Source organism: Colobus angolensis, unplaced genomic scaffold (genome assembly GCF_000951035.1).
Source record: "Colobus angolensis palliatus isolate OR3802 unplaced genomic scaffold, Cang.pa_1.0 Scaffold259, whole genome shotgun sequence".
In the NCBI taxonomy this organism is placed as follows: Eukaryota; Metazoa; Chordata; class Mammalia; order Primates; family Cercopithecidae; genus Colobus; species Colobus angolensis.
Window position 1 is genome coordinate 6,338,331 of NW_012115810.1, and position 62,527 is coordinate 6,400,857.

The 62,527-nt window shown below is 42.2% G+C and overlaps 1 protein-coding gene across 1 annotated transcript; it reads right to left on the reverse strand.

Moving 5' to 3' along the window:
• Positions 1–39,050: 39,050 nt before the first annotated feature.
• Positions 39,051–59,623, reverse strand: DAPL1 (death associated protein-like 1). The gene is made up of 4 exons (XM_011947132.1): positions 59,510–59,623; positions 50,330–50,417; positions 47,613–47,673; positions 39,051–39,340 (listed from the first exon to the last, which is right to left on the reverse strand). Exons 1-4 carry the CDS (start codon positions 59,565–59,567, stop codon positions 39,224–39,226), a joined length of 324 nt encoding a protein of 107 aa, XP_011802522.1. The 5' UTR covers positions 59,568–59,623; the 3' UTR covers positions 39,051–39,223.
• Positions 59,624–62,527: the final 2,904 nt, after the last annotated feature.

The following is a 62,527-nucleotide window of genomic DNA, read 5'->3' on the forward strand; positions in this document are numbered from 1 at the left end:
AACCTATGTTGTTCAAGGGTCAAAGGTATCTGGAGTTGGGGCCCTTGGATGTAGTTAGGTTTAGATGAGGTGATGTGGGTGGAGCTCCCATCATGGATAGTGTCCTTATAAGAAGAGACTACACATGGGTGGAGCTCCCATCATGGATAGTGTCCTTATAAGAAGAGACTACACACCAGAGCTTTCTCTCCATGTCCACGCACTGCAGAAAGGCCGTGTGAAGACACAATCAGAAGGCAGCAGAGAACCAAATCTGCTAGCACCTCGATCTTGAACTTATCATCATCCAGAGCTGTGAGAAGAAGAAAATCTGTTGTTTAAGCCATCCAGTCTATGGTATTTTGTTATAGCAGCTGGAACAGACTAAGACATCCTGTGGAGAGCAAATTGATAGCCTATTTAGAGAAATTGCTCTTTCAGGAAATTCAACTTTATCTTCCTGATCAAGAATATTCCGGATGAGTAAAGTGATGTTAATGCAGACAGTAAGCTGTATGACTGTAGAGAGTTTTAGTTCTCAATATAGACAAAGTTCAATAAAATAAAATGATCACTGCCTGCATTTCTTTTTAGACTATCATTATTATGCACTTCATTTCATGATTATTTCTTTTCTTTTCTTTTTTTTTTTTTTGAGACAGAGTTTTGCTCTTGTTGCTCAGACTGGAATACAATGGTGCAATCTCAGCTCACTGTAACCTCCACTTTCTGGGTTGAAGTGATTCTCATGCCTCAGTTTCCCACATAGCTGGGATTACAGGCACCTTCCAACATGCCTGACTAATTTTTATATTTTTAGTAGAGATGGGGTTTTGCCATGTTGGCCAGGCTGGTCTCGAACTCCTGACTTCAGGTGATCCACCCACCTCAGCCTCCCAAAGTGCTGGGATTACAGGCATGAGCCACTGCACCTGGCCCATTTCATGATAATTTCTAAAAATAATTTTTTTGCACAGAGGAGGGCTCTTAAAATCTATCTGGTTGCCAATTATGCTAGGAAGGCCTGCTAGAAGAATCATATAAAAAGAGCCTACGGCAGTCTGGGGTAGGAGCAGCAGGCCCACATTGCCCTGGCCTCATACCCTCAAAAGATAATAAAGTTATAGGAGCCATCCCAGAGATACTCTGAAAGGGCCAAAGAAATTATTCATCATGAAATATTTTTGAGGTTAAAAATGTTTATTTGTACACTCACAACATTATTCACAGTAACCAAAAGGTAGAAGCAACTCAAGTGTTCATCGGCAGATGAATGGATAAACAAAATATGGTCTATACACACAACGGAAATTCTTAAAAGGGAAGGAAATTCTGACACATAATGCAACATAGGTGAACCTTGACGTCATTGCTAAGTGAAATAAGCCAGTCACAAAAAGACAAATACTGCACGATTTCACCTATCTGAGCTACCTACAGGAGTCATATTCATAGAGACGGAAAGTAGAATGGTGGTTGTCAGGGACTGGGTAGAAGGGAAAATGGAGTGTTATGACTTAATGGGTATAGAGTTTCAGTTTGGAAAGATGAAAAGGGTTCTAAAGATAGGTTGTACAACAATGTAAATGTATTTAACATTTCTAGACTGTATACTTAAAAATGGCTAAAAGGAGGCTGGGTGCAGTGGCTCACGCCTGTAATCCCAACACTTTGGGAGGCTGAGACAGCGGATTGCTTGAGGTCAGGAGTTCAAGATCAGCCTGACCAACATGGTGAAACCCTGTCTCTACAAAAAATATAAAATTAGCTGGGCGTGGCCGTGCATGCCTATAATCCCTGCTACTCAGGAGGCAGAGGCAGGAGAATCGCTTGATCCTGGGAGGCAGAGGTTGCAGTGAGCCAAGATCGTGACATTGCACTCCAGCCTGGGAAACAAGAGTAAAATATAGTCTCAAAAAAAAAAAGGGTAAATTTTATGTGAGATATGTATACTTTTTTACCACAATTTAAAAAATATTGATTTGTAACATGGAAACATTGATGTCTACCACAATTTGCATAATGCTATTTTGGCATAGTTTTATTTCTTCTTTTCTTTTCTTTTTTCTTTTCTTTTTTTTTTTTTTTGAGATAGAGTCTTGCTCTGTCACCCAGGCTAGAGTACAGTGGCATAATCTCAGCTCACTGCAACCTCCACCTCCCGAGTTCAAGCAATTCTCCTGCTTCAGCCTCCCGAGTAGCACATGCCTCCACGCTTGGCTAATATTTTATATTTTGTATTTGTCTCCAACTCTTGACCTCAAGTGATCCATCCGCCTTGGCTTCCCAAAGTGCTGGGATTACAGGTTTGAGCCACCGCACCTGGCCTGGTGTAGGTTCCTTTTGAAAAGAGTTAGCACTGGAGCTAATCTCCTAAGTACCTTTGTGCAGGTGAGAAAAAACAACTTTTCCTCAGATGCTTGGCTGCCATCTGCAAAAAACGTATCCTAATGCATGCACAAGTCTACAGTGACTTCAGCATGAAGGGAGCCTCCTAGAGTTGTACAGTATAGTACCTGCACAGTTGTTCAAAGAGTCCCCAACAAAACACAAGTGCCCAGGCCTCTCTACCTCTGGGAGGCTCTGCAAATAGTCCAGGGATGAGTGGTGGCGGGAAAAACTAATTTTTTTTTAATATGGAGAGTTTGGATTATACTGGCTGTAGCAGTTGAAAATGCTGTTCCATCAACATTAATAAGCCAAAAACAGTCTCCCAAGGTGCCCAGCTGACAACTCGGGAGGTGGTTTTGAATCAGAAGTGGTGGGAGTGATGTGTCAGGAAAGAAAGAAGCCACTGCCAGGGTCGGCCTTATTCATGGATAAACAGTTATATATTATGCGAACACTGAAGAGGCCCTGTGCACATTTCTATTCTCTAGTTTCGGGGATGCCTAAAATTCCAATGACTTTCTTCATGACTTACAGCTTGTCAGAACTACAAGAGCCTTTGACGTCACCTGGTTCTAATCTCCAGTTTCTCAGATGAGACACTGCAGTCTAGAGATGAAAAATGACTCAGCCACAGGCACACACTAGTTGGTATTTTGCTTTGCTCTCTACCTGAGTATCTGGCGGGGAAGAGGGTTCTCCAAGAGAGGAGAGAACATCAAAAAGGGCAGGGACGTGGTTCTAGAGTCAGGGTGCTCCACTTCCCAGTCATTACAATTTCCCTTTTCCCATAACCCCTAAGCCCTAGGAAGGGTGAATGGGGAGGGAAAGGTAGAGGCTCGAGAACACTGATAACCCTGAGAAGTGTATTAAGGCTTAAGAAGAATCTATCAGTAGTGTGTATTTAACTTTTCATTCATTTATTCAGTAAATATATTGAGCATCAACTTAAGACAGGGATTATGTATCTGAGGATCTTGGGAACTAGTTGGGGAGAGAGACACGTAAAGAGGTAAATTACAGTAAGACCTGTAATATGCTGATTTAGATGTATGAACCTAGTACTGAGGGGACCCTGAGGAGGGAACAGCTCTTTTTCCACAGAGGCCTTGGGGAAAACTTTCCAGAGGAAGCAATATCGGAGTGGGTTTTGAAGGGTGAATAGGAGTTTAGTAGGTGGGAAGGGTGTGAGGGAAGGTTCTAGGAATTCCGGGTGGAAATAACAGCCTGTGCCCTGGGTTAGGGTCTAGAGAGTGTGATCCCTTTAGGAATGGCAGGAGCACTCTGTGTTTTAGTAGCACATGGGAGGTGACCTGGGCCAAGGTACCGAGTTGGCATTTTATCCTGTAGCCAAGCAAGTCAACAAAGGCTGTGAAGCAGAGCCTGACAGGATTCCCTGTGGAAGGAGAGAAGGACTCTGGCTTCCAAGGAGGATGAACGGCAGTGAGAGAGAGCAGAGGTGGGGAGACTGGGCGGGGGCTGTGAACACTCAGGCTGTGCTCCATCAGTGAACAAACTTGCCAGGACAAGCCGGGCATGGGGGTGGTGAGTGGCTCAGCCCCAACCCCCTGCAGCCATCTGTTCCTCCACACGCACACTGTGCCTCCTCCCACTCCTGAGCCGATAGAACTTCTGCCACTGACATTTGAAACAGTGAGGGAGGTGCAGAAAGAGGGAGGCCTGTGGCGAATGCCCCCCACCCCATCCCTCCTTGGGCTTGGTCTGAATGCAGGATATGACGTATGTGGTTCCATGTATGGCACATTCCTCCAGCAGTCAGGAGGTGAACAAGGAATGTCACTTTATTCCTTCCAATGGAAACAAACTGCCTCTAATTCTGAGCACAGCAGGAGAAACTGAGCATCTGGGTGTAAAGCAGAGGAGATTGCTAGTGGGAGAGAAAAGGGCTTTAGTCTGGTAGTGGCTGGTACCAGGAAAACTACATTAGAGCAACCCTAAAGTTGTCACCAACTTCTGTAGGAACAGGCAGAGGGTCTGTGGCCAGGGAGTCAGCTCAACTCCAGAGGCTGAGGTGACGTATTGGACCCTCAGCCTTTGGGTTAATGTAGCCTTAACCTGAACCAGTTGAGGACATTTTCTAGCTGAGGGTTTGAGGAGAGTTCCTTATTTGTTAACCCCCAGCTTAGCACAATGCCGGGTTCAGTAAATGATTCCTAAATGGAATCAAACTCAAGTGAGGAACCTACTGAGAGTCTTCACTTGTAACTGTACACACCTGTATATAGCCCCACGGCTTGTAGCAACATGTTTTTAAAAAGCTGCACATTGGCCACACATAGTGGCTCAAGCCTGCGATCCCAGCACTTTGGGAGCCTGAGGCGGGTGGATCGCTTAAGTGTAGGAGTTGGAGACCAGCTTGGGCAACATGGTGAAACCCCGTCTCTACAAAAAACACAAAAATTAGCCAAGCATGGTGGCGTGTGCCTGTAGTCCCAGCGACTCAGAAGGCTGAGGTGGGAGGGTCACTTGAGCCCAGGAAGTGGAGGCTGCAGTGAGCTATGATTGTGCCACTGCACTGCAGCCTGGGTGACAGAGCGAGACTCTGTCTCAACAACAACAATAGCAACAACAACAACAACAATAACAACAAAGCTGCACGTTATTATCTGGACAGGTGAATATTGAGAGAAGGAGGTGCAAAAAGCATGTGGGGGGCAGGAAACATGAACAGAGGCAGGGAGCAGAGAGAGAACGGTGCTGAGCAGGGGCTTGGAGGCCCCTTGTGTAAACGCAGAAGAGGTGTTTAACCTTCAGTTGCCTGACAGAAAATGGAATGTTCCAGGAGCAGTGGTGGTGACAGTGGTAGAGGACACTTGAGGGACTTGCACATCTGAAGAGAAGTTTCTCAATATTTTAAATAACCACTATGGCCATACTGGTGCATGTGGTTACTGAGGGCAAAAGCTGAGGGGGCAGGAAAAGACCTGGCCAAGTGCACAGCAGGATTTACCGAGACAGCTTCATGGAAGACAGACCCCTGCAGTGTCCAGGCTGGAGAAATTGGGAAATATTAATAATAGAAATACTTCCCAGGTTCTCTACACTTAGGTAAGTCATTTAATCCTCACTACAATTCCGTGAAATCGATACATTAATTTTCCTTATTTTACGGATGAGGAAAATTGAAGAGTGCTCTGGATCATAAAGTAATTGAAGAAAAACTATGGGTAAAACACAAGCCCCCTAACTGTCTCGTTATAGCCACCCTATCACAACCTGCTCTCTACCTAAGGTCTCCCATGACTGTGACGCACACCAAAACCTTGTTTTAACTGATGGATTTGAAGGTGGGAGATTCAAGTAGAATATGTGAGAAATAGCTTTAACATTTCACAAGGAGATCAATAAAAGCTGAAAACATAGTTGCCTCTCCCTGTATTAACCAGTGCTGGGATCAGGCAAAAATATGTGAGTTGCTTGCTCCAGGAAACTAATAGCCCTGGAAGGCAGAAGTATGAACCAACTAGCAGCTTGCCCATGAAGACATCCCTCAGGACCCTCACCTCATGGAGGCACCACGCAAAGCTATTATGTCACAAACTCTACCTCATTCCAACCAGTTCCCCACTTTGCAAGACCTGCCTGAAAATCCTCAGCCCTGGTCCTGAAAACCTGAAGACATCTCTCTCTACTTTCCTGTGATGAGACACTATGAAGACTTTGTCAAGGTTATGTTCCCCCTTAGCTTTTCTTGATCAACAGGTTTTTCTAGGTTTCTTTGACAAGAGTTGACGTTAAGCATGTATTTGACAAGACAGCCCTGGTAACATTGCGACCTTATCAGGACCAGGTATTAAAGCAGTATTATGGGTGTAAAACATGCATTTGGATCCTTCCTGCTGCAGTGATGTGTGCCCCAAAACCAGGGCTGGAGACTCAGACACTGGGAAGCCGAGGGGGACTGTTTCCCTGTGATTGAACATGGTCATCACAATGACTCAGGAACCTTCAAGTGCTCAACCACCCACACAGCCCCTGGAGTTCCTGCCTTCACCCAAATTGCTATGAAATGTGTCATGAGACCCTGCCACCCTGGCTGTACAGACTGGACCAGAAATGGAGTTCTAACAAAGGCACCTCTAGATGTTACAAGCAAGGACAGTGGAGGCTTTTGAGACGGCAGGATATGAGAGATCAGACCAATGGTCAGGGAATGCTAATTAACTCACCCAATCTTATTCTCTCTGGGGGTGACAGAGAAGCATAGGAGAAATTACAATGGGAACCAAGAGAAGTAATGAGAGAGGCAGCAGGAGAAATAATTAGAGAGTCGAGAGAGAATCTGAGTCATGAGAACAGAGTCACTATATAAGGGAATGGCAGATGCTCAGTTCTGATGGGACCACAAAATATTGGAGTCACAGAGCTACTGGTGTATCCTGAACAGCTGCAGGTCCTGTTCCCGTTCTCCATAAGGCCTATGGCGTTGTAGATGATTTGTTGCAATCATGATAAAATAATAAGTAACATATTTTATATTGATGTGTGTGTGTGTGTGTGTATGTGTGTGTGTGTGTATATATATATATATACATATATATATATATTTTCTTTTTTTCCAGACGGAATTTCTCTTGTTGCCCAGGCTGGAGTGCAATGGTGCGATCTCAGCTCACTGCAACCTCCGCCTCCCGGGTTCAAGTGATTCTCCTGCCTCAGCCTTCCGAGTAGCTGGGATTACAGGCATGTGCCACCACGCCCGGCTAATTTTGTATTTTTAGTAGAGATGGGGTTTCTTCATGTTGGTCAGGCTGGTCTCGACCTCTGGACCTCAGGTGATCCACCCACCTTGGCCTCCCAAAGTGCTGGGATTACAGGCATGAGCCACCACGCCCGCCTGTCAATATATAATTTAACACAATATGCACAGATCTTAAATGCTCAGTTCTACGAATTCTGGAAATTATATACACCCAGGTAACCACCAACAAAAACAGGATAGAATATTTTCCTAATCCCAGAAAGTTCTCTTGTGCCTCTTTCCAATCAATCCTTCTTGCACCAAAAGCACCATAGGTTAATGTGGCCTTTCTTGTGCTTCCTATGCAATGTCCTTTTTGTGTCTAGTTTCTTTCACTCAGCATAATAGTTTGGAGAGTTATTGTGTTGCAAGTATCGATAGCTGTTTTCTTATTATGGCTAAGTAGTATTCCGCTGTGGGAACATGCTGCTATTTGTTCATCTTTTCTCTGTTGAAGGGCATTTGGGTTGTTTCTACTTTGGGGCTACTAAAAATAAGGCTGCTACAAACATTCATGGGCAAGTGTTCTTTAGATTACAGCTTTTAGTTTTCTTGGATAAATATAAGGAGTGTAATTTCTGGTTTATAGGCTTAATGTGTGTTTAAACTGATGGAAATGCCAGGCTGCTTTTCAAAGCAATTGCACCTCTTTATATTCCTGCCAGCCAGGTCTGAGAGTTCCAGTTGCTCTGCCTCACTGGTGATGTTTAGTGTTATCAGTCTTTCTTGATTTTAGTTATCCTATTGAGTGTGAAATGGTGTCTCACTGTTGCTTTATATGCATTTCCTGGATGGATAATGATGTTGAGCACCTTTTCATATGTCTTTAACCATTTGTATATCTTCTTTTCTGAAGAGTCTGTCCAAGTTTTCTGCCCATTTTTAAAATGAGGTGGTTAATGTTTTTATTGTTGACTTGTGACAATTCTTTATATATGAGGATACAGATTCCCTCCAACTTTTTTTTTTTTTTGAGACAGGGTCTTGCTCTGTTCATTCAGGCTAGAGTGCAATGGTGTAATTATAGCTCACTGCAGTCTCAACCTCCTTTGCTCAAGTGATCCTCCTGCTTCGGCCTCCCCAGTAGCTGGGACTATAGGCACAAGCCACTGTGCCTGGCTAGTTTTTTTTTTCCAGTAGAGATGAGGTGAGGTCTTGCTATGTTGTCTGTTCTGGTCTTGAACTCCTGGGCTCAATCTTCCTGCCTTGGTCTCCCAAAGTGCTAAGATTATAGATGAATATGCTGTATATATTTTTTTTTTTCCCCAATCTGAGGTGTGCCTATTCTTAATGGTGCTTATTTTTTTTTTTTTTTTTTTTTTTTACGGAGTTTCGCTCTTATTGCATAAGTTGTAGTGCAATGGCGCAATCTCAGCTCACTGCAACCTCTGCCTCCCGGGTTCAAGCAATTCCTCTGCCTCAGAGTAACTGGGATTACAGGCGCATGCCACCATGCCTGGCTAATTTTTTGTATTTTTAGTAGAAACGAGGTTTCACCATGTTAGCCAAGCTGGTCTTGAACTCCTGACCTCAGGTGATCTGCCTCGGCCTCCTAAAGTGCTGGGATTACAGGCGTGAGCCACCATGCCTGGCTCTTAATGGTGTTTTTTGATGAAAGAACTAACATTGTTTTAAGTACCAGCCATTTAAACCATTAAGTGCTTTACCAGCATTATTTCATTTAATCTCACATAAAATTAAAAGTTGGATATTACAGATAACAAAATGAAGCCCAAAGGCTTCATTTTAATTATATAATTTGCACCTAGCTCAGGGATGGGAGCATCAACATTTGAATCAGTCAGCTGTTTCGGCCTGAGGTTTTCTTTTTAATCATCAGAACCCATTGTTGAAAGTAGGACATTTAAGCTTCTTTCCCTGACAATCTGAAAGAGCCCATACTCAGGTTGGGGTGATCTCCCTCCCTGGATAATGCAGACCTGCTTCTGTAAACCTGAAGTCAGTGTGTTACCCACTTTGATGGTAAACAGCCACTGGGGATGAGTTTTTACCATGATCCCAGGGTAAAAACTCCATCATCAATTGCTCTGAAGGGCATGAAGTTATTATGATCATACTGACCAGAATAATTCATGCTGTAAAATTGCTTTGAAGTGATGTTATAGAGCTCAGAGAAGAGAGGCTTCCTTCTGGGGAGTTGTGCAGATTTGAAGCTTACCTTGTCTTTTTCTTACTTCTTCCCCATTATAACAACCACCTCAACCTCTCAGATAGGGTCCTCTGAATAGTATTAACCGGTCTCTGCCACTTTGGGTGCTACTGCTAAATACTTAGCCCTTAAGAATCTCCTGTGACCAGTAAAACATCATCATCTGAATGTGCATTACACGGTTCGTTTCCACAACTCAGTGATAGTAGTAGTACTTGAATGTACATAAAGGCAACAAAGAACACAGCATTATGAAGTGCTAGACAGGGTAGAAGAGTGAACAACAGCTATAAAACTTCAGGTACAAAGGACTAGGGGAAGCCTGAGTACTCAGGCAGAACATAACGGCAACAAAGGGAGCTAAGGGCTTTCCTAAAATTAAAGGTAAAGAGAGAAATCCTGGGTAGAAGGTCTCACCCAGCAGGAGGTCTGCAAAGGAAGGGGCCCCTCGAGCTGAGAAAGCTGTTTAATGTGCAGTTGACAAAGGGCAGGGGAGGTCTCTGGAAATGTTTACAGGAATGCTCCAGAATTTAACCTGACACCACCAGTCCTGTGAGCTTTGTGCTCTGGGCTCCTAATGAGCAAAATAGAGACACGGAGATTGTGTTTGTCTCACATGAAATGATTCAGTGTTTATCTTGGCTTGATTGGTCCCAAAGTACTCGTTTTACAAAGACGTGTGATGCCTCATGGGAAGCCTTGCACTGCTATTTCCTCAAATTCATGTTCCTTTTCACTCACCCTTAAATGCCAAAATTGAGAATCATAAAAGTCTACTCCTTTTGGCCATCTGGCTTTCTGCTGGCATTAACATTCAATAAAACAGACAGACCCAAACGTTTCTTTTCTGGTATAGGGTGAATATTAAATCGTTTCATGAGCAACTGATCAAGTTCTAGTTCAAGAGAGAAGGCTAGATGTACGGCACAGCAAGAACGGCACGTATCTTGAGGGCACACTTACTGGCTGTGTGACTTTGGGTAAATCACTTTTCTGAGCCTTAGTTTCTTGGGGATGATAATACCCACTTATTTGTCCACTGTGAACACTTCATCTATAAAATAGGACTTGCCTCCTCTTTGCCTCATAAAGATCAAAAAAGAAAAATCTATGTGTGGATGTGTTGTAAGCTGTGAAATGCTACACGTAGTAGCAAAACAGGTCATTATATTTTCATCAGGTTTGAGTCACTCACTCTTCTATGTTCCAGACATTTTCAAATGCCTTTTTTAAAGTCAGAAAACAACATGAATGACAAGTTATCTGTAGGTCCCCCAAACCTCCATTTTGAGGGGACTGGAAAATAAAGCAGCAAGGTTAAGAAAGCTTTCAGAATTCATCACAATGAGAACAGAGTCATAATGGGAGGAAAAAATGTGTTACACATTCTTCCAGACAAAAGGACATTTCAAGTATTGTCTTCAACATTCAGTTTGGAAAGGTATTAGCTTATAAAAGTGAGTTGTATGTACTTGACAATGCTGTGAAAACTCAGAGACTCAGAGGTCCTCAGTCATGAAGAATCAGCTATAAACGATTTGTTTTGAAATTATTGTCTTAATTCTTGACTACAATAGAATGTTAAAATGGAAGTTTCCACTAGGTACCAAGCTGCAATAGATGTGATATTCCAAAGAGAGCCTCTGGGCCGCCACATGCAGAATGAAGAAGCAGTGTCCTGACTTCTGACCTCCCTACCCGAGAGGGAGGTGAGGCCTGTGTGTGGGATGGGGTGGGGTCCCACGGAACCAGGGGTCAAGCGGGTGTGGCCTTGAGGGTGGAATGCATTCTCAGTGATGGGACTGTCTAAAAACCCACAAAATCTCCCACAAAAGAAAAAGTGAGTTGTGATCAAGCCATCAATAAGAAACTCAGAAACTTCTGTAATTCCCTTTCCCCAGCTCTTGCCCACTCAGGTGAGTAAGCAGGGATGAGGGAGTGGGCTAAGGGAGACTTTGACAGTTCCCTTCCCTCCCGCAGATTCCCCAACAGCAGCCCTAAACCCCTGGGAGTTTTGGTTTTCACACTGGATCAGGTATTCTAATGGCTGAATAGAGACCTGCTGGGACTATGAAACAATGACTCCCTGAGGACTTGAGAATGAAGGAAGTCACGGGGCTGCCTGGGTTTTTTGGCAGTACCACCTCCCTAGAGATCATTCAGAAATATGTTGGAGTGTGTTTTGATTGTCACAATCATTGGCAGGGAGGATACTATTGGCATGTAGAGGGCAAGGGCCTGAGATCTTGATATCCTAGTAACCCAAGAACTGTCCTGCTTGAAATACCAACAGTGCTCCCAATTGAGGCCTACACTCATTGAGGCAGGTGCAGGATCACCCCTTCCTGAACAAGTTTTAAAAAGACAGTGGAACCTATGCCAGGCAAGGAAACCAGAACTGTAATTGACGACCTGCTGGAGGCTCAGTGTGGACAAGTCTGAGAAGAAAACTCCAGGGGGACCCAGTTACTTTTGTGAATTTTACCTGCTGGAGCTCAACCAGGTTCTCACAGTAAATATCTGAGAAAAAAAATAATACAAAAATACAAAAAAAATAAAAAGACAGTGGGAGACAAATATAGAAATAGGTTTTGATTATGTTGCCCTTCACGCTTATTCACCACATCGATTACACTGAGGTTACAAGTATTTTGCAGTGACTTGAGAGCTCTTCCCCACAGCTGCTCAATTACATCCCAGCTGCTTGGATGCATTAGAGCCAGAAGCAGGGGACGTCTCTGGAAATGTTTATAGGAATGCTCCAGAATTTAACCTGACACCACCAGTCCTGTGAGCTTTGTGCTCTGGGCTCCTAATGAGCAAAGTGGGTGAAGGACCTAGCAGAAGGTGCTATGGCATGCTGTGGTAGCCTGAACCCTTAAAAGCCCTAGCCCAGGTTAAACTTGCTCTGGTAACTGAAGACCAGGATCAGCCCCAGGTTTGAGAAAACATGGCTGGTCTTGGTGTGGTCGTCTGAACAATGTCTACGTTCTTAGCCCTGAAGTCTGTGACTATGTTACCTTCCATGGCAAAAGAGGCTTTGCTAACATGATTAAATTAAGATGTTGAGATGGCAAGATTATACAGATCATCCAGTAGGCCTGCTTTATGCACGGGTGTCTTTTGAAGAGGGACAAGGGGATCAAAGTCAGAAAAAGGACACATGACAACAGAAGCAGGAGTTGGAGTGATGCTTGTTGGAAATGGGGGCATGAGGCCAGGGCGGTGGCTCACGCCTGTCATCCCTGCACTTTGGGAGGCTGAGGCAGGCAGATCACCTGAGGTCAGGAGCTTGAGACCAGCCTGGCCAACATGGTGAAACCCCATCTCTACTAAAAATACAAAAATTAGCTGGGCGTGGTGATGTGCGGCTGTAATCCCAGCTACTCAGGAGGCTGAGGTGGGAGAATTGCTTGAACCTGGGAGGTGGAGGTTGTAGTGAGCTGAGACTGCACTACTGCACTCCAGCCTGGGAGACAGAGCAAGACTCTGTCTCAAAAAAAGAAAAAAAAAAAAAAAAAGAAAAGAAAAAAAGAGAAAAGAAAAGAAAAGAAAATAGGCATGCATGTGGCACTAGAAGCTGGAAAAGGCAGGAAGATAGATCCTCCTCTAGAGCCTCCAGAAAGGAACACAGACCTGCCAACACCTTGATTTTAGCCTGCAAGACCAATTTTGGGCATCTAATCTCCAGAACTGTAAGATATCCAATATGTGTGTGTTTTTAAAAGTCATTACATTTGTGGCAATTGGTTACAGCAACAATAGGAAAATAATGTACCCGGTTTAAAGTGCAATATAAACCTTTCTACTCAAGAGACCTTAGTAGTTCTCCCAAGTTCACCCGAAGAACCCCCAAACCCCAACACAACCCTCTCTCCCCTCTCTGAAGATTCCAAGGAGAAAGGAAAGCAGTCCTAGCAAAATCCTCCTTCAGACCCAGTCAACAACCTGCAACCACAGCACATTGCTGTGTGATATAAACATGGGTGTATGTGGACGAGAAACCAAAATAAATCAAAAGAAATTCTGTATTATCTGCGGTTTTCTTCACTAGCCTTTCCCTTTCAGTCTACATAGATAATTGAGGACTCACTCCATTCTATCAAGGACAGCCACTGCTTGCTTTCAAGGGCTTTCCTCACCCCACAGATTCCTAGACCAGGTTCAATGCAGTCTCCGATCATGCAGAAGCCTTGATTAGCAAAGCAAAATAAAAATTAGAGAAAATTAAGTGGACATTGTTGGAAAAACAAATAAATCCTCCTTTATTGGCAGACTTGAGCGTTTAATAGAGCAGTAACTATATCACCATTTTCAACACTTTCTGATGACGGGTGTGCGGAAACACTTTCCATCACAACTGACTTGACTTTTCCCTCTTTCTTCAGACCATAGATAAATATTTAGCTACAAACTTCCAAACAGAATAAAACCAGACTTTCAGTTTATTTGACAGGAAAGCTTAGTATGGGATACTTAAACCATTAAGGAGAAAAGACAGTTAACTCACTGTAAAGCTAAAGATTAACCAGGAGTCAACATGAATTCTCTTATAGTCTGTTTTCTACTCCCCTTGGTAAGAAAATGTTAATTCACTCAGTATGAGATATCCTGAGCCAAGTCTGGATTCCTTGGGAAGGTTTGTTTTCTCTCGGGAATACTTAGTTTGGCACAGGGAAAATGAAAACAAATTTTAAAAAAAATCGTTCCTGGGTAGTCATTTTCTCTGGAGACTTAAAAGAAAAAAGACACTGATGTTGAGCTAAAAGCTTTCCCTGCAAGCTTCTACTGCAATGTCAAATAAAAATGCACAGAATTGGCTCCCCTGGCAGCTTGTGCCTACCTTCAACTTTTTTTTTTGAGACAGTCTCACTCTGTCACCCAGGCTGGAGTGCAGTGGCATGATCTCAGCTCATTGCAACCTCCACCTCCTGGGTTCAAGCGATTCTCCTGCCTCAGCTTCCCAAGTAGCTGGGGCTACAGGCACATGCCACCATACCTGACTAATTTTTAAATATTTTTAGTAGGGAAGGGGTTTCACCACATCAGCCAGGCTGGTCTTGAACTTCTGACCTCAGGTGGTCCGTCCACCTTGGCCTCCCAAAGTGCTGGGATTACAGGTGTGAGCCACCGTGAATGGCCCCTTCAACTTCATGTCTAAAACACCAAAGTAATGACAACAAAAGCCAAAATTGACAAATGGGATCTAATTACAATAAAAAGTTTCTACATAGCAAAAGAAACTATCATCAGAGTGAACAGGCAACCTACAGAATGGGAGAATATTTTTACATTCTAGCCATCTGACAAAGGGCTAATATCCAGAATTACAAAGAACTTAAACAAATCTCAAGAAAAAGAAAAAAAACAACCCCATCAAAAAGTGGGCAAAGGATATGAACGGACACTTCTCAAAAGAAGACATTTATGCAGCTAACAAACATGAAAAAAAAAAGGTCATCATCAGTAGTCATTAGAGAAATGCAAATCAAAACCACAATGAGATACCATCTCATGCCAGTTAGAATGGCAATCATTAAAGAGTCAGGAAACAACAGGTGCTGGAGAGGATGTGGAGAAATAGGTAGGAATGCTTTTACACTATTGGTGGGAGTATAAATTAGATCAACCACTGTGGAAGACAGTGTGGCGATTCCTCAAGGACCTAGAACTAGAAATACCATTTGACCCAGCAATCCCATTACTGGGTATATAGCCAAAGGATTATAAATCATTCTATTATAAAGATACATGCACACGTATGTTTATTGCAGCACTATTCACAATAGCAAAGACTTGGAACCAGCCCAAATGTCCATCAATGATAGACTGGATAAAGAAAATTTGGCACATATATACCATGGAATACTATGCAGCCATAAAAAAGGATGAGTTCATGTCCTTTGCAGGGACATGGATAAAGCTGGAAACCATCATTCCCAGCAAACTAACAAAGGAACAGAAAACCAAACACCACATGTTCCCACTCATAAGTGGGAGTTGAACAATGAGAACACATGGACACAGGGAGGGGAATGTCACACACTGGGGCCTGTTGTGGGAGTAGGGGGCTAGGGGAGGGATAGCATTAGGATAAATACCTAATATAGGTGACGGGCTGATGGGTGCAGCAAACCTCCATGGCACATGTATATCTATATAACAAAACTGCATGTTCTGTACATGTATCCCAGAACTTAAAGTATAATAAAAGTTTTTTTTGTTTCTAAAGTAACATGTTGCCGTTTGTTAACTGAAAAATGGGAAAGGAGATATTTTTATGGGTGTTTAACAGGAAACAGTAGAGTACCGAGTTAATATCGCACACGTGAATCCCAATTTTGTTAAAATGTGAGGAAAATACCTAATGTTCATGCTTAGCACACCTTACAGAGTTTTACCATGTTAGGATGTGTTATATTAGTCCCTTGTATAAACTTACTACTTCATGTAACATGCCTATGGGCTACACTGGATGAAGGTCCAATAGTAGAAGGTCTAAGGTTTGGCTCAATAAACTGAACACATCCAGCATCTGTTCAGCACTGGAAAGTTCTCTGGCTTTCACTGAAGACTTCGGCACCTGACTCATGGTACTATTTCCCATCCTGTGACTTGCTTTATCCTTGATGACCTTTTCAACAACCTTGTCTCCTTCTCTTTCTCCACATAGCCACCCACCTCCATGGCCACAGCCCAGAGCCTATTCTCAGAAAGGCTCTGGCCACACCCTCTCTTACATCCTCCCAGTGGCCATGAGGGCTCTTGGAGCCCACGGACACCTCCAATACTTTGTTACTGGCAGAACATATTCATATCCATACGGGGCTGCAGCAACCTCAATTATTGCCTCCTCAGAAGAAAGAATGAGACTGAGGGGCATAAGGTAGAGAGAGAGACCGAAGGAAGTTTCAGAGCAGGAGTGAAAGTTCATTAAAATGCTTTAGAGAAGGAATGAAAGGAAAGAAAGTACACTTAGAAGAGGGCCATGCCGGCAACTTGAAAGACAAGTGCACGGCTTGACGTTTTGACTTGGGGTTTTATATGTTGGCAAAATCCCGGTGTCTTGTGTTACTTCTCACCACTCACCCAGCTCCTGAGATCTTATTGGGAAGCTGCTGATCACTAGTTTCAGGTGTTTTCTATTAGGAGACTGCCGTTCCCTGGTGCCAGCTGTGACCAATTATTACTTTAGCGAGAGAGTTAACAACAGCCTGACCATCACCTGATGGTCACCCAACACTCCTGGTGTGTTGGGGAAGCCTTCTGCCCTGCTCATACCCAACTCGCTACCTACTGTAACAGGTTGACCCCTCCTTTTATTTCCCATCCCTGATAAGAGTACCTCATCCAGATGAGACTACGTAGTTACTCACTTGAAAATCAGGGAGGCTGCGTGCGGTGGCTCACACCTGTAATCCAGACACTTTGGGAGGCTGAGGCAGGAGGATCTCTTGAGGCCAGGAGCCAGGAGCTCAAGACCAGCTCGGACAACATAGGGATACCCCATCTCTATAAATAAATAAATAAACAAACAAACAAACAAACAAACAAACAAGCTAGTCGTGTTGCCATGCACCTGTAGTCCTAGCTACACAAGAAGGCTGAGGTGGGAGGACTGTTTGAGCCCAGAAGTTGGAAGTTGTAGTAAACTATGATCATGCCACTGCACTCCAGCCTGGGCAACAGAGTGAGACCCTGTTTCTAAAAAGTCAAAAGGAATCAGGGCTAAATGCCCTAGGTGCTGAAAATATCATGGACCCCTTGTCTTTAAAGGTAATTCCAAAAGTATAAGTAAGTCCAGTTTCTGATTTGGTTCTCACGGTGACTAGTGTTCTTCAGAGGGAGGGGAGGGAGGAGGATTGGGGAGAATATAGTGTTCTTAAAATTCTTTTTTCAGTTTTGAGTGCCCCCTCGTTGGTACCCCAAGTGTGGGTTTAGTCTGTTCACTGGGTAATTGGAAGCATTCTTTTACAAACACCCACATCTCTGCTGCACACTTGTTTCCCGCTGTCCAGCCAGGCAAACCGAGTTCGGTCGTGCCCCACCTTAGCATGTCTCAGAATCACCTGAAATGCTTGTTTCTATTGCTTGTTCCAAATGTGGTGGGATTGCAGCCCACCTCAGCTCACACCAGCCACGCACACTTCCCTGAGGTCTGCCACCACCCAGACAGTCCACCCTGAAGCCCTCAGCCACAGGGTCCTCTCATCCCTCACCATGGTGACCCTTGGCTTGCAGGCCAGCCCTCTCAGTTCCTCTTCTCCACCTCCTCCAAGGCTTGAAATTCAGTACCCTCTGGGTCTCTTGAGACAGAGAGGCTTATGAAACGAGAGGCTAACTCAGGCCCTCTGTCTAGACCCATCCTGCTGAGATTGCTACTTGAGTGCAGCTGCCCACGGCTGGCAAGGAGCCTGGAGGAGACCGCTTCCTTCCAGGGATTCAAGAGGGAAAGAGATCATAAGCCCCTCCCCTCCCTGCATGCCGTCAGACCTAGCTAAGGGATTTAGGAGTCACTCTCCTATCTTTAGAAATTCCTTTTTGTAGAGATAGGTTCTCACTGTGTACTTCAGGCTGGTCTTGGACGCCTGGCCTCAAGTGATGGTCCTCCTTCCTCCACCTCCTGAAGTGCTGAGATTACAGGCATGAGCCACTGAGCCCAGCCTCACTCTCCTGTGTAATACCCCTTCCTCCTCTCTGAGTGCCCCTTCCATCCAACTGGTCAAATTCTTCCCTTGATGGAAAATTGCATCTGTATTTTGCAGAACTTGTTCTCCTATGGGCTCTGAAAGAGCCAGGTTCCTGTTCTAGATATTTAAGAAGAAATTTTTAGAATGCAGGAAACTGCATTCTAGGTTTTTTTCTCTTAAAAACCTGACTCTTGGCCAGGCTCACGCCTATAATCCCAGCACTTTGGGAGGCTGAGGCTGGTGGATCACCTGAGGTCTGGAGTTGGAGACCCATCGGACCAACATGGAGAAACCCCGTCTCTACTAAAAATACAAAATTAGCTGAGCGTGGTGGCACATGCCTGTAATTCCAGCTACTCGGGATGCTGAGGCAGAAGGGTCACTTGAACCTGGGAGGCGGAGGTTGCCATGAGCGGAGATTGTGCCATTGCACTCCAGCCTGGGCAGCAAGAGTGAAACTCCGTCTCACAACAAAACAAAACAAACAAACAAACAAACAAAAAGGCAAACCTGATTTTTGCCATTGAATGCTTGAATTCAAACCTAATGTTTCTGCTATGTTCTTTTAAGAAAGGTGTATTTTGAGCATCACAATTGATCAATGACTTTTTTCTTCTTCTTTTCTACGTTATATAAAATTCTTTTTTAAAATAATAGGCTGGGTGCAGTGGCTCACACCTGTAATCCCAGCACTTTGGGAGGCCGAGGTGGGTGGATCACTTAAGGTCAGGAGTTCAAGACCAGCCTGACCAACATGGTGAAACCCTGTCTCTACAAAAGAATACAAAAATTAGCTGGGTGTGATGGTGTGCACCTGTAATCCCAGCTACTTGGGAGGTTGAGGTAGGAGAATCAATTGAACAGGAGGTGGATGTTGCAGTGAGCCAAGATCGCACCATTGCACTCCAGCCTGGGCAACACAGCGAGACTCCATCTCAAAATAAATAAATAAGATAAAATAAAATAAAATAACATAACAGAGACGGGGTCTCACTATGTTGCCCAGGCTGGTCTTGAACTCCTGGGCTAAAATGATCCTCTTACCTCAGCCTCTGAAAGTGCTAGGATTTCAGGCGTGAGCCACTGTGCCTGACCTTTGTTGTTCTGAACTGTATCTCACCCTCTGCCCCAAACAAGCATCAGTGGGTTAAAAGGTGTTGGGCTGTAAAAAGTAGAGGAATAAAAAAGACCTAGGGTTCTATTAAAACAGCATGCACACTACACGTTACTTCCCACTCCTACTTGCAGCTATGGGCTCCCAAGTTTGGTTTGACCTGTACAGTGTTTGAAACAACATTTAACTAATTGTCAATGTTTCCAACTGGATAATTTCATCTACAAAGCTGTATTTCTGCCTTCTCTTGGATCATGGCGACACTGGGCTGTGGTGGAGGCTCTAGGGCCCACCTTGATTAATCCTGCCCTCTTCAGTTTGCTGGAAACCCCTCCTGGCCGCCTCACACATTGGCCTCTGAGGGCATTTCTTTCTTTTTTCCTTTTTTTTTTTTTTGAGATGGAGTCTCGCTCTGCTGCCCAGGTTGGAGTGCTGTGGCATGGTCTTGGCTCACTGCAACCTCCACCTCCTGGTTCAAGTAATTCTCCTGCCTCAGCCTCCCGAGTAACTGGGATTACAGGTGCTCACTACCATGCCTGGCTAATTTTTTGTATTTTTAGTAGAGAGAGTGTTTCACCAAGTTGGCCAGGCTGGTCTCGAACTCTTGACCTTGTGATTCGCCCACCTTGGCCTCCCAAAGCACTGGGGTTACAGACGTGAGCCACCGTGCCGGCCCCTCTGAGGGCATTTCTAACCTTGATCTTAGGCAGGGTTTCTCACTTAGCCTCAAAAACTTTTCTGTCTTTCCTCTTACAAGTGCTTTCAGACCTTTGCACCTTCGTGAAAGTCCCTACTTCTCCAACACCCATTCCCTACACTCTCACCAGATGACTAATTTTGTTGAGAAAATTGAGGCCAAAAGTACAGAATCTTCTATCTGCTGTCCAACCTACAAACTTTTCTCTATCTGTACAAATCTTGCCTCACTCTCAGAGGATGGGATAGTCCTGCTTTTGGTCAAAGAAATTTCTTCAGTTATGCTATTTTAAAAACATAGTGTTTTTTATAATTGTGAAAATGATATAGCCTCAGAACCCTAAAACCAAAATTAAAAATAAGTCACCCCTCCACAAGCCCACAATGATATCACTGCCCAAAAGTAAATACTGTAAAATTACTGTGAAATATTTGGTAGCCATCCTCCAGTTCTATACACACACACACACACACACACACACACACACACACAACTAAACATATGTGTACAAATAATTTTATTGTATTTTTCCAAAACAGTGATTGTATATTTTTGTACAAATTGTCTTTTTCTACTTAACAGTGATTGTGAATGTCTTTATGTGTTAGTACATGTAAATCTACTGTCTTCTAGGGCTATTCAGTGTTGCATGCATTGAGTATGTCATACTTATTAAAACCTTTTAAATAATTGCCAAAAAGTAGTATGTACTTACTAAAAGTAATACAGATTATGCAGAAGTGTAAAATATGAAAGATGCTTTTTGTTCTTATACTCCCACTCCCATTCTCCAAGGGCTAACTATTATTAACAGCTTACTGGGAATCTCTACAAACTTTTTTTAAAGTCTGGTTAATTGATGTGTAATTTACATACAGCAAAACTCACCATTTGTAGTGTACAGTTCTATGAATTTGTAAAAATACATATAATTGTGCAACCAAAGCCATAATTGAGTTATGGAACATTTCCATAACAACGAGAAACTTTTTTTGGGTTCCTTTACAGTCACCCGCTCCCTGACTCCCAGCCCTGGCAGCCATTGATCTGTTTTCTGTTCCTATAGTTTTGCTTTTTTAAGAGGGCCGTATGAATGGAATCATACAACATGTAGCCTTTTCAGTCGTGTCTCACTCTGTTGCCCAGGCTGGAGTGCAGGGGCACGATCTTGGCTCACTGCAACTTCCATCTCCCAGGTTCAAGCAATTCTCCTGCCTCAGCCTCCTGAGTAGCTGGGATTACAGGCATGTACCACCATACTCAGCTAATTTTTGTATTTTTATTAGAGATGGGGTTTCACCATGTTGGCCAGGCTGGTCTCGAACTCCTGACTTCAAGTGATCCACTCAGCCTCTCAAAGTGCTGGGATTACAGGCCTGAGCCACCATGGAGCCATGGCTTTTTCCCCCTAGCATAATCCATTGGAGAGTCATCCATGTTGATGTGTGTGTTATTAAATCCTTATTTTGTCTAGTATATAGAAATGGTTTTTGTTTCTGGAAATGGAATCATGCTATACCTGGAATCCTGGAATGTAGCTATTTCTTTTCTTGTTGTTTACTTAAACATTATAAATCTATTTCTTTTTCTTTTTTCTTTTTTGAGCCAGAGTTTTGCTCTTGTTGCCCAGACTGGAGTGCAATGGTGCAATCTCGGCTCACCGCAACCTCCTCCCCCAGGGTTCAAGTGATTTTCCTGCCTCAGCCTCCTGAGTAGCTGGGATTACAGGCATGTGCCACCACACCCGGCTAATTTTGTATTTTTAGTAGAGATGGGGTTTCTGCATGTTGGTCAGACTGGTCTCGAACTCCTGACCTCAGGTAAATCCATATCTTTGTAACTTACTACGTCTAGATCTAACTCTTTCTTTTTAATAGCTGCCCAGTATTCCGTTACATACTTTCTATATAATGTATTTAACTGTTCTTCTCTTAATGAACAATCAGGTCATGTCCAATTTTTCACTGTTCCAGCATGTAAAAAGTATGAACAGATAAAATACATACTGGTTCATAATTTCTTGTTAATATATAGATAGATTCTTAGCAGTAGAACTGCTGAGTGAAAAGATACATTTAAAACTGAATTTGGGTGATGGATACCCTAAAAGCCCTGACTTCACCACTACACAATCTCTGTATGTAACAAAATTATACTTGTACTCCATAAATATTTTTATTTTTATACAAATAAAAAGAATTTGATAAGCACTTCTAAATTGCTCTCTACCAATATTGTATATGTTTAAGCTCCATCAGTCTGCATTGGAGTGTTTTTCTTACCAACAACACATATTAATCTTTCTAATTTTTCTCAATCTTATTGACAAAGTGAAGGATCTCATTTACATAGCTTTCATTCTTAATGAGGTTATTTAAAAAATATATATATATAGATATATATTCGTTGTTCTAGTTTGTTATCTATGAAATGCCAGTTTCTAGCTTTTACCCATATTTTCTCTTAGGCTGTTATTTTAAAAAATGAATTTGGGCTGGTGTGGTGGCTCATGCCTGTAATTCCAGCACTTTGGGAGGCCAAGCCTGGTGGATCACCTGAGGTCAGGAGTTTGAGACCATCCTGGCCAACATGGCAAAACCCCGTCTCTACTAAAAATCAAAAACTTAGCCGGGTGTGGTGGCAGGTGCCTGCAATCCCAGCTACTTGAGAGGCTGAGGTAGAAGAATCACTTGAACCTGGGAGGCGGAAGTTGCAGTAAGCTGAGATCACGCCACTGCACTCCAGCCCGGGGGATGGAAGGAGACTCTATCTGCAAAAATAAAAAATAATAATGAAAAAATAATTTGAAGGAGTTTTTTTATATATTAGGTGGACTAGAACTGTTTTTTTCCAGACTTATTTGTGGAGTCTATAGAGGCTGTATACTTTTGTTATCAATTCTGTAGCAGCTTCCTTTTATTATGTCTGGAAATCATATACTATGAGGGAGACCTTTCCACTGCAAGACTTTAAAGCAATTCTGTAATCCATAGCTTAACTAATCTTTTCTGATAGATATGTGAATTGTTTCAAATTTTCCCTATTACTAGTGATACTGCGTTGAATACTCCTGTACATACATCTATCTCTTTGCCTTTGAACAATATTGTACAATTTTTCCTCCTTATGTGAACATTTTTATAAGTTCTTTTAAAAAATTTTTTCTTGGAAGATAAATTCTGAGAAACTGCATCAAAGGATAGGCATATTTTAAATTTCAGTGATCTGAGCTTTTGAATTCCTACCCATCAGCCTCTTTCAGAACCTGGTTCTCTCAGTGACTCTTTTCCGCATAAATCTTTAGCCTCTCCCAATCCATGAGCTCTTTGTTTTCAGCCTACAAGCATGCTCCAAACTCACGTCTTCTTAGAAACAAAGCAGAACAACACAAAATTGCTTCCTTTGTTGAGTCCGCATTTCTTTGTAGTTGCCATCATGCCTCTTTTCTTTTCTTCTTAGCCAGCTTGTTGAAAAGGTGGTCCATCGGTCCTCATTGCCCATGACTGCTATTTGCTGCCATCTGATGTCTTTTTTTCTTTTTTTTTTTTTTTGAGACGGAGTCTTGCTCTGTTGCCCAGGATGGAGTGCAGTGGTGTGATCTAGGCTCACTGCAAGCTCCACCTCCTGGGCTCATGCCATTCTTCTGCCTTGGCCTCCCAAGTAGCTGGGACTACAGGTGCCTGCCACCACGCCCGGCTAATTTTTTTGTATTTTTAGTAGAGACGGGGTTTCACCGTGTTAGTCAGGATGGTCTCAATTGCCTGATCTTGTGATCTGCCTGGCTCAACCTCCCAAAGTGCTGGGATGACAGGCGTGAGTCACCGCACCCAGCACTGCCATCTGATTTCTACCCCTTGCACTTCACTGAAACAACGATGGAAAAGGTGCCCAGGGACCTCCAGGTGGTTTACTCAATGTCACCTGCAGCCCTGGGGACCTCTAGGTGGTTTACTCAATGTCACCTGCCGCCACTCCCTGTAACTCTCCATTCTTCGCCTCCATGACACCAGTTCTTTCCTAGTCTCTATTTTTAGTAGAGACGGGGTTTCACCATGTTGGCCAGGCTAGTCTTGAACTCCTGAACTCAAGTGATCCACCCACCTTGGTGTCCCAAAGTGCTGGGACTACAGGTGTAAGCCACCACACCCAGCCAATTATTATTAGTTTTTGAGACAGGGTCTTGTTCTGTTTCCCTGACTGGAGGGTAGTGGCATGATCTTGGCTCACTGCAGCTTCAACCACTTGGGTTTAAGTGATCCTCCCACCTCAGCCTTCCAAGTAGCTGGGACTACAGGCACATGCCACCATGCCCATCTAATTTTGTTTATTTTCTTTGTAGACACAGGGTATCACTGTGTTGCCCAGGCTGCTCTCAAACTCCTGGGCTCAAGAGATCCACCACCTCGGCCTCCCAAAGTGCTGGGGTTACAGGCATGAGCCACCATGCCTAGTCCAGTGCTCACTCTTCTAACTTTGGTATTTCCAGTATTCTGATCTTGATCTCATGCTTTTCTCTCCATACATATTCACCTTATCAGTTGTATCTACTCTCAGTAAGTTTATGCTATCAACACATTGTAGGTTGAATAATGGCTTCCAAAGATGCCCAGATCTTAATCTCTGGAACCTGTGAATAATATCTTATCAAGCAAAATGCGCAGTTGTGATCTTGAGATGGGAATATTATCCTGGATTATCTGTGCAATGTAATCACACGTGTCCTGATAGAACGGAGGCAGAGGGAGGCATGACTACGGAAGAAAGCTATGCGACAACAGAAGCAAGACGCTGCACTCTTGGCTTTGAAGACGGATTAAGGACCAGAAACTGAGGAATTCAGGCAGTCTCTCAGAGCAAAGGCAAGGAAAAGGATTCTCCCCTAGAGCCTCCAGAAGGAACCAACCCTGCTGACACCTTGACTTTAGCTCAGTGAGACTAATTTTAGACTTCTCACCTCCAGAATCGTAAAAGAATAAATTTATGTTGTTTTAAGCTACTAAATTTGTGGTAATTTGTTACAGCAGTCTCAGGAAACTAATATAATGCTTGAATATGTATTTTTCATACCAGAACTCTCCTCCGATCATCGGATTCATAGCTGCACCTGCCTGTTACGCTCACAGTCAACAGGACTCAAACAAGACCCATCATCCTTTCCCTCCTGCTGTGTTTCCCTGATTCCTTTAATGGCCCCATCAGCCGGGCGCGGTGGCTCACGCCTGTAATCCCAGCACTTTGGGAGGCTGAGGTGGGGTGGATCACCTGAGGTCAGGAATTCGAGACCAGCCTGGTCAAATGGTGAAACCCCGCCTCTACTAAAAATACAAAAATTAGCTGGGTGTGGTGTCACGCGCCTGTAATCCCAGCTACTCGGGTGGCTGAGGCAGGAGAATCGCTTGAACCTGGGAGGCAGAGGTTGCAGTGAGCCAAGATTGCACCATTGCACTCCAGCCTGGGCAACAAAGCAAGACTCCATCTCAAATAAATAAATAAATAAATAAATAAATAAATAAATGGCCCCATCATTCCCTGAGTCACAGGAGTCAGGACCAAGGATCCTCCTGGACTCCTCCCAAGCACAGACCAGCAATCATCAAGCCCTGCAGTGTCTGCTGCCCAAACCTTCCTCAAATATGCCTCCTCCTTTTGGCCTCTATGTCTCTCTGCCTATAGATTTATCCCTTCCCACATTCATCTTCCATATCAAAGCCAAGATGAGCCTTCTGAAAGGAAACCTGACCAAGGTCCTTTCTTTAACCACTGCTTAGATTCAAGTCCGAACTCCCTGGCAGGCCATACAAGGCTCTCCCTTTTGCAGCCATGTCTCCTGCTGTGGACTCTAATGATGCTCAAATGGTTTGTTACTTTCCCACCTACAGTAGTTACCTTTGCGTGTTCATGAAATTTCATGACCTTTGGTTCTGCTGCTCCTGCCCTTCTTTTTCTGTTCAGCTTTTACTGGTCTTCATGACTTAGCTCATTTTCTCTAGTGAGGCAGGGCTCAGCACTCTCCTTTTGTCCTCCTGTAGCAGCCTGTGCCTGCTTGTGTACCATAGCAGTTTCCACATTAAAGAGAAATTTTTTGTGTTCATCTGAGGCCAGGAGCAATGTCTCATTCATCTATTAAAGCTCAGTGGTTTGCACAAGGCCCAGTAAATGTCTGTTGAGCTGAGCTAAACTGCATTGCAGATAGAAAAAAAAAAATGATTTCACTTAGTCATAATATTTCAAAAATTTAGAAACTCTTCTCTTATAAACTTAATCTCCTCTGACAGTTCTGGGTTGCAGCCATGTATAACAAAGGGCAGGAATACAAAACAAAGATTGTCTGAAAATTCCCCGAGTGAGGCATTTAAAAAAGGAATCATGAAAATGTAAGTAAACTCTGTGGCCAGCCCATCTTCTCCGTGTTCTTTCAAGAAAAATATTTGAAGTATCATTTTTCCTTGAAGTTCAAAACGAGTCGGAATATTTAAGAAAGTGTCTAGACATTCTGAACTTGACCTTTGACAACTGTAGGAGTTGACTTTTCTAGCCAGCTGTGAAGTGCAAATGCAAAGCACGGTTCATTTAATCCAGAGCCAGGTATCAGGCTTGGGCACACTCTCTGTGTGAATAAATAGAAGCAGAGATTACGTCCGCCTTTCTACAGGCAGGGATGACATCCTAAAGGGAGGTCAGGCTGAAGAGACTACGGGATATACCCCTAGGTGACCAAACCAAAGCACAGAAGGGTGTGTACAGCATGCCTCATTTTGCGTATAAAGGAGGGAGGGGAATAATATATATTCATATTTGTTTGTATTTGCATAAGTAGTCACTGGAAAGAGAAACCAGAAATGAATAAATATGATTACCTGTAGAGTGTGACAGCAACGGAGTTGATGGGGATGGGAAGGAATGACAGTTCTCAGTACCTACCTTTTCATAGTGTTCAGAGTTTTCACTCATCTAAGTGTATTTTCTATTCAAAATAACTATAAAAAAAGTCAGATGTAGGCATTACATTAATATCCTCAGGGTGCCTTGTTACCATTTGAGAAGCATCAATATATTCTTAGCTTTTGGCTTAGAGAGTCTTTTTTAATGTTTAGCACTTGATTTAGATATGATGGCAAGGTTTATTTTATTTTTTTCCTTAAAAAAAAAAAGTTTAAGTTGGACATGGTGGCTCAAGCCTGTAATCCCAGCACTTTGGGAGGCTGAGGTGGGAGGATCACTTGAGCCCAGGAGTTCGAGGTTACAGTGAGCTGTGTTCATGCCACTGCACTCCAGCCTGGGCAACAGAGCGAGACTCCATCTCAAAATAAACAAATAAATTAAATAAATAAATAAATAAATTTTAGATTTGGGGTACATGTGCAGGTTAATTACATGGATATATTGCATAATGCTGAGGTTTGGGCTTCTGTTAAAAGCCCAAATAGTCCATTCTGTCACCCAAATAGTAAACATGATTTCAAAATTTTAAAAATATTACAAAAATAAAAATAGCACAAAGATCTCTATGCCCTCTGGGTGCAATGGCTTACAACTGTAATTCCAGCACTTTGGGAGCCTAGACAGATGGCTCACTTGAGCCCAGGAGCTCAAGACTAGCCTGGCCAACATGGCAAGATCCCATTTCTATGAAAAATACAAAAATTAGCTTGATGTGGTGATGCACACTGGTGTTCCCAGCTACTCTGGAGGCTGAGGTGGGAGGACAGCTTGAGCCTGGCAGGTCAAGGCTGCAGTGAGCTGCCAGCCTGCCCAATGAGAGTGAGACCCTGTCTCCAAAAAAAAAAAAAAGATTTATATGTCCTTAACCAGATTCCTTGTTATCAACATTTTATCCCATATGCACTTCCTCTCTCTCTCTCTCTCTCTCTCTCATACTGTATCTGAACCAACTGAGGTTCTGGATCCTCTACACCTAAATGTTTCAGTATGTATTTTCTAAAAATGTAACCATTGCACAGTTACCCACTTCATGAATTTATGGTGATGCAATACGAACAAGAGAGTTTTTTTGTGGAAACAAATGTTTCCTAAACAGAAGATCAATCTTAACTTTTATATTGTACAAAATGGCCATTGGGCAATCTACTGTTATAGGTGAGGAAGTGAATTGGGTGTGTCACTGTGGAGCTCATCAAACACTCTTAATGGCATCCATTCATCAGTCTCTAGAGGGTTTTTTCATCTTCCTTTTGGTAAAATCAAGCCATTAATTTCTAAAAGTCTGCAGCTTCCCTTAAGTCCTAATGAAAAGGTTGCACAAGCTCCCATTATAGTTCAGTCATGAAGTTGGAAGAAGATTCCTCAACTACACCTTGTTTAAAAGTGATTAAAAATATATAGGCTGGGCACAGTGGCTCACGCCTGTAATCCCAGCACTTTGAGAGGCCAAGGCGGGTAAATCACTTGAGGTCAGGAGTTTGAGATCAGCCTGGCCAACATGGTGAAACCCCGTCTCTACTAAAAATACAAAAATTAGCCAGGCATGGTGGTGCGTGGCTGTAGTCCCAGCTACTTGGGAGGCTGAGGCAGAAGAATCGCTTGAACCCGGGAGTTGGAGGTTGCAGTGAGCTGAGATTGTGCCACTGCACTCCAGCCTGGGTGACAGAGCAAGACTGTGTCTCAAACCAAAAAAACAAAACAAAACAAAACAAAACTATATATATATATACATCACCTTGTGTCAAATTCACTTGTTTGCTTCCAACTGCAGCCATGGTGAAAGGGCTGGACCTGCCTTTCATTGTTCACTCCCAGCTGAGCTTGTTCCTGTTGGAGAAAGGGGAGAAATATGGAGGTGGAGGTAAGCATGGAAGGTCTAAGGAAGGAAAGGGGGCTTTCCTTTCCACAGAGTCCTTGTGGCTCTGGCGAAGACCCAGAGTCTTACATGGCTGCTTTAACTACTATGAGGTAGTATTTTGCAGCCTCCAAACCAGTTTATTTTTATTTTTATTTTTGGAGATGGAGTCTTGCTCTGTTGCTCAGGCTGGAGTGCAGTGGTGCGTTCTCAGCTCATCGCAACCTCCATCTCCCGGGTTCAAGCAATTCTCCCGCCTCAGACTCCCAAGTAGCTGGGACTACAGGCACATGCTGCCATACCCAGCTAATTTCTTTTTTATATTTTAGTAGAGACAGGGTTTCACCGTGTTGCTCAGGCTGGTCTCAAACTCCTGAACTCAGGCAATCCACCCTCCTTGGCCTCCCAAAGTGCTAGGATTACAGGCATTAGTCACCTCACCTGGCCCCTAAAACTAGTCTAAAAATATTTCAGAAACATTCTATGAATAGATTAATGCTAGATGATATGTTTTGGGTAAATGACATTGAAGAATGGTTCTGTCATTAATAGACACTGCTCTATAATCCTGGTGAAGACTGGGATGGTGGTGAGGAGGTGACCTTTCCAAGAGTGTGACACACACATCAGCCCAGGCTGGGCCTTGTGACCTGGTTTGGTGAAGGGTTCTTCCTTCCTATTCTCCTGACCCCTCCTGCTCTCCCCAGATGCTAATCCACAGAACATCCCTTTCCTGAGCTCAGCTACACTGCCAGAGGGATGTGCTGGGCTATAATTTAGTCAATCCTTTGTGGACACAAATACGAATTTTTCTTTTAAAAAGTTTTTTAAATTGGCTATTGCTATATATATATACACACAATACCTTGATGAACATCCTTATATTTGCATATATATCTTTATTTACTTGTCCAATAATTTTTATAGAAAATTTTTAGGAGTAGCTGGGTTAAAAAGTATGGTTTTTCAAATAACTTTTGACACACCCTGTCAAATTACCCTCCAGAAAGTTAATATGTACCAATTTACAATACCACCAACAGCGTATGAGCATGTGGGGTTTCGTGTGGAAAGTCCAGGCTGTGACATCCAGCTGTCTGGTTTTGCACCCTGACTCTGCTACATACCAACTTCATTGCTTAGTAAATGATGCAGTCTCACTAAGCATCTCCTCATCCTTCCCATGGGAATGATAATAATACCCTTCTTGTGGGGCTGTCATGGAAGTAAATGAGATACTGTACGTGAAATTCTTATGTGACAGTGGTTCATGCCTCTAATGCCAGCAATTTGGGAGGCTGAGACAGGAGGATCACTTGAGCCCAGGAATTCAAGGCCAGCCTGGACAACATAGGGAGACCTTGTCTCTACAAAAAATTAAAAAATTAGCTGGGTGTGATGGCTCACACCTGTAGTCCCCAGCTATTTCGGAGGCTGAGGTGGGAGGATCACTTGAGCCCAGGAGGTGGAGGCTGCAGTGAGCTGTGATTGCACCACTGCACTCCAGCCTGGATGACAGAGTGAGACCCTGTTTCACACACACACAAAATGCTTATGCCCTGGATAGTCTAAGGCCCGAGGTGTAGCCAAGCCCCAATATTGAGGGCCATAAGCCTGGGGATTGGACTACAGTTTGGGTTGGTGAAGAAGTTAGAATATAAAATTGGTGCCAACCTTTTTTTTTTTTTTTTTTTTTTTGAGACGGAGTCTCGCTCTGTCGCCCGGGCTGGAGTGCAGTGGCCGGATCTCAGCTCACTGCAAGCTCCGCCTCCCAGGTTTATACCATTCTCCTGCCTCAGCCTCCCTAGTAGCTGGGACTACAGGCGCCTGCCACCTCGCCCGGCTAGCTGGTGCCAACCTTTATTAGGTAATAATTTGTGTTTCATGACATGGAACAGATATTTCAAAACCAATATTCTCTTTATATCTTTTTTTTTTGTAAAACTTCTATTGAGATAATTGATGTATCATACAATTTCACTTAAGTGTATAATTCAATGGTTTTTAGTATTTTCAGAGTTGTGCTACCATCAGTATAATCAATCTGAGAACATCTTCAGCATCCTTCAAAGAAACCCTATACTATTAATATTTAGGGTTAAAAATGCAACCTCCAACTCTCCCTGTCCCTCAGTCTTAGGCAACCACTTCTACTCACTACCTGTATAGTTTTGCCTATTTTGGACATTTTATGTAAATGGAACAATATGTGGTCTTTTGTGACTGGCTTCTTTCACTTAGCATAATGTTTTCAAGACTGATCCATGTTGTAGCATGAATCAGCACTTCATTCCTTTTTATTGTCAAGTAATATGCCAGGGTATAGAGATACTGCATCTTTTTTACCTGTCAGTTGATGGACATCTGAGTTGTTTTAAATTTTTGGCTATTATGAATAAAACTGCTGTGACATTTGTGTACAAATTTTTGTGTGGATATGTGTTTTATTTCCTGGTTATATATCTAGGAGTGGAATTATTTGACCATTTGTTGGCTTTTTAAACACATGAATAGTGTTGCAATGAATATTTTGGCAAAAAAAATGTAATGGAAAGATTTCCAGTTAAAGAAGAAAGCATAAAGGCCCAGAGACCTGGGTGTTGTATGCCTTAACTCCTCTGAATAATCCTTCGGCATTTGTAAAAGGGGTTGTTGTAAATATTAGAGATTAAATATAACGGACAGCCTCTGGCACACAGTAAATTCTCAGCAAATGATAGCTATTATTCTACACCCTCCAAACCTTGAAGCAGAAATCCTCATGGGCCTAGCCTCTTCATCCATCCATACCATCCGTATTATCAGATTTCTCTGTTTTTTATTTTTATTTTTTATGACTTTGTGTATTATTTTGTCAGTGCTGATGTAAACCTTCAGTAACTGCCAGAATGCTACCACCTGCGGAAACTAAAACCGGGCTCTGCTTAAAGTGGGCCATTTCCTTTTCATCTTCACATCCTACTTCTTGCCAAACTGTAAGGTTATTAACTATTTCCTTGCATCCCCCCTGCAAGAGAGGCAAGCCCTGCCCTTACATCCCTCAGGTCATCAGGAACGTAGGACAGTTGTGAAGGCTCAGTGTGAAAATCCCGGCATATACGAAACGGTGGCCCATTGGCCAAATTGAACATGCAAACTCAACTGTTTGTCTGCACAGTGTATGGTAAAAGTAAACGTAAAAGACCGGGTACAGTGGCTCACGCCTGTAATCCCAGCACTTTGGGAGGTTGAGGCAGGCGGATCGCGAGGTCAGGAAAACACGGTGAAACGCTGTCTCTACTAAAAATACAAAAAATTAGCCAGGCGTGGTAGCACGTGCCTGTAGTCCCAGCTACTCAGGAGGCTGAGGCAGGAGAATGGCTTGAACCTGGGAGGCGGAGCTTGCAGTGACATCGCACCACTGCCCTCCAGCCTGAGCAACAGGGCGAGACTCCGTCTCAAAAAAAAAAAAAAAGAAAAAAAGGGAATAAATAATAAATAAATAAACATAAGAAAGTTGAGCCAACATATCAAATTCAGAAGATTTCACACAAAACCTATATTTCAGATTGTTTTTGAAAAGAACAAAAAGATATGGCAGTATTGGGCCTTCCTTCTTGCCTGATAAAAATAGACTGATTTGTGATACTCCAGCCCCTTTGGTGTGTTTCAAGAATTGGAAAAGGGAGGCCAAATGGCTAGTCCTTGGAGACACAGCAAAAAGGCTTTTTTCTTTTTTTTTTTTAACAACTGCTTGTGTGGTCAGGGACCATCCCCCAGCCCCACCCCCACTGTTGATTATCCCTGCTAAGCCCCTGACATGTTTGTCATTTCACACCAGTCCAGACAACTTTTTAAAAAACTTTGTCTAGAATTCTGCTACAAAGTCTCCTACTACAAATTTGTAAAGATAGTGACCTCTAGTTCCCAGCATCCACCTTCTGTTTCTTTTGGAAATATCACCAGCTCCTTGTTTTACTATACAGGACACTCCACCTTCCTCTCAAGTGTCTGTCATGGAAAACAGTGCTTTGCTCAGTTCTTAAATGCCTGATAGAACTATGCAGGGCGCCTGCCAGAGCAGGTGCTTCCTTCCTTCAAAACCCGCTCACTTAGAGCCACTTGACCCATGATGTCCGCTGTCAGATTGCTTGTTTCTTCGTCCACAGCCGAGCTGGCCACTCAATCTTTCTTTGCACTTGATACGTTTGGTTAAACCTTTCCATTATCTCAAGATTCTTTTCTGGTGCCTTCTTATTCTGTCCATTTTAATCTTGTGACAGTCCTCACTCGTCTCCCAGACCTCAGGTTTCTGGTGAGAGTGTTTTTGTTCTTGCCTGACCTTTCCTGCTCTCATCCTCCCCATTCTGTTTCATCTGGTCTTCAATTTCGCTATTTCTGCTCCAGTGTCTTCACCTCCATTTTATTTAACTGTGCTGTCTCTTAAACACTTCTGCAGCAATATCTATTTTATCCTTAAAAGCCTCTGGCTATACTCCTTTGGAAAACTCTCTTTATTTGTTAAAGAAAATGTTTCATTTTTCTGAAATCTTTAAAGGGGAGCAGGACTTCTGTTCTTCTTCACTTCTACCCAATTTCCTATGTTTTTAGAAATTAATTTCAATCTCTTCATCGTGTACACAGAGATGACAAAATCCTGCACTTTACGTTTTATGACCTCTAGCATTTTTGCTTATGATCCTCTCAATCCTGCCATATTCAAATGGCTAGCATGGGCAGCTAAATAAATATTCTTCTCTCCACTTGAATGGGTCTTTAACTTGAATAACTGATAGACCTTTTAAAAAAGAAAAAAAAAATTCCTCTGCATCCACAGTGTTGACCTACATTATTTTATTTATGATCAATGGCTGTTCTAATATAGATATGATTCTGGCTAGTTTCGTAACTTTAGCAAGCTTACAATGACTCAGTTCTCTCATTTTTCTGTTTTCACACTACCATGAAATTTTGTTCATGAGGAACATTTCTATAAGTCCTCCTCCCTTCTTTTCTCATAGGTCTCTGAGATAGAGTACTGGCACTGTTGATGGGTTAAAAATCCCAGTGTGAACTTGGGCCAGAGGTCCTGTAATACATTTCCTCATAAAGTAGGCACCCAGGTCATTCAAAACATGCTTCTGCAATGATTTAGACTTATTTGCAAAGCCATTGTAGAAAACATTCAGATGTCTGTTACTACACCTTACAGTCTGATAATGAATACCTCAGTGCAAGGTCATCTTTCCCCTACCCTAGCTCCTTTCCCAAGCCTCACTTGACATGTTCCCCAGCCTCATGTCTTTTGCTGTACACAGGAGAGGTGTCCTGTGCAAAGTTCCCTTTTATCTTTCATTTGTCTTTCGAAGGCTCATCCTGTATATTTGATCTTTTCTCCAAACCCAGTTCACTTCCATGATCTTTCAGGCTTTCACATTACATCTGTCTTAGTCTGTTTTCTGTTGCTTACAACAGAATACCGGAAACTGGGTAATTTATAAAGAGAAGAAATGTATTTCTTACAGTTATGGAGGCTGAGAAATCCAAGGTTGAGAAGCCACATCTGGGAGCCCTTTCTTTTTGGTGGAGGTTCTCTGAAGAGTCCCGACGTGGTACAGAGCATCACACATGGGGAGGGGGCTGAGCATGTTAAGCCAGGCCTCCCTTCTTCTCCTTATAAAGCCACCAGGCCCACTCCCATGATAACCGATTAATCCATTAATCCCTGAACGCATTAATCCATGCAGGAGGGCAGAGCCCTCTTGACCCAATCACCTCTCAAAGGCCTCACCTCTCAACGCTGACACATTGGAGGTTACATTTCCACATGAGCTTTGGAGGAAACAGACATCCAAACCACAGCACCTTTCAAAGAAAAATCTGAGAAGCTGTGTTTGTGTGGCTCTTGCCCTATTGAGGTATTTGGTGAATCCTACATCAGTTCTTTCACACACAGAATTCTCTCTTCAAATTCATCTCTATTTCCTAAATCAAAATTACATCTCGATCCTCTCTGTTTGGAGACTTCTAAGCTTCAGCTCCAACCTATTTTCTTATGGGGTAGCAGAGATAGCTCTAGATTTGGGATTAAGAGAGCCCCAGATAAATTTCTCTACTTAACAAACTGTAAGACATTAAGGAATCTCTTAATTTCCCAGAGGCTCATTTTTCCCTTCGGTATAATAGGATAATAATAGCTATCATCTTTCAGAATTCTTGTGACAATTCCATGAAATACTGTATGGAAAACCATGTTTAAAATTCTGTCTTATATATTTTTTGGTGGAAGCTCTGCTTGCCCTAATTTTGTGCGTATATTTCTTTCAGGCCTTCAAGATTTTATTTGAAACTTCTCTTCCTTTTCCTTTGGCTTCTCATTTCTCTTGCCTCCGGTTCTCTATCATTTCATTTGTTCTAATGAATTCATTGTTCATCTGTTCTATCATATTTGGACAAAAATGTTGACATCCTGACAGTTGGTGTTAGAGCTGTTTGAGTGTGAGGAGACTATTTTGGGGTAAGGTGACATGGTTTTCCAGGAGTCCAACAACCAGAGAAGTAGCTGAATTGCTGATTTGAAACTGAACAGGGTAAGGGAAGAAAAGTGAGGGAAGGGAAAGTGGGAGAGGGGAACACTTCCAGCAAGATGGAGGCTGCCCCAGGTGACATGAGCAGTGAACGAAGTCCTAGGGTGGGGTGCAGTGGGGGTGGCAGTGGGAAGTGGGTGGAAGGACCCACAAACAGAATGAGGGTAGCAGACGTTCTACTGGATGTCATCTGGTTACCATGATGTAAATGCTCTACAAAGTCTTCAGTAAATGTTGCCACCCACTGAAGAAGACTTTTAGGGAAATCATGGAAAAGAGCTGGGTCCGGATCAGGGTGGTGAGGGCACAGGGACAGCAAGCAATGAACGAATTCACTGAAAATCAGAGGTAACCACACCAGTGTAACCCTCCTAGGAATTGACACACATCTTGGAGAGGGCTTTAATTATCCACTGGGAACAATATGGGTATTGGAGCCAATCTTATTCTGAAGGGGGTGGTGACACCAGCTGACATCTAGACGTTCTTTAAAACAAAACATAGTTCAGGTCAGGTGCAGTGGCTCATGCCTGTAATCCAGCACTTTTGGAGGCCGAGGTGGGAGGATCGCTTGAGCCTAGGAGTTTGAGACCAGCCTGCGCAATATGAGGAAACGCTGTCTCTACAGAAAATAAAAAATTAGCCAGGCATGGGTGTGGTGGCGTACACCTGTGGTCCCAGCAGCTTGGGAGAATCATCTGAAGCAGGGAGATTGAGGCTACAGTGAGCCATGATTGCACTACTGCACACCAGCCTGGATGACCGAGTAAGACCCTGTCTCAAAATGAATGAATGAATGAATAAAATAAAACAGATAAAACATGACATGTCAAATGCCAGGCATATATTGCTTGACTTGGCATCTATCTAAATGAAACCTATCACACAGGAGAAACCTGGCAAGTATTTGTTGGATAAATTGATTTTAGTTTTTCCTGCCAATAATTTATCATCCTTTGTTCCTCTCTTACTGTATATTTTTTTGAGTGATCTCAGAAATAGCCATTTCTAAGTGTTCTCTACATCTTTTTCCTCGGCAAGACCTAGTTTTGCCTGTCATTTTCTTCCTGTTGTTTGCCGTCAACAGCTTTGTGTTTCCTGGTTCCCTCCTTTGACCTGAGGGCCAGCTTCATCATCTACTGTCCGAACTCTACCTGCTCTCTCAGCGGTCCTGGCTCAGCGGGGGGTCTTCTGTTTGTTTTGGCTCTTATGCCTAGTATAGCTAGCAATGCCGATCTCCCTTCTGTGGGGAAAGATTCTCCTCAATCTTGGTGAAAATTCAGTTTACAGAAGGAGAAAGAGATGAGAGAGAGAGAGAGAGAGAGAGAGCACACGAAGGCTTGTCTTTTGGAGATAACGTACTGAAGTATCTCTAGATGAAATGATATGAGGTTTAGGTCTCACTCTAAAATAACCAAGAAGGAGAGAAGGAAAAGAGCAAAGAAGTAGGCGGCCAGATGCTGTGGCCAAACCAAGATGGTCCACGTTGTTGAAGCCCTGTGATGGGTACGTGAGGGTTCAATATAATATTCACTCAACTTTTGTGTATGTTTAAAGATTTCATAATAAGCTTAGGGATTGTCTGTTTATCAAAGATCCGAACATGAGTTATTGGTCTCCATAGTCACCATGGTTGTTTCTTGGCCTGCATGTGACCTTCAGGTGAGTTCTTGAGCCTCATCCACAGCATGACCCCGGCCCCCACCAAGCCGCATCTATACTCTCTCTTGTTATTGATTTGTTGGGTGTCCATTTCCCTTTGGTCTGAGAGATCCTGGTGGACAGGGGCTGTGTCTTATTCATCTTCATGTCCCAGTGCCTAGCATAGAATCTGGTGAACGGAACTCAAATGAGCTGAAGAAAGTTATCTGCCAGTGGATTCCCAGCCCACGGCAGCCCCTCCTCCTTGTCATGGCCTTTGCTGGGCCCATGACCCATGGCTGAGGGCTCCTGAGTGGAGCCACAGCACCTCCATGCTGGTCTGTCTTCCTCAGGAGGGACAGTGGGCAGCTCTTGCACATGCCTCCATGTCACCACAGAATTCTCTCCTGGACCTTCTTCTGCTGCTACATTAGCCAAGGGAATTCCAATTTCCTTTCAGATCTGAAGCTTGTACCAAACTTCTGACTTCCTGTGACTTGGTGATTTCAATGACTGTAATTGTAGACCTAAGTTCATGCGTGGGTCCTCACTGCGGAGGCTCCCTTTGAGCAGCCTCCCTTCTCCCACAGTACATCTCTCGTCTCCAGACAGACAAAATGGTACCCTTCCTCCCTTCTCACTTCCTTTGGGTGGTTGGCCCTCATATTACCCTAAAGAAAGGCAAATCTAGCAGTGCCACCATCTGCATTTCTCATTTCTCTTATCACCCCCTCCCCATGTTTCCTTCCTGCCTCCATCCAGTCCCAAATCTTCAGCTTTTCTCTGAATTTCCTGTTCTAGTCTCAGCTTAATAGAGTTCTACTATTACTCTAGTTCTGGCAGCTTCTAGGATAGGCATCCCAGCACCATTTTGCTCTCACCACTACTCTTTAATTAGCTTTTACCAATCTCAGTAGTCATTTTATCTTCTTTGCGGTACGCAACACTGAAAGGGTTCAGTTGGGGAGTCAGGTGTTATTGTCCCCATTTGGCAAGGATTGGAAAGGTTGAGTGGCTTGCTTAAGGTTGCAGAACCAGTGAGGGTCAGTAGTAGCATCTCCGTCTCCTGAATGTTAGTCCAATGTTCCAACCTGTACCCACCATCTGGTCTGTGTTACTGTCCCGTTGGAAAACAGTGGCTGACCTTGAACTTCATCCATTTTCCTCACAACAGTTATCTTCCTGGGATATATCTGACAACAGTCCCAGAGGACTGGAAGCTGAGCTAAGCCAAAATGAGGTGGTAATAACTGTCTTACTGATTCATGCTGGCATTGCCTGAAGGCCTGCTATTGTCTCTAGCAATTCCCTTATTCCCGAAAAAGAGCCAAAAAATGGAGGGGAGGAGGTGGATGCATCCCCACATCCAAGTGGGCATTAGCCAGTGCCTCTTGTTTCCAAGAATCAGTGACAGGTTCAGCACCAGGTCATACTCCAAGAGTTGTCAACCTGTTCAATGAAGGACTGAAGTGCTAGCACCCTGGGTAAAGAGAAGGGCTAGTGGTCCAATAGCATTCTCAACTGGAGGTACAGAATGGTGAAGCAGTGAGTGACAGCCAACCTCTGTGAGGAAAGGATATGGCCGTCCCCAGCTGTCACCTGAGGATGCCCTTGACTGTTTACGTGTGAATTCATGAAAAGTGTGTGTGTGTGTGTGTGTGTGTGTGTGTGTGTATGGGGTAGAGGGGAGAAGAGCTAGTGCAAGCTTAGTTATGGCAATACTCTCTTTCCCACCCCACCTCCAGTGAAAATAACTTCTGTAGCCCAACCACGATGTCTTGTTCTGGAGCTTTCTGGGAGGCCCTGAGCAACTCTCTCACTGAAGCTATAATTCTACCTTCTGTCCTTGATTGCTTGGCAGAAAATAATATGTTTGTAATCAATTTAATTTTTCATTTTCCCACATTGAGCCTTGAAAACAAACTATGTACTTATGTAGGAAACTGGAAAAGACATTTCACCTCAAGTGAAAACTTGAACATCCTTAGACAGACAAACTGAGAAGAGTCACTTCTTATGTTTGCATTGGATATTGACCTTTTCCAAACCCAGTCTACTCCTCTCCAACCTCTGCCTACAAGGAGAACTCAATGAGGGTGGAACAATTCAGGGTCAGCATCAAGAAGAGTGCTTATGCAGGGAGGTGGATGGAACAGTCAGGTATTCTGGATGCTTCACTTAGTCTACAGAATTACACATGCAAACATCAATGGGATTCTGACCTGGACCAAAAAGAGGCACAGGGATGTGTTAGATTTACAAGTTTGGATGCTTTATTACCTAAAGTCAAAGGGGAAGATACAAAAGCTGTTTAATTTACCAAGCAAGTGCAGCATGCCTATGGAAAGCTTTGGCCCTTTTTGCTAAGCTGTCAGATGTTTGAGGCAGCTGGCCAGACGGCTGTGTTTTAAATCCAGGCTTAACATTTTCGAGGCTGCTGAATAATGTAGATCCTTTTCAGTGGAACAACCTTTTCCAGAGCAGGTGTGGGTTTTTGATGCGCCATGTGCACTGTTGCTGGAAATTTATGGTTGAGCTAAAGGTGAGAAGGGAAGAAAAAATAGGCATATTGGATCTTCTTGGTCATGAAATATTAAACTAGTAGAAAGTGATATCATTGATCAAGGGAATCTCATAATTTTGTTTATTTATTTGATAATAGCTTTTTTTCCCCCCATAATATTTCTAGCCCTAAACCCATGGGAGTATGTTTTAACCTGGGTCTTCTCTCATTTACTGTCTTTAACTTTAAAAAATTCCAATTGACATTTTAAAAAGTGGGAATGGTTAAGTATGTCTGCAACAGTTCTCTGTGGTGTTAGCAATTATTCTGGCACTAGTATGCATCCATGAATCACTGAATTCTAAGAAGGCTACAGAGACATTGGAGAAGGTCCAGAGGGGGGATGAAAAACTCCTCAATTGTCAAAAGAAATAAAGAACCTCTGAAATAAGTTAAGAAGAGTTAGGGTTATTTATTAGGTCTAAGTATGTACATTTGCTATTTTTAAGGTCAAAAATGGTGTGATATTGGCCATTCCATATGGTTCAATCTAAATATCCCAGTGAAGAGAAGGCTGAGGGCTGGCTTACTAGCCTCAGGGAACAAAAGTTCTGATTAGTCTTCTCCACAGAAGACATCTGTAAGTAAATAAGCTTAAATAGACTTATTAACACAGGCTGAGACTTTTTGACAATAAGAGACATTTCATATGGAACCCAGAGACCTTGTGGAATTTACATTAATGATAACTTAAGACAGAAAGCATGCCCAATGGTGCTGACCACTTCAGACATGGTTTTCCTAGGAGGAGAATTTGGACCCAGTGACCTTTTGGTTTTGGAAACCAACTGTCTTGGTTTCCAAGCCCATCAATTCATAAAAGTACCTAAAGAAACCTCCCTTGGCCAGCAAGGAAGGGATGCCTCAACTCAGTAGGAATTTAACTTATCACTATTGAACTTAGATGCCGTTGCCTTGACACTCTAAATAAAAGGGGAGATAAACTGTTCATGACCCCAGCCATCACACTGTTTATGGTTTGTTTGCACTCTTCTAAGCCAGAGAAAACATATGTGCCTCACATCTCTTCTCAAATATCTCTGCCCAGGCCCTAGGCACACAGCAGTCCCTTTCATTTGAAATGTGACTCCAAAAAGTCCTTTCTTCTTGGTTTTAAAAAGTTCAACACACTGGCAGAATATACACTGAAGTGTTAGCAATGATTACCTCTGGGGGATAGAATTACGGGTAATGCCTGGTCTTTTTCTTTGCTTTATTTATCAGTACTATTTTTTTTTCTTTTATAATGAGCAGGTACAAGTTATACAAAAATTAAGCCCAAGGATTATCTCTGCCAACATTCTAGCAGTTGGAAACAAAACATAATTGAGATATTGATCATAAATGTTGCATTAGAGTTTAAAAAAGACCTGATGACTTTTTTTTTTTTGTCAGATCAGTTATCATCAGACCATATGATGTGCATTTTACAATGTGTTAGGGCAGAATGTTTTGTTTTGCTTTGGTTTTCTTTCAGCATTAGATCCAGAAGGAAATTTAAGAGGTCATTGACTTCAGTAGTTTACTTCCAGACTGGGTGTCTTTAGTCTCAACTAAAATAGATGAATTATTTCAGGTTAGTTTTAAATCACATTTGAGAGATTGCAGGTAGGAATAAAAATTTGACAAGTTAGTGAAGGTAAAAGGGGGTGAGAAGGGAAACAAACAAACAAACTCTGATATAATAGAAATATGGGCAATTAGCCAAGGTGAGATGGGGTAAGAAGACAAGTTGGGACTGGAACAAAGAAAGCCACATGCTGATTGTTGTTCTTAAGTGTGAAAGAGATGATGGGTGGAGGTAGGAAAAGAAAAAGGAAAGAAGAGTAGTGTTAGAATAAGTGATCAAAGATATTTTCTGCTTAATTTGGCACTAATTTGTTATTTGATCACCTCCGGGGTGATCTCCACAATTTAGGGGCTACATTGTTTGGGCATGTAAAGAAAATTGTGCTAAGATATACAAAACTTGCCATTTTAACCATTTTAAAGTGTGTGTACAGTTAGTCCAGTGGCATTAAATACATTCACATTATTACACAGCTATCAACACCATCCACCTCCAGAACCTTTTCATCATCCTAAACTGAAACTTGGAACCAATTAAACAATCACTCTCCATTCCCTCCTCCTCCAAGCCCCTGGCAACCACCATTCTACTTTCTATATCTATGAATCTGACTACTCTGGGTACCTCCCATAAGTAGAATCATTCAATATTTCTCCTTTTGTGTCTGGCTTATTTCACTTAGCATAATGTCTTCAAGGTCCATCCATGTTACAGTATGTGTCGGGATTTCCTTCTTTTCTAAGGTTAAATAATATTCCATTATATATATATATCACGTTTTGTCTATCCATTCATCCGTTGATGAATACTTGGTTAGCATCTCTTCACCTTTTGGCTATTGTGAATGATGTGGCTATGAACAGTGGTGTAGGAATATCTGTTCTGAGTCCCTACTTTCAATTCTTCCAATATATGGGAAGATTATATTGGAAGAAATGGAATTGCTGGATCATATGACAATTCTCTCTCTCTCTCTCTTTTTTTTTTTTTTTTTTTGAGTTGAGATTTTGCTGTGTCACCCAGACTGGAGTGCAGGCGTGTGATCTCTGCTCCCTGTAACATTGAACTCCCGGCTCAAGTGGTCCTCTTGCCTCAGCCTCCTGAGTAATTGGGACCTCAGGCATATGCCACCATGCTGGGCTAATTTTTTATATTTTTAGTAGAGACAAGGTCTTTCTATGTTGCCCAGGCTGGTCTCGAACTGGGCTCAAGCGATTCTCCTGCCTCAGCCTCCCAAAGTGCTAGGATTCAAGTTGTGAGCCATTGCGTCCAGCCTGATATGGCAATTCTATATTTATTTTTTTGAGGAACCACCATATTGTTTTTCACAGCAACTGGACCATTTTACATTCCCACCAGCAATACAGAAGTGTTAAGGGTTACATTTTAACTAAAGCACTGCTCAACTACTTCCCAGAAGAGGAATTTTACAGATTAGAATATTTGGGAAACAAAGTCAGCTCCTGTGGCCCATTGGCCACAGTTCAGGAGCTGAAATGATCTGGGAAAGTTCGAGAGAAGAAAAGAAAATCAACAGGATTGAGAAAAAAGTAGGAATAATTCTGGCAAAGATAATAGACAAATTGTCCATAATTGTTAAGCTACAAGTGTACAGGTTTTGGGGTTCCAGGACCAGGGTTTCCATAGCAACTTGAAAATATGATAAAAGGAAAGTTCTCCTTCTCATCTCCCTACCTGCCTCAGTCAGGGGCATCCTCATGTAGGACTTGAGGCTATGGGTGGAGAGTCTATAAAGAATCTTCCGTCAGAATTGATGAAACTGTCAATAAAATGGTCACCTCCTCAATGTACTAATTCTTTATTGTAGATTTTATATCAATGGAGATAGGAAAAGGTTATTTTCAAGTCTAAACTACAAATAAGTAGAAACAGCTTTCCAAAGTATAAGCTACAACCAGCTGTGTTTTAGTCTGACATTTTAACTTTGGGGAAGCTGTGGAATGTTCATCATTAGTCTTTGTAAAATGATAGTATTTGTAGAATGAAAGGTGTTTCTTATGTCATTCATTAGGGTAAGAGAATGCAGGGTAACTCCATGAGAGAAATAATTCAAAGCCATATATGTACAAGGATCCTGCCTTGCTGTGGCTCCATTACAGGGGCAACACATTGAACTTAGAAAGTGGATCAGTAGAAACTTCCACATTGAGATTTACCTTCATCTTGGGTAGCTGTGACCTCAGAACCTATATTTTTCATTTTGGAGAAAAAGCAAAAGAAGTGTAATGGAGATCTTTATGACTAGAGCGCTGAAATTCTAGATGCAAGAAAATCAGCTGCAGGTTTTGTTTTAGAGCCTGAAGTTGGGTGGTGTTAGCAGACTGGCAGGGCTTTCATTCATCTTTCCAGGGTGTTAACTTCCAACTCGAATGTTGGCACTTAAATTTCCACACCCTGTTAAGCAAACTGCTTAAAACAAAACATTCAGCTCTCGTCAATGAAATTCAAGGATACTCCTACAGTGATATTAATCTACAGAACAAGAGAAGCCTTTTAAAATCTGCAGATGCCTTTGATAGTTTTCTCTCCCCCAGGATCCCATTTCACATACATCTCACTGGCTTTGGCAGTGGTGACCCAGAGTCTGGCAGCTTGAAAAAAGTAGCCCCAACTTTAACCAGGCTTCAGCATTCCCCCTCCACACCATAACGCAACTCCATTATGGATGTTTTAACTGGATACTTTTATGGTCTGAGAAGTTTCACAACTATTGCCAAATTTAATTGCCATGGCTGTCCAGAGGATTAATATATTTGGCAGTATCATTCTTGTTCACTCCCTGCCTTAAAATAATTTTTTAAAAGTAAATGAATGAGCACAGATCCCAGGGGAGTTATGTGACATCTAAAAGGTCAAATAACTTCTAAGTAGTGGGTGGAACTTGATCTAAGACCAGGTCTCCCAGATTTCTAGCCCAGAGAGCTTTTGGGTTACATAACCTGTTTTCTGCAGGAATACCATGTCATGTATTCTGCCACTGGGCAACATGAATTCTCTTAATATTGAGGGCTTCAAGAGGTGGGGAAGGCTGGCTAGAGAGTGGGGAGGAAAGGAGAGATGAGGTAGGGTGGGAGAAAGCAGTTTGTGTGGAGGGGAGAGGTGGGGAAATACTGGGGCGGGGGGTGGGGGGAGCGTAGATTCTAGGCTGCTTCCCACTTTGATTTACACAATTCCAGCCCTTTGGAGATTATTTTTCAATCTCCAAAATCTTAAACCCCATGTTGATTTTAAAGTAGGAATTCAGAGATGAATAGCATACAGAGAGAATTTTCCTGCCATGGTTGAATGGTTGATGAGTTCCTATGGAGAGGGGTTACTTTAGAGACTTCATTTCTTAAAATAAGTATGAGAAATAACATGGGTTCTTGGGACTAGACACGATTGTAACTGAGGGCATGAACACATGTTAATAAATGCAGAGGATATGACTGTCAATTCTGCCACTGCATTTATTCTGACCAACTGTATATTGTTAGGTCTCTGTGGCAATACAAACTGTGAGGAGAATCATTGTAATGTAGGACAAATGTATTAAAAGATACCTGTATCTCTGTATCTTTTACATATTGTTTCCTATATTTTTTGAATCACCCTGTATAGTTTATAGCAGCATGGTTATTCAGTTTTTAAAATCAAAGTATTTACCTAAAGTAAAATTTACCCTTTTTAGTGTGCTGCTTTATGAGTCTTGACAAGGACATACAGTTTGTGACTACAACCACAATCAAGATAAATAACCGTCCCATCATTCCCCCAAATTCCCTCTGGTCATTTGTAATCAACCTCTCCTAGTCAGCCCCACACAACTGCTGATCTCAGTAGATCTAGTAGTCAGCAGATCTCAACCCCAGGTTGACCTTTATTGTGAAATCTTACTAGGTTTCTTGTTGAATGATGGATTCGGTGGGATTTTTCTTAGCTATAGGGAAACACATGGATCCTACCAATGTTTGTTTTTGAGGTAGTCCCTTACAGTACTCTTGGAGCTTATTTTTGTTGCTGGTGCCTTACACTTTACCTGGGTTCCCAAGTGATGGTGGGATGCAGGCCTGGGAACAGAAGATATCACTTGCTGAGGGCTAAGTGTCCTAGCACTGTGCATGTATTATGTTTTACTCTCAGCATGTCCCTGTGAAGTAGATACTGGTACTCACATTCCCATTTACAGGTAAGGAAAGAAGAGCACACAAAAGTGAAGAGACCTGCCCTAGGACACAGAGCTAGTGAGAGACACAGCCAGCACAGGAACTGGGCAGCCTATGGCTGATGCCAGGACCTGCTCTCCTAACCAGTAACCTGTACAATCTTAGCCACAGTCCTACTCCATTAAACACTGAGCTGAGCACAGGGGTATATTTTTAAAAATAGGTATAGTTTCTGTTAAAAATATTTCTGTTTCTTTTCTTTTCTTTTTTGAGATGGAGTCTCACTCTGTTGCCCAGGCTGGAGTGCAGTGGCGTGATCTCGGTTCACCGCAACTTCCATCTCCCGGGTTCAAGCAATTCTCCTGCCTCAGCCTCCCGAGTAGCTGGGACTACAGGCGCGGACCACCATGCCCAGCTAAATTTTGTATTTTTAGTAGAGACGCAGTTTTACCATATTGGCCAGGCTGGTCTTGAACTCCTGACCTTGTGATCCGCCTGCCTCGGCCTCCCAAAGTGCTGGGATTACAGGCGTGAGCCACTGTGCCTGGCCTGTTAAAAATATTTCTAACAGCACACCATCTCAATGTTCTCTTGTGGTTTCCAAATACAACTGATTATTATTGTTAAGTATTGTTACTTAGGGAAGAGATTATTCTTTTTACCTTTGAAATAAAGAAGTGATATGTCAAAGACATAAGCATATCATCTGTCTGTAAGAACACAATGTAAACTCTGGCATCGTAACTAATACACAGCATAACCAACCTTTATTGACCATTCCTTTTCAATACTTTATTTTGAGTTAACAAATATTTTAGGGGAACATGTCTAGTCTATCTAGTTCCACTTACAACTGTGAGCATTCTCTTGCCCTAAGGAAGAGGTGTTTAGTGGGCAGGAGCAAGAGAATGTAAGCCGGGGGAGCAGACAGCTTGTGTTACCCTGGCAGGGTATCATGCACCAGCCCTGCCTCTGAAGCCAGGAAGGCAGAGAGTCAGTTCTGACTTCACCCTAAATTGACCTGAGTGCAGAACCAAGGCTCCCATGTGAGAAGGCTCGGTAGCTACGGCTCATCATCAAGATCTTACCTTGTACAACATGGACTTTAGATATGCTGTCTTATTTCACTGTCATAAAAACCAATGCTACTAACCCTAACAGTGCAAAGAGGCTACTCTGTGCTGAGACTCCCAAGACCTTCACGTCTGCGGGCTCATTGTCTCCACATAATAACCCTGTAAGCCGTGCACTCTTCCTTCCTCCATTGTACACACATGGAACTGAACCACAGGATAAGTAACTTGCTCAAGGCCATACAGACGGTGATGAAGCCAGTGCCAAATGGGGGGCCCAGGGGCCAGCTGCACTCATCTTTTTCAAAGGCTGAGCTAGTGGTCCTCAGGCATCTGATTTTGGCTGCAACAGCAAGTCTTCTTTCTACAGAGGATGCTTTATCCCACCCCTTCCATAAACAGGGCAGTAGCAGAAAGAGTGGCTCTATATTGCCTTGACTGTAACGTACCTGCCTACTAGACATAGCATAAGGGCCCTCGCTCAGCTCACCTACAAAATTTGAAAACAAACTTTTGAATCCAGAAAATCAAACCACTGTCTACTTGGTAAGAGTTTTCTGAGTTTCTAGAACTACCTAACAGGAATTCAGGATATATGGCCAGGCGCAGTGACTCACACCCGTAATCCCAGCAATTTGGGAGGTCAAGGTGGGTGGATCACCTGAGGTCAGTAGTTTGAGACTAGCCTGGCCAAGATGGTGAAACCCTGTCTCTATTAAAAATACAAAATTAACTGAGGGTGGTGGTGCGTGCCTGGAATCACAGCTACTCAGGAGGCTGAGGCAGGAGAATCACTTGAACTCAGGAGGTGGAGGTTGCAGTGAGAGCCGAGATCGTGCCATTGTATTCCAGTCTGGGCAAAAAGAGCAAAGTTCGTCTCAAAAAAAAAAAAAAAAGGAAAAGAAGGAATTCAGAATATAGAAATAAAAATAGTCCTGGTCAACTAGCTTTTTAAGCAGACTTTACTGGATAAACCCAGCTGGTGCCCAGCCTTCCTCCAACCCTAGACCATGCAGCCCTCTACCACCCACCCTCTCCTCAAATCAAATATCTCCTTATAGGAACACAGGGGCAGGGAGGAAGGTCAAAAACTGCTGAAGCCCCACTCCACAGGCTGCCTTTTATAAAAACATGCCAATGTTTCCAAGAAATATTTGGGATAGCAAAGTACCATTCTGCAAATTCAGTATCACAATTTCCACTTTCTTATCTTATTTTGGAAAGGATTTATTAAATGGACACTTTAGGAATTTGAGAGACGCAGTTTCTCCCACTCAAATCACTTTGTGTTCCTCTGACCGAGAACAAATTCTTTCACAAGGACATAAAACCCCTGGATTGGAAAAAACCTCAGTGGTCATCCGCGCATTCACCCATGCAGCCGGATCTGCTTGGCAGACTGACTTGGAGCGTTATGTGATTTGCCCACGGCTCACCTTCTCCAGCGCATCATTCAGGGCATCCAGTGTCTGTATTTTGGCAACATTTGCAATGGCACTGTGAAGATGGAAAGAAACTTTGAACAGGACTTTAAAAATTTTCCCACTGAAAAGGCCACATGATTTATACAGAGGGCTGTCTCTCCGGCCTTTTATGCTTTCACTCTGCTTAGGAACATTTAGAAGACACAGATTTTGCCTCTGTGTACCTGTGTGCTACACACAACAAGCTTTGCAGGCCAAGTTATTATTATTGTTTTTTTTTTTTTTGAGGCGGAGTTTTGCTCTTGTTGCCCAGGCTGGAGTGCAATCTCGGCTCACTGCAACCTCCACCTCCTGGGTTCAAGTGATTCTCCTGCCTCAGCCTCCCAAGTAGCTGGGATTACAGGCGTTTGCCACCATCCTGGCTAATTTTTTGTATTTTTAGTAGAAACGGGGTTTCACCATGTTAGCCAGGCTGGTCTCAAACTCTCGACCTCAGGTGATCCACCCACCTCAGCCTCCCAAAGTGCTGGGATTACAGGCATGAGCCACCGTGCCCAGCTATTATTATTATTTTTTTTAACTTTTTATTGAAATATGATATACACACAGAAACATGCACATACTATAAGCGTATAGATTGAATAAAATTGAAACCACTAGTCAAACCAGCTGTCCCTAAGGATAACTGCTACCCTGATTTATAGCCTCAAAGACTGGTTTTGACTGTTTTTGTGCTTCATAAAACAAACCGTCTACAGCTTGTACTCTTTTGCATCTGGCTTCTTTCTCTCAGGCCAAGTTATTTTGTAGGAGAGTTTCAATCAGGGCCGCTACAGTACAATATCAATGTCTTGAAGAAACTCTGCACTTGGCATATATTTTTTTTCTGGATGGTTTGTGTTGGTTTGTAGAAGCTATTAGGAAGTGGACATGGATTGAAGATGTTTGGAAAATTCTGGTCCAGAGCATATTTTTAAAAAGCTATTCTCTAAGATGACATAAAAAGGAGTGTTTGTCCATGAAAACAAGGCTTTCCTATCCTGTGCACATGCCCTGCTAGGAGATGTAAATAGCAGAGGGGGATACATGTGGAGATGATACTTAATTCCAGGGTCTCCTACCACAATTGCTCCTCCCAAGGCCCTGGGAGGGGCCCTACCCATTCCATATTGGTCATTTTTGGTTATTTTTCTTTTAAAATGGCCCTGAAAGTCTGTAAGTTTCAAGCTCCACATAACCTGTTTCTGTCCCTGGTACTTAGGGCAAGAGCCATCTTTTGCTGTTTAAGTTCTGTAAAAGTCCAATTTCTGTCATTTAATAACTATTAGAAAACAATTGAGTTTTTAAAGAAGATTCCAATCACCACCTTACTACTCTTTAGCCAGCTCCCCTACCTGCATTGTTCAGTGGATGTTAGAATTAATAGTAAATCCCATTTTTCTGAGATGCAGAGAAATGAATGACCTGTCCTTTGGCTGCCCACTAGTAAGTCATTTCCAAGACAAGACGCTTTAGTTCCTGAGCCCCTGGCTCAGGCAGGTTAACCAATGTCACAATCAGCAGGGCACATGCTTGAGTCAGGTTTTAGATACAGAATGAATAGTTCTCAAAATTAATCAGCTTGCAAGTCAATCGCAGTCTGACATCATTTACAGAATGCACTCACTATTCTAGGAACTGTCCTAGATGCTGGGTCAGAAGATAAATAACATGTGACCTCCACCCTTGACGACGTACAGCTTCCCTCTTGTCATGTGATGGCTAGTTTCTGATACAGCAGTAACAAATGACTGGCTGCTAATGGGGCAAATCAGCATTTCATTCTAAAGTGGAGGGAGGCAAATCCTCAAAAAATGTCTTCCCAGAAATTAGGAAGAAATCTTTAAAAGTGACTTAAAAATAATTTTATAGAAAAGAGTCAAAGAAGTGCCATAGTCTATTTCCATTCTCTTTCTGAGATGGTGTAACTCTCATGGAGGTGCCTGGAGCATCCTCTACTCAGCTCCTTTTGAATTACTCATCAACTGATCTGTGGAAACCATTTCAAAATTAATAGTCTTCGAAACACTCCTCAGAAAGAACCAGTTCGGCGTGTTTCTTGGTTTTTGAAATGCTCTGGTTTTCCCTACCCAATGCCTAGAGTGACTGGGCCATTTGCGTTCCTGATCCAGCCCACAGCTCTCCGCTGAGTTCTGAGAACAGCGCAGGCGTCAAGGTTATGGCGGAAGGAGCAGGGGGGAGGCTGCTCGGTACCTATGTGCCTTCCAGCTATGCCAAATATAGTGGCCATTACTTTCTAAATAATTCAGTGATGGATTTAAAACAAAAAAGACATTTATTTTTAATTCAGGACATTTACTTCAGCAGAAAGTGTATTATGAAAACAGGGCCAACCTAGGAACAATATTTTAAAGGCTGATCTGAAAATAGGATAAAAGGATTGGTGTCAGGTTTGGATGCATTTAGGACTGTGCCTATTAAGTGCAAAGCCGCTGGGCTGGACACAGAGAGGAGGAGAATGGGTGGGGGTGCTGATGGGAGCCTTCCAGAGGGTAGCCACCTAACTTCCCCACCCCTCACCCTAAGTCACCACAGATCACACCTTCCATCCTCACCCCCTTCTCTGGCGGTCTCCAAAGGCACAGGAAGCCTTGGTTTGTCCTAAAATAACTCCTGGAGGCAGAGTCATTCAAAACTCAAGGTGATGGAGAAAAATTAAGAGTCCTTACCTTGTTTTCTCGAATCCTGTTTTTTTGGTATGTCTCTCCAAGGCGCCAATTTCTTGTTTTTTGGAAATTCTCATTCCTCCAGCTTTTACTACAAACAGATAAAAATCAGCAAGGAAGTTAGAATAGTGAGAGAAGGCTTGCTTTGTTATTAAAGGTATGACTTTAGATTTGAAAATAATTTTTGAACTTATTTTTAAAGATCTAAACTTTTGTATAAAACAACACAATAAAAGAAAAATATATATATTTTATTGGCAAACCAGGTGTGGGTGGAGGAAGGGCTGAGAGCTACTTGTTTATGCTCAGAGAAGTGGAACCAAGGCTGAAAAAGCAGAAGGTTACACCTTAGATTTAGGGAAGAGAATAACAACATACTCCCTCAGGCATTTCACTGAAAAACATTTTTTCTTATTATCAAACCAATTATATTCCCCACAATAGCAACCGACAATTACAATGTGACCCTCTGTTTTCCCACCAGATTAAAGTTGTGCGTGGCTTGCATTTTTCTTTTTCTAACTGAAGCTTTCAAAAGCCAGATTCTGAGAAATGAGCCAAAAGTCAGGGCACACAGCGATAAAAGGCATTTAACTCAACAGAGGTGGTTCTGAGTCTACCAGATACCCACCTTCCATCCAGACCCCAAACCTCCAGTGTGGGCCAAGCTCAGATGTTCTAATGAGTAATTAAACTGCATTAATAATCCTGCCATTCAAGTGATCAATTAGTGTTAATTAGGCTACAGATGACCTAACAGCAATTGAAGTGTTTAACAATGTCAGATGAAATCAACTTTTGAAAAGGAACAACCCATTTCAGATAACAAGTCAAAGCAAATGCTTTTTTTCTGTTCCCAGGAAATTTGCACATCTGAAATCTGACAAGCTCAAATGAGAAAAAGCTAAATGGACATTGATTTGTTTGAGCCTGTTAATTCTTTTTATGAAAATGCCAGATTTTCTAAAACTGTGGTCCAATAAAGTGAAAAATAAAGAAAATCTACTGTATTTCTCTGTGCCCTTGTGAACTGACTTCATCATTGTTCTTTACAATTATTACTTAATTTATCATCTTGGTTATGTTATCTGCATAGGCACAAAATTCAAAAGCCATAAAAAGGTCTGCAGTCTCCCTCGTACCATTATTTTCCAACTTCCTAGATTATCTCCCAAGATACTGCTAATGTTATAAGCTTCCTGTGTCTTTATCCACAGTTATTCTACACATACACTTAGGTTTTATTTTTTATAAAAATGGTAGCATAAGGTACACATTGCTCTACGTCTTTTTATTTTCTTCACTTAATCACGCATTTTAGAGAAAGTTCCATATCTATATTTACATCTACATCTATATCTCTATATATCATTTATGTGTTTTTCTTTTTAACATCTGCTTTAGCATTTAATTATGAACACCCTGTGTTTACTTAACCAGTTCCCTAATGTTGGACATTTCATGTGTTTCTCATCTACTGCTATCACAAACAATGCTGCAATGAATATCCTTTTGTTACCAGAAAGAGGCGTCTTGATCCAGACTCCAAGAAAGGGTTCTTGGATCTTGCACAGGAAGAAATTCAAGGCGAATCACGGAGCTCAGTGAAGTAAGTTTATTAGAAACATTACAGAGTAGGGTGTCCTCAGAAAGCGCGTGCACAAACAATGTTTTTCAGTTTTTCTTATATTGGGGCCTTGTCTATGTAAAGACTAAACTGTGACGACATGCAGGTGAGCAGACAACATGACAAGATTTATTATTCTACTGATGTAAAGAAAACCATCCTTGACATTTGGTTGGTGTGTGAGTACATCAAAGCGTAACTGTTATTATCTTGAAAGCATTATTGTTATGGGTATTGGCACATCTGGACTTTCTGTGGTTGTAAGAGTTTGTTCTTGCAGGCATTACCAAGCTGTTTCCTCAGCTGTAAACATCTTAGCACCATGGGGTTGTGACTGGCAAGGAATGTGCCTCGCTCATTCTAAGATGGAGGTGATTTTAAAATGGTGTCACTCTGGCTCTTTTGGACTCTTGCTGTCCTAACAGTTTTAGATATATAATTTTGCACAAATACAAGTATACCTGTGGGGGAAATTCCTAAAAGTGATCTTGTTAGTTCTTAAGAGTATGCGTGTCTGGAATTTAGTTAAATCTTGCCAAACTGCCCTTAGTGGAGGTTGCACCAGTTTAGAATCTCACCAGCCACGATGACAATGATTGTTCCTCCATACCCCTGTTAACAATGAGAGCTACAAAGTATTTGGTTTTGTCAGCCAATAAGTTACAAAACAGATAAAGGTATCTCACTGTTTTAATTCTCTTTTCTCATTTTTTATTAAAGGTTGAGCTTGGTTCTGTGTTTTAGAAGACATTTGCATTTCCTTTCCTGTAAGCTGTTGAAATCTTTTGTCCTTTACAATTGGATTGTTAGTCTTTTTCCTATCTTTTTCTTATTGATTTATAGGAGCTCTTTTTCCATGAAATACATTGCAAATATAAAATATTATATTGTACCAGTTACTGCTTTTTGGCTTTATTGATAATGTTTTTGCCAGTCAGAAATTTAGTGTTTTTATGTGACCTTGTCAATCTCTTATGGGTTTTGTATCACTAAGGAGATCTGATGTTTTACTATTTAACCATTCCTGCATTCATGGAATAAACTCCATTTGGTTATTTGAATTACCAAGTTTAAAGCAATATTGATTTATATATGTAAGTCTCAGAAAATGCTATCTTTATACATTATCTGCTTTAATCTATATATATACATTCTTTATATATGTAAATTATTTATATACACATATGGCATACAAAGTAATCAGCAACAAAAATGAAATTATATGGACACATTTCTGAATAGCCGCGGAACACAGGTGAAATAAATCAAGGGATGGGCTTTTTCCCGAAGGATGTTTGAGGAGTGTGTGCCTCTGTATGGGAGATGGTGTCTGCTCATAGCTCTGTTGTTTGATGATAAGAAGAATCAAATAAGAGCTCTAGGGCCTTTGATACACCTCTCAACAGTATTTTTCATTCTCCTTATGACAAGTGCCTTTTATATATGGTGTGCTACAATTATTTTCTTGTTAGTGTTCCTTTTGCTTTCCCTGATGCTATTATTCCTACACATTTTCTTCTGCCTGGACTAATTATTATCACCAACTATAGAAGCAAAATTGTTATAGTTAAAGATGAGAAGACCTGGCTGGGCACGATGGCTCACACCTGTAATCCCAGCACTTTGGGAGGCCGAGGCAGGTGGATCACCTGTGGTCAGGAGTTCGAGACCAATCAGACCAGTAGGGCGAAACCCTGTCTCTACTAAAAATACAGAAATTGGCCGGGTGTGATGGCGATTGCCTGTAGTCCCAGCCACTATTTGGGAGGCTGAGACTGGAGAATTGCTTGAACCTGGGAGGCGGAGGTTGCAGTGAGCTGAGATCGCACCACTCACACCACTGCACTCGGGCCTGGGTGACAGAGTGAGATTCTTCTTTTTTTTATTTTTATTTTTTTTAAATAAGACCTTTGGAATATTGAGCTCTGTACCACTCATTTAGAAGGACATTGACAGTCTGGGAATCTTCAGAGGAGAGTGACCAGAGTGAAGGCAGGCATGCTACATGAGGAACTAGGGAATCTGGTAAGATAACTCCTGAAGAAGCAAAGACTCAAGATAGCTTAGGGAATCATCTTCAAAGATCTGAAGGGCTGTCATGAGGGCAAAGGAGCAATTTACTGATGAGGAAATGTTATGTAAGGTTGGACAACTCTACTCCTCCTAAGCTCTGTGACTGTGAGCAAGACACTTAAAACTGGTCTCAGACTCAGTCTCCACATCCTTCAATAGGGAATAATACTGACTATTGCTGTCAGAAAATAGAGGTGACATAAGAACCTGGTGCATGGTAGGCACTTACTAATTACTAATTATTATTTATATTTATTTTATGTGGTTCCAGAGGTGAGAACGAAGATCAAAGACTAAGAGTTCCAGAAAGGTAGACTCTGGCTACTTGTAACAGCTTGTGTTATTCAATGTGAAATAGATTGCCTAATACAATAATGAGTTCTTTGTACCTCAATGTATTAAAGCGAAGGAAAGAAGTTCTCTTGTCATGAACACCTTAGGAGAACTTTGGGGAATTCAGTGGAAGTTGAACTAGATTATGTTTATTATAAAGTCCTTATTATAATTTCAACTCTTTTCATCTACCTCTAAAAAAAAAATCCATCACTTCTTTCCCTTTGGAAAGAACATAAGGCACTGAACAAAGAAATAAATGCCAAAATAAATTTTATTTTAGGCGGAGTCTCTCTCTGTCACCAGGCTAGAGTGCTGTGGAGCGATCTCGGCTTACTGCAAGCTCCACCTCCCGAGTTCAAGCGATTCTCCTGCTTCAGCCTCCTGAGTAGCTGGGACTCCTGAGTAGGTGGGACTACAGGTGCGCGCCACCACACCCAGCTAAACCATAAACATGGGAGTTCTTCATCCTTAGGAACAATAAGGTAGACATTTTAGGGGGAAGAAGAAAACGTCCTCCCCATAAGATTCCTACTTCCATCCAGCAGTCTTTAAATCCTCTCTGTCACAGGGCTGTGGGCTCTAATTCAGCAATTTAGGAAACATAAGGGAACCACACATTGGATTTCCAGAATACGGTTCTTGTACCAAACTTGTTCTGGTAGCTAATCTTACTCAGTCATCTATGTATACTAGAAAGAAACAGAAGATAATATCCTAGACTACAGATGGATGCACTGATATAGATTTGGGCTCTCATTACACTGGGGTGACTGAACCAGGTGGAGTCAGTTTGTGAGAGGGTCATCTTAAAATCTCTGCTGGAACACTGATCACAATGATCTCCTGGGGTCTAGACAAGCCATTATTTACAATGTAACGCAATCAGGTTCTTGCTCATTTTGCTTATACTGGATACCTCTGACTCAAGAGATCTTTTCAAAGTTTCGCTGTATCCAAATCAATCCATTTAAGTTTGAAACTCTTTATGTAACTCCATATTTGGGAATATCCTGCCTTTTGAACCTTTGCAGTAAGATCAGTTGGAATTGGGCAAAGTAAAATATGAACTAACATTTTAACAGAATTTTGAGTACAAATACGTAAATTAAGACTTTCAGTCCTTTCAATAATGAAGATGAACTAGAGATAGTGTAAAAAAGGGAGATGCTCTTTTAGATAATTTCACTAGAAAACCTAAATTTATATGGGGAAAATGAAGCTTTTCTTTCCCATCTCTGCATGAGAATTACACTCTTGTGACTGTTTTTGTGGTTTGTAAATTTTTGAAAATACATCATTTAGTTTAGAATTCTAAATAATAATTTTCCAGTTAAGATTTTCCAATCTTTTTCAAAGTTTTTGGTAGAGAGTAGTGAAGATAAACATAAGCCTGCAAAAAATTAGGCTTTTTCCTTCACAAATACATGGACAATGTATGTGAAAAAGCTGAAAAGCACAAAGGTTTGTGCAAACTCTGCCTTGTGAATGAGAACATCTATTTGAAGGTTTAATGAAAAGTTTAGATATTTGCAAAATGCTTACTTTGGGCTGGGCATGTTGGCTTACACCTATAATCCCAGCACTTTGGGAGGCTGAAGTGGGTGGATCACGAGGTCAGGAGATTGAGACCATCCTGGCTAACATGGTGAAACCCCGTTAGTAAACACAAAAAATTAGCCGGGCGTGGTGGCAGGCGCCTGTAGTCCCAGCTGCTCGGGAGGCTGAGGCAGGAGAATGGTGTGAACCCGGAGGCGGAGCTTGCAGTGAGCCGAGATCGTGCCACTGCACTCCAGGCTGGGCGACAGAGCAAGACTCCGTATCAAAAAAAAAAAAAAAAAATGCTTACTTTGTATTCATGGTTAATTTATCAGGAAATTTTAGGCTGCCAATCAAGACCCCCAAAACCCTCATCAGGAGAAGGTTGTGGAGCAGAAAAGGTTTTAGAGCAAGAGGGCTCACTAGCTGCGTGGCTTTCGGCAAGTCCCTCAATCTCACTGAGTCTCCGTTTGCTCCTCTGTGAAACATCACCCATCTGCAGGGCTGTTGCCACATCTAGAAGTCTCTGCTGTGCCAGGTGCAGTCAGCATTGAGCGAATGGCAGCTGTTCTTGCAGTCCTCAAATCCGTGTCACCTGGGGCAGGAGGAGCTGAATCTCACAGCCTCTCTCTTCTAACTTCATGGTTCTGTCCTGTTCCAATGCCCACAAGTTGACTTGAGCAGATGGAATTAAGAGACTCAAGCCTTTGGAGTGTGTGAGGGTTTTCAAATGACCGTAGTCCATACGCAATTTATGGTTGTCTCCCATTTTCTGCATTAGTTTTACAATTGGACATACTCCCCCTGCAACTTCCTTCCCTCTTTAATGAGTTATAAGACATATTCTCTTTAGGGATTCCGCGGTAACCCCTCTCATGGCTCTGATTCATTTGGCTTAGCCCCAATTAAAAAGTACAGGAAATGTAGAAAAAGTCATGAATCTCAGCTCTTCTTTCTATTCATCATATATCTGGCTTCCTGGGATCACCTTCTACTCACACATTTTTGGTGCTGCTGTTCATATAATGGGGTTCTTCCGAAAGTGAGAGTGAGACAGATCAAGAAAGCAGAAAATTCCCTGCTCTGCTTACTGGAGCCCAGGCCACCTTGTGTTTTATCTAGTCTCATTTCATAGCATAAATATATAGCCAGGGCTAACAGAGGTGCAATATATTATATTAATATACATTAAAACAAAACCACTGAGTGCTCCATGTATAGGTAGGAAAGAGGTGCAGCTAGCTGACTTCTGAGTCTTTATTTATTTATTTATTTATTTTTACAGAGTCTTGCTCTTGTTGCCCAGGCTGGAGTGTAGTGGCGTGATCTTGGCTCACTGCAACCTCTGCTTCCCGGGTTCAAGTGATTCTCCTGCCTCAGCCTCCCAAGTAGCTGGGATTACAGGCACATGCCACCACACCTGGCTAATTTTTGTATTTTTAGTAGAGATGGGGTTTCACCATATTGGCCAAGCTGGTCTTGAACTCCTGACCTCAGGTGATCCACCTGCCTCGGCCTCCCAAAGTGCTGGGATTACAGGTGTGAGCTGCTGTGCCGGCTGAGTGATTTCATTTTTAACTGTGATGGGATAGGCACACATTTTTTCCATTGCAGTTTTCTTCTGTTCCAACTATTGCAGTAGTGTCTAATGCCACTCCAGCATCAGGATGTCTTGAAATTGGGGAGGATAATTTCTTTTGATAGTAATGTGTTCTACCAGCCTGCATTTTAAGGGGGCTAACATTCAGGTGCCAGGTACTTTACAGAAGTGATCTCTTTTAATCATTACGACAAACTTACTAGATAGATGTTATTTATTGCATCCTGTTTCAGAGATGAGGAAACTCAGGCTCAAAGATGTGAAATGAAATCAAGGTTCGAACCCAGGTCTGTCTGATCCCAAAGGCTATGTATGTCCCACCCTCCCCACCGAATCACCTCGTCTTCCCACTTTTAGGGATCTATATTTTGCTTATAAAAATCAAGTGAAAAATTAATAGAATTTTGGCTCTTGTTTTTGTTCCATAAATAAAATTTTGCACCACCACAAACAGATTCAGACTTAAAATTAGTGGCAAGACAGGCTGAAGGATGACACTTCTTTGTTCCCTTGTGCTCAGTGGGGAGGCAAAAGTCTGCCTTCATCTCCATTCTAATTATCCAAAACCTCTTATCTGTAGTGTCACAGTTCATAATAATTAATTGTCATGCCAGAGGCATTGTGGCATGCTTGATGGAGTCATGGTGTGCTATGTACACAGAGTAATTAGCAATCATTAGTGGTGGGGACAGAAAGTTCCCGGTGGTTTCATTCAAACTTTCGTTTGGTTAAGTTTATGTCTGTTCTTTGTGCATAAGTGTTGCTTAGCAAAACAGGTTTCAGCTTAGACATTTTATGAAGGATTGGAGTGGAAATGACATAATGAGAATGGAGTTCTTTTTTCTTTTGTCTTTGTCTATGCAAGAAGCCTCTCTTTCAATGACTTGCATATATACTTCCAGATTAATAGCTAACATCATTAACTTTAAATATAGGTAATGTTAAATACTGCTACGTTTAATTACAAATATAAAATATCAGTAATCTGCTAGAGGAGATCAGAGCAAGATGTCTAGAACTGGAAACTCTTTGGCTAGGCTACCTGCCAGAAAGCCACCAAAACAATGTTACATTTTGACTCTCTGTGAAGAGGATACTGCCATCACTCTCTGCAGCAAAGATTATTAAAATAACCATGGCCTAGAGGTGCCAGAGAATTAGATAGTAAATACGTTTTGTAAATGGAGAAAGGCAAGAACAAAGCAGTCAAGCTTTTGAGGTCTTTCTTCAGTAAAAAAGAAGGAAGGCAGTTGGAAGAATGTAAAACTGACTAAAAATAGGCCTTTACACCTCAGCCAATCTATATGAACCTATGGTTAAGTACAATACATCTAATTTCCATATTCCCGAGGGTCAATATAGATAGCATAAATTAAAAAAAAAAAGACAACTATGGATGCTTTGCAAACACCTTGACAGCTACCTTTTCCAGTCAGCCTCCTCAAGACCTGTGTTTTTATTTAAAAGTACTTCTCAGCTTATTGACAGGTAAGCTACATCCCCAAAGCCTGAGGAGGGAGAAAGAAACGTGATTGTTGTCCTCTGTGCAGAAGCTGCTTCGCCTGGGTAGAAAGTCAGATGATGTAGAGGCATCTTGGGGAGACTGAGTCTTACAGCTGGAACCTCTAAAGAGAAAGGTTTCCATGGTAGCAAATCATCTTCCTGGTGTGGATGTGTCACTGCTAACCTACAGCCAAGGCCCCAGGAAAGGAACGCTGCCTCAAGGGAGGAAAGGTACAACCTCTCTACCTATGCCTTTCCACAAGCACCAAATCCATACACTCCCATAGGTAATTAGGTTTTCACTCACTGGGGGGTCTGACAAATCCCCAGGTGGCTTTACACACAAGCCAAGAGGGATCAAAGGCATAGGAGGAAGTCTGGCTGTATGGAGCTAAAGTAATACTAGGTAGGCAGAGAAGCTTCAGTCTGCTGGGGTGCTCCATGGAAGGCATTGGTGGAAGAGGGGTGCAGCAACAGCCTGCAGGACTGAGGGCAGGTGGCAGCCTACCTGCGGGAGGATGTCCCCCTTTCCGGGGGGAGAGCAGGTCTTGCACTTCATTTGTCATAGCGCGTGCCAGTGCCACTGCCAGTGCTGGTGCTCTGGAGGCCGAATGCCAGCTGTGGCTGTCCCACCACCGCACCCAGCTTTATACAGGCAGGGGGCAGGGCCCCTTAAGGGCATTGCTGAGCAGCAACAGGGCTTGTCATCCAGCTTTCTGGGAAACCTGCATCTCGTTGGCAAGTCTTCTCTTAGAAGAAGATTTTCTTCTTCCCTTCATCTGGGAGGACAAGATAGATGTCTACAGGAGACAGGATATTCTTATTTTTTTTTTCCACAGGAGGAAAGGGGGAGGATGGAGTTAAGTGGAATTCTTTTTCTCTCCAACTGTTGATCCCTCAAGTGTGTATAGTGCACCTGCAATGTAACAGGCTTTTGTCATATTCCAGCATGGCAAGGAGGGCAAGACAAGTTCTGTGCTTCAGGACATCTACAGTTTTTCTAAAGAGACAGGCAGAGAGCTTTTAGAGGTATAGAGGTATAGAGACAGGTATAAATAAAATAGTACTTTTAAAGTCTTGTGCCTCTGTCCTAGTTTTTGCAGTTATAAGCATTTATACTAAGAAAGTAATTGGAAATGTATACAGAGATATCCATGCAAAGATGGTAATCATATGCTTCTTTTCTTTTTAAAATATTGATGGGAATCAACATAAACATTTCCAAATACAGAGGGATAGTTAAGATGAATCAAGACCTCGCTGTGGGAGTATACCTTACAATCATGTTTTCTAATAATAGTTAATGATGTAGAAATATTAATGATATGATAGTGAAAAAGTAGACAAGAAACCAATCAATGCCAATTTTGTTAAAAAGGAAAAATACAACTTTAAGCTTAGACACTATTGTAATTCCAGTGCCAATAAAAGTTGAGCATGTGGCAGACACTTATAAAAATTCTTTGTTCTTCAGTACAGTTAAAAAACAACTTAAAGATCTGTTGTCTTCTCTTCAAAAAACCCTGTTAAGAAAATAAAAACGAGCTACAAACTGGGAGAAAATATCTGTAAAATACATTTCTGATGAAGTGCTGCATTTAGAATATATAAAGAATTCTTACAACTCAATAATAAGAAAGCAGGCAACCCAATTAAAAATGGGCAAAAGATTCAAACAAAACTTTACCAAATAAGGATATTGACAACACATCATCACATAAAAAGATGCTCGACATCATTAGTCATTAGGGAAATGCAAATCAAAGCCACAATAAAATACTTCTACATATGTATTAGGATGGCTCAAGATAAAAAAAAAAAAGGAAAATACAAAATGCTGGTGAAGACGCAGAGCAACTGAAACTCTCATGCATTGCTGGGGGAAACGCAAAAGAACAAAGGTGTTTTGGAAGTCAGTTTGACAGTTTCTTATAAAATTCAACATACACATACTATATATGACTAACAATCCAATTACTAGGAATTTTCCCAAGAGTAATGAAAACATACGTACACACAAAACCCTATGTGCAAATGTTTGTAACAGCTCTATCAGGATTGCCAAAAGTTAGAAACAACTCCAAAGTTCAACTGTAGAATGGATAAACAGATTGTGGTGTATCCATATCATAGAATATAACTCAGCAATAAAAAGGGAAACATGGATGAATCTCAAAAGCATCACGCTAAATGAAAGAAGCCAGACTAAAAAAAGCTACTTCCTGTATAATGTCATGTACATGACATTCTTAAACAGTTGAAACCCTAGGAACAGAAATTGGAGCAGTTGCTAGAGAGCGGTTGGAGAGAGTAGTTTAATTACAAAGGTGAGAAGGGGACTTTTTGAGGGTGATGGAAATATTTTGTATCTTGATTGTACTGGTTGTTACGTTCATCATACATCATACACACATCACCTTAAAATGGTGAATTTTACTGTATGAAAATATGCCTCAACAAATGACAAAAAATCTGTTTGTAAATAAATGAATGTAAATACTCCAAAATGTTAAGAGTGGCATTCTATAGGTGGGAGTATCACTTGTGGATTTTTAAATCTTCTTTCAGTATTCTGTATTACTTGTTAAATAAATAAAAACTAATAAAAGTTTTTTTTTTTTGAGGGAAAAGTATGCTAAAGTGTTGTGACAAAGGTGGGTACCTCTTTGGGAGCAAAGAAGAAACATTCATATCATCTAGCAGATATTTTGTGAGTGGCCTTTCCTGCAGGGCCCTGGGCTAGGAGCTGGGGTTCAGAGATGAGAAAACCTCATACTTGCTTTCAGTGATCTCACATTCTCATAGGGATATGGACAAGACGAGAAGGCTAAGAGAATTCCTTCTATGATTGACAAGGTCTAGTGTGGCATTATTCCTCAGAAATTTCTGAGAAGATGGAAATACTTGTATCTGCTCTGACCAGTGTGGTAGCCACAAGACACACATTCATTTGAGCACTTGAAATATGGCTGGTGCGACTGAAAAACGGAATTTTTAATTGTATTTACAGTTAAATAGCTTTAATTAATAGAAATAGGAATAGCTACATGTGGCATGTGACTCTGGTATAGGACAGCACTGTGGGCAGCTGAGGCCAGCCTATTGCTTGAGCCCAGAAGTTTAGAGACCAGACTCCTGGGCAACATGGAGAAATCCCATCTCTATAAAAAATATAATATAAAAATTAGCCAGGAGTGGTGGCACATGCTTCTGGTCCCAGCTACTTGGAAGGCTGGGGTGGGAGGATCACTTAAGCCCAGGAGGTCAAGGCTGCAGTGAGCCAAGATCATGCCTCTGCATTCCAGCCTGGGCGATAGACTGAGACCCTGTCTCAAAACAAAAACCAACGAACAACCCCTAGAATTTGTGTTCTTGGCTTGGTGGGGTGTTGTGCACCTGAGTCCCAGCTACTTGGAGAAGCTGAGTTGGGAGGATTGCTTGAGTCCAGGAATTCAATGGCAACATAACAAGGCCTATCTCTAAATAAATAAATAAATAAAAGAGAGAGGAAGGAAGGAAGGAAGGA

Coding starts and splice junctions, on each gene's coding strand:
- DAPL1 (XM_011947132.1), bottom strand. CDS start 59,567: ATGACAAATGAAGTGCAAGACCTGCTCTCCCCCCGGAAAGGGGGACAT. Junction 50,418..59,509: donor AGGGGGACATCCTCCCGCAG/GTAGGCTGCCAC, acceptor ATCTGTTTGTAG/TAAAAGCTGGAGGAATGAGA. Junction 39,341..47,612: donor TGAATGATGCGCTGGAGAAG/GTGAGCCGTGGG, acceptor TCTCACCTTTAG/CTCAACCATAAATTTCCAGC.